This window comes from Alligator mississippiensis, chromosome 1, assembly GCF_030867095.1.
Source record: "Alligator mississippiensis isolate rAllMis1 chromosome 1, rAllMis1, whole genome shotgun sequence".
Lineage (NCBI taxonomy): Eukaryota > Metazoa > Chordata > Crocodylia > Alligatoridae > Alligator > Alligator mississippiensis.
Genome location: NC_081824.1, coordinates 217,275,494 through 217,347,582, shown reverse-complemented (window position 1 = coordinate 217,347,582; position 72,089 = coordinate 217,275,494). Strand labels below are relative to the sequence as shown.

Genomic DNA, 72,089 nt, shown 5'->3' with positions numbered 1-72,089 from the left:
TTCCCATTTAGTTGCTCAATAGTGCCAGATCTTTTTGTAGTTCCTCTGCCTTGGTCTTTAATCACCAAATAATTCTGTGTCATCTGTAAATTTGGCCACCTCGCTGCTCATTCCCCTTTCCATATAATTTATGAATATATTAAAACAGCAGCAATCCTAATACAGATTCCAGTTCAGCCCTCCTAACCACCAAGAATCCCCCCACACCCATCCAGCTGTTGCAGATTTCTCCCACCTATCTTCTTCCCCCCCCTCCCCCCTTTCCACCCAGATGGCTCTCCAACCTGCCCTGCAGCAACATGAGGAAGGATCCTTCCACTATTTTTGTGGAGTGTAAAGAAAAGGCCTTTATTCACCTCTTCAGCAGACACATCCACATGCTCCTACTGGGCTGCAGAATGAATTTCTCATTTGTGAGAACAGTTCCACATTGCTGCCCAGAGCTTGCCAGCTAAGTTCTGAGCTCTAAAAAAAAAAAAAAAAAAAAAATATATATATATATATCTGCTTCTTTGCTCTACTTTCTGCATTTCCAACAGCAGGTGTACTTTCAGAGCCCTCTGCTACTTCTCTAGTGAAATACTCCAGCTGTTGAGGGTGACACCATTAGTGTGGGTTTACTTCATCACAGGGCAGGAATCATGTGGCTCTGAATTATTTGGTTCTACTCTAGTCACAGAGTAGTACAAGTAAAAATTAGAGAACAATGCTTTTAAATCATAGCAACCATCTTTTCTTTATTTTCTGAGTCATTCATTCAGACTCCAAGCTCTCATAACCTACAAAACACCATTACAAATCAGGTTGGCCCTAACGAAGAACATTTCAAGGAACCCGTCTTTCTTTTACTTTTAAGGCACAAACCAGCCAGTGTTTATATTAGGTAAATATGCAGGAGGTATAGGAAATACCAGAAAAAAAGCAATATTTGTGCTGGTCTTTTGATCCTCATTTTCTGCGAGATCTGTGAGGTTGGTTCACAGACAGAGTATTGCCTGCTAAGTCTGATAGCCTGTCTGATGATGCAAGCACTTTTCAAATCTCCTGTACTCATGGGACTGACAGATAGACAATTATGAGGTGCTTGAAGCACAGGAACAACAGAAAGGAAATTTCTCTAGAGATCAGACTCATTAGAGACTCACAGCAGAAGTAGGTTTAAGAAATAAAAACATGTGGATGCCTTGATTCACTAGCTACTACTTTGTTAGCCTAAATCCATAACGGACATCTGCAGGCCACTTAAAAAAAAAAAAGAAATAAATTAAAAAATCTCCGGGGGGGGGGGGGGGGGGGGGGGGAGTGTGTTAATGTTCAGTCAGAAGAGGGCAGTTTCAACCCACTGAATCTGAAGCATGGATTATAAACATGCTGATTTCAATTAACATTAAAGCTATTTCAAGGTGCAAAGTACTACAATTTAAATGAAACAAGGGACATACAATCCTCCTCAGACAAGAACTCACATCTTTTTTGCATGTACCCCAATGAAAAACAATACCATGAGGCAGAAAGTATCCCAAAAGGGCCATATTAGAGGTGCTTAGCATTGAGAGCTGATAAAATCCTGCTAACTGAAGTTACAGGCAGTTTAAAAGGAAGTTATACTCATGGGACTCAGACTAGCATTCCTATTCCAAAGAAAAAGTATTTTAGAGTTTATTAATGAAAAATACATGTCAATATACAAGATGCCCCAGGTGGACATAATCTTCTAGAGATATGCAGAACCTTTGACTCAAAGCCCACATCCAGACAGTAATGAGCCTTTGGTAGATTTTTGTCCTGCATGCTGATTGCATAAGAGTGAATTTACCCAGCATATAGCTGCATTCATGAACCAGAAATAGCTCGCTCAAATTTCTTTGCACCCCATCCTTTTCAACAAAGTTCAATGGAAGCATTTTGGATTTTTCTGGATACCCATGAATTGAGGCTTAGGTGTTTTGAAGAAGCATCTTCTATCATGGTAGCCTGATCTTACTTGAAGCTACTACATACTACTGTAACATTAGTAAATCACAGAATGTTGCCCAGTCTTCACTGCTAATGGCTATTCTCACTTACAGTTCTAGCAAACCAGAAAACCTATGCTTTGCCTATGGGTTGTCCAAAAAGATTGCATCATATAAAAAGTACAGAGCCTGCAAACCAATTCAGTGCAGATTTATGTACGTTAGAGGAGAATTGTGTGTCCCTTGTTTCATCTAAATTGCAGTACAGGTATCCCCTCGATTTATGTTGTACACACGTTCCCGGAGAACAGTGCATAAATCAAATTTGCATAAAGTGAACCCACTTTACAATGTAACAAATAGGAATAGGTTCCTATGGCAGTGAGGGAGTGAGGCTGAGACTAAGGAAGGGGGGGGGGGGGGAAGGGGTGCCACTCCCAGGGCTACACAAGGCAGCAAAGCAGAGGGAACAAAGCAGCACTCACCGCAGCCCCAGCTGCAGCGGCCCTGAAAGCACCCGGTACCAGCTGCCTGCAGCCACTGGGCTGCACCATGCTCCTCCTGTCCCCACTCACCTCTGCTCCTGGGCTGCACCATGCCCTGGTGCAGGCAGCTGGTGTCGGCTGCTCCCGGGACCACTGCAGCCGGGGCTGGGGCGAGCACTGCGCCCTATGCTGCCCAGGGCTCCACTTGTCTGCACTAACCCCAGCCCGTGCTGGAGCGACCCAGGGAGCTTGCAACACCAGCTGCCTGCACCACGGCATGGTGCAGCCCAGGAGCTGGGGTAAGCCCAGGTGCAGGGGGACAGGCAGAACATGGTGCAGCCCAGCAGCTGCAAGCAGCTGTCGCCAACTGCTCCGAGGGGTGCTGCAGCCAGGACTGGAGTGAGTGGGGCCATGGCCCCTTCCCCTCCCCCCACAGACTTACCTGCTTGGGTGGGGAGGCATTTATGCGATCAGCATAGAAGAGTGAATTTACCTCGCATATAACGAATTATGGGTCTAAATATGCTCATCACATAAGAGCAAATTTGCATATAAAGAACACGCATAAATCAAGGGAAACTTGTACTTTGCACCTTGAAATAGCTTTAATGTTAGTTGAAATCAGCATGTTATGAACCAAACTGGGAACGATTTGCAAAATCTTGTTATTCTAATTCATTGTCATAAGACCAGAAGGGATATCTAATCCAACCTACTGCTCAAGACAGGATCATCCCTGACTAAACCATTCCAGCAAGCATTTTTATAACCTACTTTTAACGACTTTGAAGGATGGCAATTCCACAACTTCCCTAGGTAATCTGTTCCAATGCTTAACTATCCTCATAGTCCTTCCTTAATAGCCAAACTTAAAATTTCCTTCTGACATTTAAGACCATTATTCCTTGTTCCATCCCCCGTGTCAGAGAATAATTTATCACCATCCCATTTATAACCACACTTCAGGTATTTAAAAACTTATCAAATCACCCTCAGTCCTTTTCTTCTCTAGACTCAGTAAACCCATTTCTTCCAGCCATTCCTTGTGAATCATGTTTCCTAGACCTCTAATCATTGGTTCTTCACATTTTATCTATATTTTTTATTGAAGGGCAGCACTCAGAACTGGACACGGCACTGGTGAGTCCTAGAATAGAGTACTTTGCACGAGTCACAGGCTACACACATCTTAACAAAACCCGGTATGCTATTGGCTTGTTTTGCAACAAGCAAGCAGTTGATTCATATTCAGCTGTTGGGCCACTCTAACCCAAATGTCCTCTTCTGCAGTACTGCAGCCTACTAGCCAATCTATATTTGTACATGTAATTATTCCATGCTATGTAGAGGACTTTGCACTTGTTGTTTTTGAATTTCATTTGATCAACTTCAGGCCATTTTTCCAGTTAAAACAAGGTCATTCCAAATCATAATCTCCAAAGTGTCTGCTACTCTACCATGTGTGGAGTAATCTGCAAATTTGTTCCTTTACACTCAGTTCCATTCTTTAAATCATTAATAAAAATATGAAGCAGTAACAGACCCAGGACATACTCTTGGGGAACCCTACCCAGTACCACCTCCCATTAACACATTGAGCCAGCTACTCTGAGCCTGATGATCCAACCAGTTAGGTATCCACCTGAACATCACACGTACAAGAAAAAAAAATGGGAACTGTTTGTCCAATTGAGAGGGTCTATACCAAACATTTACGAACTAGTCAGGGGGGACCAGCAGGCGTTGGGAGAGTCCCTGTTCCCCTAAGCACTACCAGGAGTGACAAAAAATAATTGTCACAAGCTGGCAGAGGGTAGATTCAGGTTAGGTATCAGGAGGCGCTACTTCACAGTCAGGGCGGCTAGGATCTGGAACCAACTTCCAAGAGAAGTGGTGCTGGCTCCTACCCCGGGGGTCTTTAAGAGGAGGTTAGATGAACATCTTGCTGGGGTACTTTTTCCTGCCATGCTAGAGGGTCGGACTTGATGATCTGCTCAGGTCCCTTCTGACCCTACCAACTGTAAAACTATGTATGCTAAAGGGATTTAGGATACTACATGCACCTAGGATCTTCAAAGCCATGGATAAACAGTGACACTACAATAAGTGATCTATTGTGTTCAAAGATGATTATCATTGGCATGCACGTAAGAGGCCACAAAATGCTTTTGTACTTACCACTTCCTTTGGCAATTCAACCTCTTTGTGGTAAAGCATTTTATACTGGGTGGTGCAGGCGTGAAGGGAAGGGAAAAGACATTATATAGTAACTTGGAACCATTAACAGAGGTGAGGAAAATCCAAAGAAATTCCTCACAGGCACACTACATTTCAGCCTTTTCCTATAGAGACAGAAAAAGAAATCCCTCATTCTCTCACCTATAATGGGCAAGTCAGGTATTACTGCCTTTCTCCATTATGCTAAAGAGGGAGTGAGTAGATTTGGTCTCTTTTCTGAAAATTCTGCATAATGCAGTTTTGTAAAGCTCTATTAAGATACATATTTAAGATAATAAAAATGCGTTTCTTCTAGCATTGTTGAGGTATTTTTTTATATTTCCTAACTATTGTGGCTTTCAATTCACAGAAGCAATTTAACATTAAATTATTTTTCCTCACTGCATTATGATACTCTCTTAAAATCATTATACCATTCATGAATATTTTTTAAATAAATGCCATTGGGATTTGTCAAAGCCAATGGAAATTCTGATGTCCGTTGTGCGCAAGTGTCAGATGCTGTAGCATAATTTCTCATCATCTGCTCTATATGTATTTAGGCAATGCTGTGTCTTTCCCCATAATTGATGGAAAAGAAGCAGGATACTTGGGGAACCTGGCCTGCCTTGTGATAGGTCAACATGAAAAAAAGGGGGAGCCCAGCCTTCTTCCACACAACAGAAAAGTTTGTATAGGATTCTTTCATCACCATTTTGATACCTGTACTGTAGAACATACTGCTCATTTCTAGAATATAGTTAACTGTGGTAGAATGACACTTGTTCCAAGAGAAATGAAACAGACAAATAGGAAGTTCTTAGCAGCTCATGTAGGATATTTTAAAACATATTTAGAATAGAACTGGTCAAACTTGTCTCCAAACTCCCCCTCCCCCCCCCATTTGCTAATGTGACTTACTGATATTGAACTTTTTGATGAAAACATATTGATTTTGATGAACTCTTCCATTTGATTTCAGCAATAAAATCTATTTACCATCAACATTCCAAAAATAAAGTGAAAATTTATTTCAGCTTTTGGATACCAACTGATTTCAGTTTTGCATTTCACCCTTAGCACTTTTCTGGCCCCTTTCCCAGCTTCCTCCATGTCCATGACAAGTGTGTGTGTGTGTGTGTGGGGGGGAGGGGGGGGAATCTCTCTCAGAAAACTAGGGGGATGGGAAGGGAGGGAAGGACCACTTTTCATACTGTTACAGTAAAAAACACACACAAAGGAAATGGAGTAGGAGCTATTTCTTACACTTTCACACACTGGAGCTCATGCCTCATTTTTCCATTGGAAAGAGCACCAAAAATAAAACTCACAGAAAATCCAGAAAGCAAGAATGAAAACATTTTGTTCCCCAAACTGAAACATTTGAAGACTAAACCAGAAGTTCCACTTCAAAAACATCCCATAGAAAAATCAAAATTCTTCAGTCAGAAAATACTGAAAGGAGAATTTTTAAAAAGTTTCAGTTTTACCAACTACCATAGTTGCAACAGGAAGCACTCGAAGTCCAGGAAATGATTAGTCTTTGCATTCACATTATGTTGTTTGCTTGTATATTATCACACACTACTTTTCCCCACTGCTCTCCTCCCTCTCCCCTGTCCACCTTACTCAGCTGCACATCTAATATAAACTGAAGCAATAAAGTGTGGCGAAATGTTTAGGGCTGAGAGCCCTGCTGTCTCTATGCTCATTACCGTAGCAGTAGTTCATAGGAGACCTCTCTTTCCCAGAGCCCAATTCAGTGCTTGCTGCAGTCAATGAGTTTGTTGATTTTGTTGGACACTGAATCAGGCCTTCACTGTGAAAAATAGATAATGCAGAGTAAATGAAGTAGTAGTCACTCCACATTATCACTACCCGGTAGTGAATGAGATGAAATCTGCTGAAAAGGCAAAAACACACAGTCTTCTGGGTCCTGTTCCTGTCTCTTAATCAGAAGATCTGGGTTCAGCTCCTGCCCCCTACCACATGTTTTTCATATGACTTTGGGAAATGGTTACTCTCTCCATTGTCAGGAAAATTGACAATGATAACTAAGAATAATAATTCTCTCTCTCTGGTGCTCAGGTACTGCATCCCTAAGCACCTTGGGAAAGTCTAGAAAAAAAGGCAGAGATTCCTTACGCAGTGCAGATTGTGGGCTGTATGCAAGATTCAACATCATGCTTGCCATCAGACACCTTCAAGGTAAATAGACTGCTTCAACTTTTATCCCATCCTAATTTGCATAAAATGCACCTTTTCTACCCAGGAGAACTCATACCACTCTCCAGCTCTCCTGTGCAAATATGTAATTTCATTTCTAACTGGGAGAAATGTTGCAATCTTTGCATTCTCCTGAGGAAGGGCATGTGAACCCAAAAGCTTGCAATAAATAAAAAAAATAATATTTATTTTTTTGCAACTAAGTCTAATAAAAGATATCACCTCTACCACACTGACTGCAGTAGCCAAGGCACGGTGCTATCCCTAAAAGAAATTTGGAGTCTGAGGAAACAGACAACTGCTGCCTTTTCCACCGAGTAGCATCCACTTTGTGCGCTGAAGGAGGGAGGAGTCCAAGGAAAGGGTATGTGAGTGTCATTAACACTAACATATTCACAAGAGATAAAAATCGAGACTGTGCAGATGGTCTTTATTTTGGCTATTTTCCTGGGTTTTGAGTGCTTCACTTAATAATCTTAAATCTCTTTAAGAAATATTCAGTTTCTATGCAACACTACATGCAACCTTTATTTTGTAGTTTATGTTAAAGGCAAGAAGTGAAATATTCACTTGGAAGCGCTGATGTGCACTAAAATTCACTATTTTCATCTCTCTCAGGCCTGTTCTTCACAAGTGTTCTTTCAGCTGAGCTACATCAGTTAGGAGTATGGGGGAAGGGAAAGCCACACCTCTGAACAGCGTAGCTGTAGCTACATCTGCAAATAAGCCCTTTTGCTGACAACTTTTTTCTCTGCAAGAAGCTATTTTAAGATATAGTGGCAAAAGCAATCTTTTGCAGGTTTAAACTGCATATCTGCTGGTTGAAGAGGAAGGTTGATTGTCTGGCATGCCCTTTTAACTGTAGGGAAGACCTTACACATCAGCATGCATGAGTACATGTAGTTCACAGGCAGGGACAGGGTACACCTTTAGGGGACCCTTTGTAAAGGCTCAGTTCCAGACCACTGCTACTTACTAGACAACCAGAACATACTAAAACATAACTGTAATGTATCAAGGAACCCAAAACCCTCCATGCAACTTCTGCACTTGTTCTCAAAGAAAATAACTGCACCCTTCAAAATACTCTTCTGTATGCAAAAAGGGGAAGTCTTCTTCAAGGCAATGAACCAGCAATAATTAGCAGGGGTCCTATATGTATCTTCTTAAAAGTGTACTTCTGTACTAAATAATAGTTCCACACTAGAACTATATGTCTAAGCAAACCCCAATTTCAAAAAGAGTTTAGCTTCAGATTCCTGAATTCTCTGTAGTTGCAGGGAAAAAAGGGAGGGGAAGAAAGACACAGAAAAAAAAAATCCATGGGATAGTGTCCAACCAAATCCAAATAGATTTTGAAGAGATATTTAAGCATATTTCATTTGAGTTTTGTACCTTAAATACAGGTAACAAGCAGCGTAAAGTTACTGCCAGAAAAAGAGGTTGCACATCTACCTGGGAACCAAACCTATTAAAATTTCATCAGGTTCTAATAATCTGTAAAGGACTTTAGAAGACTTCTGGAGGAAGGGGCACTACATAAATGGAGGCACCAGCATTATAAAGTTTGTATTTGATTCAAACAAATTAGAAGCAGAATGATTTTAAGATCATAGACATAAATGCAAAATGAAAGTTTTGATACAAGAGACTTACTTAGCACACATTCAGCCGGGTCCTGAATGCTGTAGTTTTCTTCTGTTGTTTCTTCAGAAAAGCTCTCCTGGAACTTTGGTAGGGGCTTCCTCAAGAAAGGACTTAAGAATTTGGCTGATTACAGAGAATCTCTGTAGCAGTCTTTAAAATGTATTAGGAAGTATTTAACAGGGGAAGGGGGGTGGGGAAGCAGATGGAACATTACATGATACGGTGAAACACAGGAAAAGCATGCAACTGCATTGACCTAATGCTACTCTCTTAGCAATCACACCAGAGTGAAGAGAGAAACCACCTGAGTTTGTCTGAAACATCACCACTGGTGGCTAATTCCCATTAAATCATTATCAATCTCACCTGAGAAGCTGGGAGCAATGAGCAGTGGTGACTCTCTCTGGGGTGAGAAAAATCTTTTTTTTTTTTCTTTATGCACAATTTTGGAGGTGTTTATAACTGAAAGAAGTTCCCCCTTTTCTATATGCTGGGTTTTTGGTGGTAGTCATGTTGACCTAAGGACACAGGCAGGCAAGGTTCTTTGAGTAGCTGTGATATCTTTTATTAAACCAACTGAGTAGGTGGAAAAAAAGTGTTTAGCAAGCTTTTGGGTGCAATCACCCTTCTTTGGGCACAGGAAGTCTCCGCATTTCCAGGTTAGGAGTGGTGAGCGTCCTGAAACCCCATCCTGTCTGCAAGTAGAGAAGAGGAGAGTGCAGAGGTAGTACTGCAGAACCCCAAATGGATCAGGTTTAAGGAGTGGAGTACACAATGAAAGTTGATTATTATGGTAGACAGCATTATGTAGCTCTTATCATAAGTGAATAGTATAAATGTAGCCTTCAGCTCTGGGTGCTTGTTTTTGTTGTTGTATACTTTGGGACTCTGGGCTGAAGAGTGGTGTAAGCTGGTGGGGGCCAACTTTTTTTGGGCAGGCAGGCAGGCCACAAAGCAAGCCCTGCATCCTCCAAAGTGCCACTGATCCCCCTCCTTTGCCTGATCTGTTGTTCTGCTCACTCCCTGCTTTATTCTGTCTGCTTGTTTTATTGCTGTTTTCTTCTCCCTGCCCTATCTGTCACTGTGTTCTCTGTTCCATGACTGGTCTGCCATGTGCCACACACACAGGCTCCTTGCATCACTAGTCGCAAGCAGGCTGCAGGGTGGTCACCCCTGGTGTAAGCAGTGAGCGAACTTGTAACGATTTGGGATTTCTTATGTGCTCAAAGGAAGTCTACTTAAAACAAGGAAGGGGTGGAAATGGGTGAGGCAGGGTTGATGAAACAGCTCTTCCTGTCCTAATCTCAGTTGCTCTGCAAGTCAGTCAAGTCAGTGTGGTTAATCTATTCTGCACTCACCGTTGTTCTCAGTCCTTGTCCCCATTCAGTGGGGCCTAAAGTCTTCCGCTAGGAGTAGTGTTATGAAAGATATTAGTCAACTTTGCTTGTTGATCCACTAACCTCTCTCTGCCAGAGTTATGTGCGATTTTTTTTTTTTTTCGATATTGATAGTGTAGCAGCCTGGTTTTCTATGTTAAACAGAAGGAGATAAAATAGATCCTTTCAGTACTGTGGCTGAGGGACCTCTTAGCTCTGGCATGCTTCTCACTGAGAGGAGAGAGATCCTGCTACAACAGGCAAACAGTCAACTAACTTTGGCTTCAACTGGAGAAGGAAATGCTCAGCCCCTCACTGAATTTGGCTCCTAGGGTCCAGTGGTATTTAAGGTACATCTCTACACTGTCTTCTGCCTGCCTTTACATTCATGTGGCTAACTACCTGTCTCACCTCTCTCTGCTCAAAAGTACCTTAACAGGTTAGAAGCCTAGACATCTTTGAAAATCTGGCCCTTAGCAAGTCTGGAGAACATTCATCATAAAGGGCTTACCAGTGACTTGGGTCCAGTCTCTAATATACTTCCAGGGCCCAAAGCAATGAAAGGCAGAGAGAGACCTGCACAGGGTAAAGATATAACTCTTGTTGTTTCCATTCCCATACTGAAAATGAAATCTGGACAAGTCTTGTTTGCAAGTGTTCAGCTGAAAACTACAGACAGTGCCAAGGCTGTCATAAACCACATAATCCTGGGTTTTGAAGTTGTTCACAACACCACCACCCTTACTAGCCCAAAACGTAGGTGACAGGAACTCATGGATATCATGGGATAGCTGAACATGTGTACTGCCACTATTGCCCCTGGGAGGCAAACAACACACGCACCAACCACATACCCCACAATACACATCCCACACACATACACCCACACCCTGACCCCCACCATACCCCCCACATACACACCTACACACCCTACCAAACCCACAAACACCCCAAATACACCCTGTACCCCACCCACACACACATCAACATATATACCTCCCTGCCCATGCACCCACACCCCCTCATCATACCCACACACCCATCCAACAGACCCACACACCCCAGCCACACATCCACATATAGACCCCACACACAATCCCCTCCACACACACCCCTGCACACCCCATCCACAACATACCCACACAAACACCCACACTTCTCCTACACACCCACACTATAGCCACACACACACACATCCCCAACCACACCCCCCAAATACAATATACACCTTGGGCAAGGGGAGAGACTTCTATTGGCAAAGGTCAGGGGTTAGAGGCAGGACTTCTGGTCACAAGATCATGACCAGGGGGCAGGGCTACCCATTCAACCCTTGACATCTCACTAGAAGTCATTAAGCAGCCCTCCAGCTGAAATAATTGCCCACCCCTGCACTAGAAAGACAGACCCATTTAGATGAACCCTCTTTGCAAAGGCAGACCTTGTACCTGCAGAAGCAGATGTAAATACCACAGCTTTCTCTAGCTTTCTACTATACCAAGAAACCCATGCAAGATAGTGGCACCAGCACAAGGGGAGCTAAATCATCCAACAAGGTCTAGGTTATGAAGGCAAGGTCAGATGTCAGTCTGGCTCTTCACAATTACAGTGGAACAGGATGAGACACTGCAAGTTGTTTCACTCACTAACTGGACGTAACGCTGCAAGTTGCTTCGCTCGCTAGCTAATTTATGCAAGTTGTGTATTTTTGTTTGACTAAATATTTCTGGACATGCAAGCTCAGAGGCTATAATAAACCAGCAACCACAAAATTATCACGAAGGCACAGCAGTAAGCAGCATGTCTCTTCGTTGTCAGGCTTCCCTTTAGCAGAAGAAATGACAAAATGTCAGGGATCCCATCAGCACTACTGAGTTACAGGAAGTGTTTGTGGCAAGCTGATTTCCATAACCAATAAGACATTTTGCAGGGAAATGAAAATAAACTGACACATCTGTGCCTGCCTGCTGCTGCTTCTGTGGGGGCACGTTTTCTGCTTCCTTTATAAAGCAGCAGACAATTTATCCACCACCAAAAGCTGAAACCTTTTACCAGGGTAATATATGATGGTAATGGGTTGTGGGCCGTGTACATAAATACCCACAGAGGTTCAGTCTGACTGTTTGTACAACTTATGCTCTTTTCTCAAACAAACAGCACCACTGCTTTTTATGACAATTAGAGACCTGCTTGATCAGACACCATGACTATTGCCAAGGTTCAGCCTTGGGGGTCCTGAAAATTTCTAAACTCATAGTATTTTCTACAGAATCTAAGGAGCTATTTGGAACATATAGGCCAAATTGTACTTACTGTCTCCATACAGGTAAAGGAAAATAGCCTTGCAAATATGGAAGTAGAGGAAATAGGGGAGAGATTATTTCACCACAGTATTCTCCCCTTTCCTTATGACCTAGCAAAAGTGTCTCAGAGGCTTGGATCCCTGACTATCCCAGCTGTCTGTGTAGAGGCTCCCTGAAGTTATATGGCCTCCCCACAAGTCAAGGGGTTTGTTCATTGTTGAATCATTTACAGCACTGAGACTAAAGTCAAGTTTTACTTCTGTGATTTGGAACCTGCCCACTGAGGCATGTTTAAGATTCCTTTTGAGCAACAATGAAAATGATCTGCTTTTCTGGTTGCAAAGGTCATCATCAATTTCTGTAATAGTTCATCCAACCAGGGTTTTCACACCACTCTGCATACCTGTATCAACCCATCAGCAAAACTGAACATCACGTGATCTGTTCATTTGGAAAACTGTGCTGAGGTCACCAGCAAAAAGAAATGCCAAACTCTAGAACTCTTGGATCAAAGATGATACCTTTTACTAGACCAACTAAGAAATCACAAAAAAAAAAAAATTTTCTGCAAGCTTTTGGGCGCACACCCTTCCTCAGGCTCAGAGAAAATTAAAAATGGTAAAAAGTCCCCATAGGTAGAAAATGAACTTAACTTTTGCACAGAGGAAGCTGAAAGTGGAAGTCTGTTCCTCTGGGTCCATGAGAGTGTATTCCTGATTTTCTCTTTGATGTGCAAATAAGGCAGGAGCAGGAGTCCTTCCAAGTGGTATCAGATGGCAGAAAGGCAGGGAGGTATAGAAATCTTTCTTGTTGTTCAGCAATGACGTTTAAATCCAAAATTGGCTAAAATTCAGCATCTTCCATGTCAAATACATCCCTAGGTCACCAGCATGCTTTTGTGTGACAGAGGGAGGTAGCTGAGCTTGGAAGTGTCTTGGGTTTTTGGTATTTGCCAGAAAGGAGGATGAACACTTTATGTGGTGTTCTATCAAGCAGGCTGTAGGCAATATGAAAATGGAAAGGGATACTGAGGTCTCTTCCTTTAGCTCCTTATTCTCTTGCTGTCTGAGTGGTGCCTCTGAACAGAGATGGACTTACACCCAGGCACAGTGCCGGATTTAGGCTTAAACTACTTAAATTACAGCTGAGGGTCTCTCAATATGAGGGGCCTCTAAATAAGAAAAAAAAACTGGACATTTTCATTCTAATATAATAAAAATATACATATATATGGCTCCACAGTTATTATTCATATTGAGTTCATAAATTTTTGCAGAAATAACAATAATTAATCTTAAAATTTCATGAAAATCCATTTTCATAGATTTTGTGGATTATTTTTATTGTATGGGGCCTCTTAACCTAGACATAGTTTAGGACCTCAGCATGTCATAATCTGCACTACCCGGGCAATACTACTCTCTTGAGTTGTCATTAATAGAAGTGGAGGGCCAAGCCCATCAACGACGCATGCCCTCCGGAGGCTGAGGTGGAGTATGGCGACCGCCTGCAGGCAGCAACGGCAGCGGTGGAGGCGGCAGTAGTGGTGGTGGCTGGAGTGTGGTGGTGGTGAGCGTGGAGCTCCCGCAGGTGGCCACAGTAGTGTTGGTGGCAGGGGGGAGTGTTTGAGCCGACCAGCAGTTGGTGACCATCCACAGTTGCCGACAGCAGTGTTGGTAGTGGCCAGCAGCGATCGGTGACCGCCCACAGACACCATCAGCAGTGTTGGCAGTGGGGGGAGGGGTAGTGAGCAGCGACCACCTGCAGGCACCGCCAGCAGCAGCAGTGGCAGCCAATCACAGGGGGTGCACTGCCAATCTCAGGGGCTGCACGTGCACCCACATGCACCCCCTACACATCACCAGTGGCCAAGCCCATATGTCTTTGCACAAGAAAAACAGAATCTGCAGCCTAAACCTAATGGCCAGGTACAAACATTACACTTTTACTGATATAAGTCAGGGGTGGGCAATTATTTCGGGTGGAGGGCCACTTACTGAATTTTGGCAAGCCATCAAGGGCCACATGACAGGCAGCCAGGGGCAGACAAATTCTAATTTTCTAAATTTTTTAGGGGCCCCACAGGCTGGATAGAATGGCCTGGTGAGCCGCATCCGGCCCCCAGGCTGCATTTTGCCCACCCATGGATAAGTGATTGGAAACTGGTCTGCCCTGGGGAGACCGAGAAGAGGGATTGGGAAGGGGTGCCTGCAGGGCACAGCATGGAAAAAAACATCGAAATAAAGAGGGAAGCACAAGATAACTACTTACCTGTAGGAGGAACGATGCCAGAGGGATGAAGAGAAAAGCCTGCACAGTTCACAAGCCATGCCTTTATGCAATTAAAGCCGGTGGGTGATGTCACAGGGACGCACCAGCTGGCAAGGATAAAAGCAGTCACTGGCAGTTAGGCGGGGAGAGCAAGTGAGGAGGTGGAGGCTCTCCATGCCTGCAAAGGACAGAGCCGGCACGAACAGGGAACGCCCGGACGATGGGCGGCAGCTGGCGCAGCAGGGCTCCCTCGCACCGAGGGTACCAGGGTGGAGCCCCAGGAGGGGAGGAGCACTGGGGGTGACTTCCCTCTTGTACCTCCAAGGAAGTTTGGTGGCGGAGGTTCCAAACAACAGTGCAATCAGGACAGTGACCTGGAGGAACAGGCTGAGACCAACTCCGGGGAAGCAGAAGTTTTTCCACCCGGCCGCTTCCAGGTACTGGGTTAGGGAGCTGGGCTGGGAGCGGAAAGGCAAGAGAGACTCCGCAGGACCAGCATCAGGGGAGTACTGCCAAGCACAGGCAGGAGTGCGGGAAGAACCAACCGGTAGGACATCAGACAGGAAGGCCCTTTAGGGGTTCTCTTTTTTTCTTCTTTTCTTCATTTTGTTTTCTTTCCCCCTGCTTGACAGGGGAACCCATGCTGACCCCAGGAATAGAGCCAACAGGTTCAAAGGGCCTGAAACAACTAACAGACATCAGGCCTGATACAACTAATGATCCTGCCCCAAGGAGAAAAGAGGGACACAATAAGGCACAAGGAATATCCACTGAGAAGAGGTGGCTGTGTTAAGACGTGGCGCCCTGCCAGAGTTTGGCGTAAGGTTGGGGTGTAGGAGAGGTGGAGCCCCATGAACATCCCGCAAGTGGAGTGGTCATCCCTGAGGGGACCTTCAAGGCTACCCCCCCACCACTGAAGTAACATTCAAAGACGTGGCAGGCGAGTTCAGGGGCGGCCAGAGAGACAACCGAAGCCCACCTTGGGGAATCCATGAAGCCAAAGAGCGTGCGCCCTCTACAGTACAGGCCAAGGCAGCACGCATGCAGGCGTTCAAAGCCAGGCAGGTGCGTGGTCTGTACCCATAACAGAACAGAAGTTCAACACACAAAACTGGTCTATACCCGTAACAGAACAGAAGTTTGGCTGATAGACTAGTTTTTGCCACTTTTAAATCAGTCTTAGATTCACCCCCCACCAAAGAGAAAATATGTGTTCTGTTAGTTACTGTCGCAGGGCACTTAAGTGCCTGCTCCTAAAAGACCAGAAACTGCCTGGGAAGAGCCCAAAGAGCCAGACAGGAGCCCAGGTGCAGGTTGCCATGGCAGCTAGCTAATGAGGAAATTAGCCTGCACCTGCACCTGGTCATCTGGCCGGAAGGGGCAGGGCCCTGGGCCCATATAAACCCCAGGACAAGGACTAGGAGGCAGTTCTCTGCTGATGGCCAAGGGAGAAGGAGCCCTCCTGAAGCATGTGAAGGGAAGAGACCTGACTAAGTTCTGCTCTGGGTAATGTAGAGGGGCTGAGCACATCTTATGTAGCTTGTGTTATGTTATAGCCCAGGGGCTTATGTTTTGTTTGCCATTTTCTAAGACTGGTGGTTTGGGTGAGGGTAGTTGGGGAAGGAGGAGGCCTTATTGGGGGCCCATGGCAGCTGGGTACCCTGGCACCAGAGAATGGTACGGCATCTGGGGTGCACAGAGCCCTGGCGCCAGAGAAGGCACAGCATCTGGGGTGCACAGACCCCAGTGTCAGAGAGGACGCAGCACTTATCATAATGAGGCCTAGGCACGACAATGCCAGTACCATCTGCAAGGCTTGGGGCGTGGTAAAGAAGCAGTTGGAGCCACACATGTAGCCCATAAGGCTAGGGTGCCCTGAAACACCCATTGTAAAATGGGACCCACAAGGGGTCTGGGACCCCATGGGATCAAAGAGTCCAACAAACCATGTCCAAGAGGACTTAAAGGCAGCCTCCCTATTTTTATATTTGCATCAAAGACGTGGCAGGCAAGAACTGAGGGTGTCCATTGGGCCGAATTGGCATGGTCAAGGGGCCTTAGGAGATCACAGCCATCCTTAAGGACCCTGTCCCATGACAGTTACCAATCTAAACTACGCAGCTTACAGAAAACTGCATAACTTAAATCAATTCTGCTTCGTGCTTTTTGAATGTCTGTACCTAGCCACAAACTTCATTCATAGAAGAAGCCTTATTAGCTAAAGTGACTAGTCACATCAGGGATACAGAATCTGACCAATGTGAAGGAGATCTCATTTGAGTAAAATAAGGGTTGTCTGATCCTTGAATACAAGGTGCTGTCAAAGTATAAAGAGTACGTGTATTGCCTAACACTAGCCAATACACTTTCCCAGAACACGAATACACTTACGCAGTTTGGTTAACCCCACACCTCCACTTCTGATCACCTCAGCAGTTCCTGGTGTCACCTGGACTCAGAAGCAAAAGTAGTAAAATATAGAGAGCCTGAAATCCAAAGTGCCTGATAAGTTATCAAAACTCATAATCAGTGATAACCCAAAGAGACCTGAATAAATACCTGTGGGTTTGGTTGCTTACCCAAACCAAACTTGCTGAGTGTTGCTGATCTGCACCAGATCTGAGCTTTACACAGAATCTGACATTTCGGACAGGCTTTCACACTTGCCTAGATACCATCATTCTTGTCTCCTTTGATGGACATATGCAGTCCAACAAAGATTCTGCTGCTGACAAGACAAATGGCACCACCCTGATATTAATTCCAGGCAGAGATGCAAGTACCCTCTTTCTTTTTAAAAAAAACATAACTAAAGCAAAGAGCTAAACATTGCACCTGTATTCGACAAAGAAAAGCCATCTACTGAATGGCTTAAGGATCTACTAATTGATTATAGAACTCCCCCTAGGAGATTTTTGGTTAAAATCCAGCCTGGGTCAGTAGTGAGTGGATCTCTACCAGCTAATTTGGTGGTCTCTGTAAAATTAAATGGTGACCTCCACCCCATTTCTTGTGAGGAAATTTGACAAAAGCAAAGAGAATGAAGTATGGAGAATAACGTAAACTCATCTCAGGGATGGTTCTTCTGTCACAGGCTGGAGGTGGGGATGTAGCAGAAGGAGTGCTAGGGGAAAGCTTGCATTGTTGCTGCTACCTGTGCTGCACTAGTTCTGGACAGACAGCTCTTTGGCTGTGAGTCCATTCCCATTCATAAGTAATACAGTTGCAAAGGAGGAAGTTAGCTTTGCTAAAGTAGGTCTTTTCTACTCCCTGACTGTAAGAGATTTGCTTGTGTGTGCAAATGTGACAGGAAAGACCATTGGCTGGTAAACAAAGAAAGTGAAATTCTTCTTTCTTTCACTTATTTGAAGGCATTGAAATGCAGAGGAGTTACAAAGCCAGGATGACATTAGAATGTCTGAGTCATTTTTATTTACATCAATGGTAAGATCCTGGCCCTTAATTACATTAATGATAACACTCATTCTCTTCAATGGAAACAGAAGGCTGAGCTAGGTGTTCGCAGGATAGCCCAATAATAAAAAAGCAACACAAGTTAGTGAAGTATATTCTATGCTATAAATTAGTAAAATCTTCCGAATACAAGTGCTGAGAATTTATTAGTTTTAACATCCACTATAGAGATTAAACAGCCTGTTTTACTCCAGGCTTTAGGAAGCCTGCCTGGATTAAAAGAAATGCAAAAATCTAGAACTCTTGGTTCAGAGATGATACATTTTGTTAGACCAACTGAGAAACTGCAACAAAATTATCTTTTTCTGCAAACTTTCAGGCTCACAGGCCCTTCAACATGCTCATGGAAAGTTAAAGATGGTAAAGAGTTTCCATATGTAGGAAATAAACTTCAATTTTGCACAAAGGAAGCTGAAGCTGGAAATCTATCCCTCCAGGTCCCATGAAAGCCTGCAGAAAAAGATTTTTTTTTTGCAATTTCTCAGTTGGTCTAATAAAAGGTATCATTTCTGAACCAAGAGTTCTAGATTTTTGCATTTCTTTTTGTCTCAGACCAACACGGCTACCAAATACATCCCTGAAACATGGAAGATGTCCGGATTAAATCACTTTCTCTGGTTTACATCTCAAAATCCCTTGGAAGGTTGAGAGTGGAAGGCATTTTGCAGGTAGCAAATATTTACTTCCCGGTCCTAGCAACCAACTGAATTGCTTTGATCCACTCTGTGCGCTCTGTAGAGGTGGCTGCTTGCAAGAAATAGTGCACATCGTTTGCTGTGATGATTTCAAAAAGGTTACTGTCAGCTTCATGCTTCTTGGCTAAAGGGAAGAGAGCAGCAAATTATGAAAGTCTCTGGTCAGAGTTCCTGCCTTGAAACACCCTGTGGGAATTTCCTTCCTTTCTACCACAATTATTGCCTTGTGCCTTTACAAACTCAGGCTCCCCTGCTACAAACTCAAGTCCACAAATAAATGTGAGCCACCCTAAGCTAGATCTGTGGCAAGGGCAGGGTCTTTGCAAATTCAGAAAGAGCTACATGCAGGCGGTTCCATCCAGCAGGACAAGGCTACCTGCAAACCCCCCCCCCCCCCCCCCCCCCATCCCAGACCATAAGGACTCCAGGTTTCCAAGCCTCCTGCCAGCACAGCTCCCCTGGAAGCCAAGCAGCTAAAAGCCATCCTTGGACTTCATGCTATGAGGGAGCATGGGAATCGAAAGGAATGTATTGTATAGATCAGGGCTGTCCAATTTCTCTTGGGAGCCATGGGTCCCCAGCCACACCCCTCTTTCTGCTGCACTTGTGTGCAGGCAGTCTCCCCCAGCCCCACATCCTCCATCCCCTATCCTCCATCCCCTCCTCCCCCCCAACACACACATACTGCTACACCGCATATACAAGCAACCACCACTTCAGATCTCTCACTGCACTGCACACCTCAGATCTCTTATATGGGCTATGCTGTCTCACCCTCTAAGGCAGGAACAGGAAGCAAAACCTGAGGGAGGGAAAGCCTAAACACTGCAGCAGCCAGAGTGATAGGGTGAGCAGCAGCCAAGCAGGAGCCTAGGGGCCATATATTGATCCGTTATGGCTTATGAGTCAACAGTTGGACAGTCCTGGCATAAGGGATGAAGTTGTTCTTAGGAAGATTACCCATGACTATTTCCCCCCAACCTATTTTCCCTGGTTTCAGTGGAGAAGATGATGTGCAGAACAACTGCTCTCTAGTCTAACCCCTCCTACTGCAATAGTCAGGGACCAGAGTAAACTCAATTTACACAGCCCTGCAGGTTACTCCCACATAGCAGTCAAGGCTGAAATTGCCCTTGGGAGATGACAAGACATACATGTCCCTGTATATCTTTAGTGGAGTCTCCTTCACTATGGAAGAAGTCGGATAGCTGTAAAGCACTATCATCAGTAAGGCTTGCTTGTTTTGGAACCAGGACACTGTATGACTCCATCCAGACAGATGTATATGCATGTATGCTGAAAGCTGTATGCATGTATGCTGAAAGCATTGCACTGTTTGCATGGACTCCTTACCATCTGGCATGTCTTCAACTGCACTCACCACACAACCCCTCAAGTGAATTGCTCCTAGTGGATCTTCTCCCTGACAGGGATTTGGGGGGGGGGGGAAGAAGCCATCATTACTACAGTTTAAAAAACAAACATTTTTGTTTCTAAAACTGGCCAAATATACGGGACGATTGCTCTGGGGTGGAAGCAGGAATGTCTAATGAGTAAGTATGGCACAAATCTATGAAAAATGGCAGTGGGGATCCCCAACCCACACATGGTGGGACATGGGGAAATCTGTATGTAAGCCAAGGAGCTCCTTTGGAATACAGACTCTGCTAACTGGGAATTCGCCTCCTCAGTTCAACTTCATAGAAGACTGTAGAGACTTGTACAAACTGGATGGGCAGGATTGTCTGATCTCTTCAACCAATGTATCAGCTATACTCAGACAAATACAGAACCACAAAAGGTGTGAAAGAGGGTATATTTTTTGAAAGCCCTACTCTACAGAATAGCAACAGACATACTTGGCCAGGTTCTTGATCTCTAACTGGAAAGCATTTCTACAGAATGCTCCTGAAGGATGCTAGTAAAAATAGAAAGACAGTCTCACCCCAGCTGGATCATAGTAGTGCAGGTATGCAGGATCCTCTCTTAAAACAAACTTTCTCACTTTCCAGTTTTTCCTCCGATGCCCCTAAAGAAATGTTTTTAAGGGTAACTTAATATTCTTCATTTAAAAGAAAATGTATACACGCAATGGAAAATGTGAAAACAGAAGCAAAGCTAATATTTTGGTTTTAAACTACTCATTAAAGCAGGGACTTGAAACTTATTCTTCTACCTCCCTTGAAAATTCCTGATCATCTTTCTCTTTCTTACCCAATGAATATTTAAAGAAGGACAGGTTCAATGGGAAAGCATGAGAGAGACTCTCCTAAGAGTCCTTGGACCTTACAGCACAACAGTTAGGGCATACACTTGGTGTGAGACCTTAACAAAATTCTCTGCTCCAAATTAGGCAGAACGGAGATTTGCAAACAGGTCTTTTAAACCATTAGTAAGTATTATGATCCAAGGCTATTGGCTATAATGGAGTAAGACACTGTCTCTAGGAAAAAAGAAAAACCTAGCTCAGGCTCCTACGTCCAGAAGAGGGTTCACTGCTACGAATTCCCAGTCCCATAGTTAGGTATTAGCTTCCACTTAGAATTAATTGGTGGTTTTACTAGCCACAACTTTAATCTTGAACAAACAGACTTTCTAGACAGAAGTAGCAACACCTCAGCAATTATAGCTTTTCCCTGTCCACCATGTTTTACAGTGGATGATAAAGCAGACTAATAGTGGTCAAAGGCTGCCATCATCATTTCCTCTAGGTATTTCCAAATATTTTGGTTTCTCAATTAACTACTATTTATTTCAAGAAAGTTCTGACTCACTAGACCTGAGTGAACAGTGGTGTGTATGTGGAAATGAACACTCACAGAAATGAAGGGATAAATCACATGTCAATAAAAGTTACAGTTATGATCTAAACATCAATAACGAGGGAGCAGACAGCTCAGAAAAAGCTGTTTTTCTCTCTACTGCTCTGAAGAACGAACTAGAAAGTTTTCACAGACAAAAAAGAGGCACCACAACATCCAACATCTATATCTAGCAGTGTACCTCTTGGTTTTCTATAGCATGCATTGCACACTGGAAAGAACTATGTGGGCAGTTCTATGCCCCAGTGAAGTCAACAGAGTTCATTGCAACAGCAGGGCCTCAGTCTCCAAAGGAAGTGAGGTATTGCTACGAATAACTTTTGAAGCAGGAAATCAGCACTTCATGTCACTTGCATCCATGGTGGGATGGGCTAGATCAATGTGGGGGCTACCTTTTTGTCAGACGTGCCACAGATTAGTCCTGTACCCTCCCCCAATGCCATTCCAATCTAGGGCTGCCAACTCTGACTGAAGCTATTCCGGGAGATTTTTTTTTCCAACATAACATAGTGTCACTAATTGTACTGTTCAACCCATTCACGTCAAACTCTTGGACTGCTTTCAGTAGTCACCGGGAGATCGATGCTGATTCCAGTAGACTCCCGGCCAATCTGGGAGGGTTGGCAACCTACCCTTTCCCTTGCCCAATCTACTGTTATGCTCCCTGTCCTGTGCTCTCTGCCTGATCCAATGCTCAATTTTATGCTCCCCACCCTGTCTACCACTGTGCTGCCTGCCCTCTACCCCCTTCCCCCCATCAATCTGCTGCATGCCACACAAAGAGGTTTCCCTATTTGTGGCACCCATAGTCCAGGTTGGCCACCCCTGGGCTAGATAATATGACAGGTCTTTTACATATCTGGTTACAATGGTCCAGTGCTTTCTGTTATTACAAAGTCACTCCTAGAAGCACAGGTGACTTACTCTACACTAGCAACTCTACTAACTTCCACTCCTTGGACTGAAAATTGCATTATATCACAGCATGAGGCTTCCTTTGAGATGCTCCTGAGTGTTCATGCATGCATGGAGTCTGCCATATTACTCCAAGACTTAAATTTTATCTGACTCCAAAATTTTGGTTTAAATTGGTTAGTGAGGAGGAAGAACATCAATACTTCATCTCCTTTAACAAGATCTGATGTCTTTTCCATTTTTCTGCTTCATATTGTTATTGAAGAATTTTGATTTTGCCTGACTTCTCTGTTCATATCCAGCTGCTGTCGCATTCCTAAGGGTCTCAGAAAGAAAGGGTTTTACAGCAGCATAAGCAAGTTGTGCATCCTACTGCCCTTTGCAGGAGTTATCTGTTATTAGTTTCTCAGACAAGTCTGTTTTCACAAATGTCAGTCTCTACAAAAGGAACAAAATAAACCAAACCAAACCAAAATCCTCTGTCCTCTCTGGATATTAGGAGAGAAGTCACGTTCTGCTCTGGCTTCTCCTCACAGCTTACTTTCCTCTCTCTTGCTTTCTCTTCTGGGAGATTTTCAAAGCAGAATGCCCCACCACTGAAGGTCCTTAACAGGGCTAGCTACCCCTTAAGGGGACAGACTACCCTGTTACAAGTGAGTTTCAGTGTATTGCTTAAATCTAATTGGAAAGGAAAGAACATGGAGTTTTTGTCCTTGATGTATAGATGAGTGGTTATGACAATGAGCAAGTGGCTTGTCTGAGAACATACAAAAAATCATGATAGAGCTGGGACTTTATTCCAGTTTAGGAGGCAATGTAGTTGAATGGATAAGGCCACTGTGCTGGAGTCTTGAGACCTGGGGTCTATTTCCAGTTGTCCTAGTGACCAGATGCAGCTCTTTATTTTGTATTTTGCCTTGTCTATTTAAACTCAAAACTATTTGGTGCAGGAAGTATCCATCATTATCTGTATGTGCAGTACCAAGCACCATGAGGCCTTTATCTTGAGTAGGGCTACCACCAGTCATTACTATAGTACAGTCAAGTATAACAGAGATCAGTTTAATTCTGACTTCTCAAGAAACTCCAGGATAACATTTATTCTCATATTTCAGTAATGTTATTCCTGTAATAAAATAGCAGTGCAAGTGAAATACCAACCTGCTTTAGTAAACATCCCTGTTTAACCACTATGCCCCTGAACTCTTCCTTCAGGACCACATCCTCATCACTGGAATTCCCTTCACAGAAGAACCCGCTGTCTGGCTGTGTGAACACAACAAAAAAGAAAATATTCAGAAACGACACTGCTGGCACCTGGTTCTATACTTAAAGGAATTCAGTTTGTGCTTGGGATTTAGTTCTTTGTTACCTATGATAAAAGTCTTGGGACCAAATTAGCCAGTCCACTCAAAAGATCTCCCCAAAAAAGCCAAGAAACTCTGCATTTCTACTAGCTGTTCTCATGGAACCATCCCACTGAAGGATGGCAGTTCATGGAAAGCCCATGTCTCAGGAGACATAGAGCATGCTGGAGTATTGGTATGGTATCAGCATTTCCATACTGTTCCTGTTGACCCCCTTCAGTATCAAGAGGGGAATATATGGAAGCTAAGTACAACACAGCCAGTATCTATAGGCTTGAGGAGGAAGGATATCAGCGAGAGCCACCATCCAATGCTTTGTCTGACCAGCCAGGCCTATCATTTCAACAACACATACCACAAGCTTCCAGAGAGCAGAACAGAGCAGGAAATGCTGTTTCTTATGCTTCACCTCTTCTTGCCCCATAGAAGTGATCTATGGTTCCTAAATTGGTTAATATCCTACACTTTCTCTGGGGTTTTTAAGTGAGAATGGAATTGAGATTTCTCAAGACTCCTTGTGCATTTCTAGACTCCTTTTGCAAGAATCCCACAACCAGATTGGTATGATGCAATTTATTGAAACACTGCAGAGTTCAAAATATGCAAATACAGCTACATGGTTTATGGAAAATTATTATGCTTTCTGTAAGGCTGAGTTCACTAGTGACAGGGCATGACGCTTTCTTCATGCTTTCTTGATGCAATTATGGCATGCATTAGAACTAGTACAAAGCTGGAACAGAACAGAGCACCGTGCTCTAGGAAGAAGGAATATGATTGCTAATCTTGCTAAAGGCAAGGCACAAGTTCTCTGCTTTAATTTCACCAGAAGTACAACCTCCCTCCCTCACAGGTGTTTTATGAATATAAATAAAGGAGCCAAATCTGCACTGCTTACTCATACCAAAAATCATATTGAAGTCCAGCTGTCCCCAATAGGTATATTCCGTGTAATTAGAAATTATTTTTAAAAGTTTAATTATTTAATTGAATAAATGCCACTGCATAAGTCTGACATCTTTAAATAGTATTTTAACTCTGTGAGTGATATTTTCATGTTCTTTATGTAACTGCAGTCTTGAAGCATAATCATGAATTCCTCCTGTAAAACACTGGTTACTTATCTGACTAATAGTCTGAACTATATCAGGCAGGAACAAAACAAAATGTTAAAGAAAGCAGCTTTCCTTTGTCTGGGAATGGTTTGGGGTGACCTACTCCACTTGTGTGCTACATCACATCTCAGCCTTCCCTGACCAAAAAATAGAAAAAGAATGGTTTCGAACACATCTTTCCAACAAGAACTGCAGAACAAGCCTAGCCACCTTCATTGAACTGCTCAGCTCACTGTTTAGTTGATGACTCGTGACTTCCAGTATCAGCAGTACTGCTAATTTCCTGATGTGTAGTAGTCAGATCACAGGGCAAGCTTACAGAGTTGGGTCCTTTTTAAAACTTTAACCTATGCCAGTCTCTTTTGAAAGTCACTTAGGCCCCTAAAGTATGTTAAAGCAGTGGCATGATTGAGACTGGAGGAATGTTTTGCCCATTCCAGATGTGCATAGCAAGATGCACAGTGGTTGGAATGGGGCAAAACATTCCTACTGCATCACTGTGGAGCTGCCCCCAGCCAGATCATGTGGATCAAGCAGTTCTGTCCCAGACCCAGAGATGTCCCCCGCTGGTTCCAGAACCATGGCTGTCCAATGCTGGTTGTTGCACCAGGCCTCAAAAGCCCCAGGTCCAACTGGAGACCCCAGATTGTCTGGGACCAGTTGAAAACCTGGGGCTGTCTGGGACATGTTTAACAATCAGCTGATTGCCAACCCAGCCCTGGTACAATTCTGCTGCACACACAGTTTTTAAAGCCCAGGGACTCCAGAATCAATATGCTTCTCCCCCATCCTGGGGTCTCCATGCCCCACAGCATCTAAACACCCTGACAACATGGAATTTTAAAGAGCCTTGCTCTGCAGTTCTTGTGGTTCTCCCAACAAGGGAATCTTGCAACCCTCTCCCCCAGCAGGCCATTTTTTGGCAGTGGGACCAGGGCTCCAGTTCTGATGCCAGTCCCCATGCCAGCATCAGCATAAGAGTACTACACATTCAATTTATGGTGCCATGCATATAAGCCACAAAGATGTTCCACATATTGTGGCTGGTTTGCCACTTTATGATGCTATATATCACCTGAACATGTATCACCATTGTTATTTATGGTGTGATTAACACATTTATCATGCCATAATTGTATTGTGTTTCAGGAGCCTTGGAGAGACACTGAATGTGGAATTCCATGTCTACACAATCCCTATTCTAGGACTTGAGAAACCTTCTGTGAGACCAGAAAGCAGGAAGTCAAAGTTCAAGCACTTCAGAAGACAGAAGAACAGCACACAACACTTACAAAGTAATAATAGGCATCAGGAAGATCCAGAAAGGGAGTGTCTGACAATCCTTCAGCAGCAGCTTTGGAAGTGTCCCCAGCAGGGTGCAGGTAGCCTTCATTTAACAGGGAAGAGGCCAGCATGAGACCCTCTTTGCGATTTCGGATCGAGTTGCTTGATACCAGCCAGTCAATCACAGATGTGCCTAGTAACAAGATAACAAACAGAGGAATGTATTAATGAAGTAATTAGCCAAGATAATAACCATTAGAAAGCCCTATTAAATATACAGAGACATTCATGAATTTCTCAAAGGACATTTTAAATGACAAATAGGATAGGCTAATCTGGGTAGGCAGCCAGGTTTTTCTCTTAGTAAGTGGTGGCTTTGCTGACTCACTGGAGGAAAGAGTAGTTCATTAACTGCACTGAAAAAGCTGAAAGGTTGCAGTTTTCAGAGGATTCAAGGTTAGACATTAATGCCTTCAGTGGGCACATCTATTCGTTCATTAATGCGCCTTAGATACTGCACATTTTGTTTAGTACTTGCTTAATAAACACTAACTAAATGCACAATAACTAGAGTTATTACGCAGCAGTGCCATTGTAGAGTTATTTTATGGCACTGTGCATTAGCCTAATAATATTGTGCAGTAGGCTATTAGCATGGTTTTTAACAGCCACACTACTGCACAGTTTTATTAGGCTAATGTGCAGTAAGTGTCTTGTGTAGACACTCCTAGTAGCTCTAAGAACAGCCAAATGTGAGAAAAGAGAGACTTTGAGGTTTCTTATTAATTCATTACCCCACAAAGAGGGAGAGGTTTTTTGACCCTTCCAGCACCAAACTGAAACTGAACAGGAACACAGCCTGCTCACAGAAACCCTGAAGCAATACTTCAAAAACATTTCAGTTACCATTAGAATTTCCTTGACAATCCAGCAGTTTTTCAAAACTCATTAAATCTGTTCCCCTGTTTCATATCACATTGGAATAGGGCACAGTGGGCATGTCTACAGGTTCATTAATGCACTGTAGTTATTGTGCATTAAGTTTAGTATTTGGTTAACTAACTAACTAGTGCATAGCTGTTTAGAGACGCTTACTACACTGTAGAGCTGTGTGAAATTTTGCCAGCTGTTTCATTTTGACGCTGTTTCGACTCGTTTTGAGCTTGAAACAGTGAAATTGAAATGAAACAGAAGGCTTCGAAACAGCCTCGAAACTAAACAAGGCCAGTCGAAACGTTTTGAAAGTTTCAAAACGTTTTGAGTTTCGAAGCAGCAAAATGTTGAAACAGCGTCAAAACTTCGAAACTGTTTTGACAAAACAAAACAGAACAGTGCTTTCTAAATGAAACTAAACTCATAGTCGGACCTGAACAGATCATCTAGCCTGACCCCCTGCCATAGGCAGGAATGAATGCTGGGTTCACAAGACCCCAGACAGGTGATCATCCAACCTCCTCTTGAATTTGACCAAGGTAGGGGTGAGGACCACTTCCCTAGGAAGTTGGTTCCAGATTTTGGCCACCCTAACTGTAAAATATTGCCTTCTAATCTCTAACCTAAACCTATTCTCCATCAGCTTATTACCATTGTTTTTTGTCACCCCAGATGCTGCTGGGGAGAAAAGGGCTCTGCCTATTTGCAGTTGATCTCCCCTGATGAGCTTGTAGGCAGCCACTAGGTCTCCCCTCAGCCTCCTCTTGCTGATGCTGAACAGGTTCAGGTCCTTCAGTCTCTCCTCATAGGACCGAGCCCTGGGGTACCCCACTGCTCACATCTCACCAGGTTGAGTACAACCCGTCCACCACTACTCTGGGTGCGCCCCATCAGCCAATATTTTACCCAACCAACTGTGCAGGCATCTATGCCAGAGTCACTTAATTTATTGATGAGGATGGGGTGAGAGACAGTGTCAAAGGCCTTCTTAAAGTCTAGAAAGACTACGTCTACAGCGACACCATCATCTCGAAACAAAACACTGTTCCATTGAAACGTCGAAACATAAGTCAAAGTGAAATGGTGCTGTTTCGCACAGCCCTACTACACAGTAGTGTATTAGCATGGTTTTTGCCTGGCACGTTACTGCTCAGTGTTATTAGGCTACTGTGCAGTTAGCACCTCATGTAGATGTGCCCAGTCTCTTCTATCCTGACTAACCCTCTACCTGGCCCAGGGCAGATGTTTCTGAATAGTCTTCAACAGTAACACGCTCTCTACTGACTGAGAAAGCTTGTGCCAGCTTTTCCTTTCAAACTTTTATGTGGGTCACCTTGGCCCTACAAAGCCTCAAGGGTGTTTTGCTGTACATTGGTACTGTCAAGACCTGAGCCCTGCTGTACTATTCTTACACAGAGCACTTTACCTGCAAAACAGTGATTGAACACTTTTTTGTCTTTTTCCAGCTTCAGTTCTTTTACTCCTTTTTCTGGATCCTTCATTGAAAGATACAGAGCACTGTGCACAAAAAGAGGCATAAGACTTGTTAGGAGATGGACAGCTCTACCCATCTGGCACAATAATACAATCATAGAATCATAAAAAACGAGGGACCTAAGGAAGTCATCTAGTCTAACACCCTGCTCAAAGCAGGACCATCTCCAACTAGATCATCCCAGCCAAGGCTTGTCTAGCTGGGTCTTAAAAACCCCAAAAACTTTGTTCTACAGTTCCCCATACTTTTGTTTTAGCCATCTTAAGAGAATGTCATCACCAGCGTGAAGAACCTGAAGGCCACCAAGTAACACTTTAAATGGTCCTCTCAATGCAACTGCAGGACTTAGTTGAAAAGCAAATAAGTCATGTGACTACATGGAGCTAGATACATTGGGAGGTCTCACCAGGTCCTAGTCTGATTCTTTTACTACCTCTAGACACTGGACCATGGTGAAAGTACATGAGGCCCACTGGTTCTGCTTTGGCAAGGGAACAAGAAGGAGCATCTGTAGCATGAAGGGAGAGATGCCATATTACAAGAACTTTAGCAGAACTCCTACCTGCCAGTTCCTAACTCAATTAAGTTCCTCTTACAACTTCTCCCTGTGCTATTTGAGAACTGGTAGACCAAGACCTTTATGCTCACTTCTCTTCAACATGATCATGCTTTAGGAGGTGCCACAGTAGTCCCAGCATTTCATGCCCTGAATTTCCTTCCTCTACAGTGACTTATTGCTTAATTGTTACAGTTCCACTTCCACTGTTTGAAGACCCAGTACAACTGGCAAACAAAACTGAATCCTCTGGGCCAAGTCCTGAGTCATTAATCGATCCTTTGTCAGGTAGACCTCATTAATTATTCTATGTGTACTTTTCCCAGCCCACTGCCAATTTGTTGGCAATACCTAGCTATCAACTCCCATTTTTTTAGATAAAAACTTGAGCTCCTTTAATATCAAGAAGAGTTTACCACTGACTTAGAGGCCAGGATTTCACTCTTAAATTGAAATCTGTTTGGGTTAGGAATTCTCATTCATTGTGTCTGGTACAATGGGTCTCTGGCCTTGTTCAGGCTGCTAGGTGTTATATGACGTCAATGATAGTAATAAAGCTGTTTACAAAATTACTATTTTAATAGGCGGGGGGGGGACTTATGCCTATAAAGGACACCGGCATTTGACCATGTTAAATACTTAGGCTTTGCTAAACTGATACTTACAGAGGCATGGCAGACATGTCTGCATTCCCCTTCTAGTCTGAATAGTGACTTGAACGTTTATGAAATTCAATTTTACTTTATTTGAAGCATCCAAACTAGAGCTGCTTGCAAGACATACAGTTGCTTGGAAATGCATTAGCAGTGCTTTATATATCCAATTTATTTATATTTCAGTGGCTGCAGTACTGATGTTTATTTGCTATTATTATAAAGAAATTCCCAATTCATATTTAAGTCATGTTATAGATTTAAAAAAAAAAATAAAAACCAATTTTGAAAGGATATACAATCACTGTTACTGATGCATTTTGCTGCACAAATTAAATGTAGTCATCAGAGTTGCAGAAGGGGAACACGGACCTGCCAGCAAGAGAATGAATCCCTTCTACAAGCTGGAGAATTCAGTCTGATGTTACATGATCTGGTACAACTCTCTATTTCCTATAGGTGAAAAGAGACTATGAAAGAGAGACATTAACACAAACCTCAGATTGATGGTTTCAGGCAGTTTTATGGACCTTCTGGTGGACTTTCTGGCAAACTTTTGGCCTCCCTCAATGCACTGAATAGCCTTCTTTATGTCACGTACCCAGGCATCTCTCTCCTCAAGGTAGGCAGCTTGGAAAAAATGTTCTTGTTTGGCTGTGGCGAGCTTGAAGACAAACTATAAAAACAACAATGACTTGTAAAGGTGTCATTGCTAAGTGACAAAGAGGAAAGCCTTGGCAGTGCAATTAAAGCATCTTACTCAGGTTCTGAAAGTGTGAGTTAGCCATGCTCTGGACTCATGCCAAAGGCTGGCCCAGCTGTAAATGGATACATACTCCTTCAGGCTAGGGAGTCAAAGAAGGCTGGTTGTGATGATAGCTACATCACCCCTTTCTGTGCTATTACATACAGAATCTGGATGTCTTAACTGTACTAGCCCTCTGGGAGGGACTAAATATAGCATCCCACAACCCCCCTTAAACCAATGGAACACTTCTTGAAATTTGTGCAATCAGAACAAACACACTTTCTTGCAGCACTTTTCTGTGTCTCTTAATTCCCACCATACTTTCAGAAACACCCACAGAATTATCTGTAGCATCAATTGAGTGGGATAGGCGAGTGTTTCTTATCTGTGCAAGTGAGTGTAGTCCAGCAAAGTTATCAGCTGCTACACATTAAGCTGATTCAATCAGAAAACAGAAGTTTGGTTGTGTTAGCACCGAGCCAGTTGGAATTAGGCAAAGAATGAAACCATGTAAAGTAAACTCAGAGCTGTCCCAAAGTTTGGAATACAGGTGCAAAGATTTTGCATTTTGAGAGATAAATGTATTTTGGTCCAGATAACGAACGCTTTATTGGTTCATATTGGTAAGCAGCTACTTAGACAATTTCAGTGGGCCTTTTCTTAAGAGTAAGGAATTTACAATATGGCCGTTTCTTATTTATTGAGCATTTTAATAGGTCAGATCTTAAGACAGAATTCCCTTCAAGAACTTGTCTACAAGGCTGCAGCAAAATCATGCTGGCTTAGATGTCAAGACCTGGTGCAAAGCCTGCTATACGCAGTGGCATTCCTTCCATCTACTTCAATGGGCTTTAGATTTGACTTTACATATCACATGACACTTAGTATGTGATGCCCCAAATCCTGAAGCCCTTTTTCCCCTCTTGTCCCTAAGGGAAGGCCCCAGTGACTGGGATGGAACTGTGCCTGAGAAAGAACTGGGACAAAAACTGAAGTAAAAAACCTCAGGAGATGGACCAACAAAGTGTTAGGATGTGCGATTCTTGAGCTATTCATGCAGTCAGAAATCACATTTTCCCAATTTAGTAAGCACATCACATGGATTTGATCTGCTATATGGATTTCATTTGCCTTCACCAAGAGTCTAATCTAAAGCTTACTGTAGGCAGTGGAAAGTTTCCCATTGACTTCTGTAGCCTTTGACCAGGTCCTGAATGAACCCCTCCTTCTTCAAGCTGGCATGTCCCTGCACACTTTGAAACCAGATGAGAACCCTCACTCGTTCTGAGCTGCCTAATTCATTAGCTCCTCCTTCATGTTTGGTAAAGCAGAGGGACGCTGAAATTTGTTATGCGTTGTCACACGGTTGATTAACTGCTAACTATAGACCCTTCTCAGTTCCAAAGAAAATGCCTGTAACACTCTTGCAGTTCTGTTTGAGTGACAGCCGTAGCCTGAACTTGATTCGATCCGAGTTTCAAGTTGCATCATGGGATTTTTTTTATCGTCTGCCTGAGTTTCAGCTGAATGCCTCATAAGGAAAATGTTTCTAGGACTGCACTGCAGCATCTGCACAAGCTACCCTTGTGAGTCATAACTCACTCCTGCAATTCTTCCTGGTAGAGAAAGGGGAGCCAAGCCAATAGAGACCTGTTAGTGGCTAATGCAAGAACACAGATTCCAAACAGCAGAACTAAATATTAAAATGCCAACTATGTGATAATCCATTATTCTCTCCCCTGTCTGATATTTATTAATTTATTTAGACTTTTTACATTTCTCCCATCCTGCAACCTAGTCATTAACTAATTGATTTTCAGGCTTTACTCTCTCTAATGTTTGAAAAACCAGTGGTCCAACTATGGCTAATAACAAATTCTACCTGTCACTCATCCATAATACATGAATGTGAAGCAAATAAATGCAGGATATACAGAAAGGTGAAAAATTATGACAAGGCTTCTCATGGATAGTCGAATCAGACTTTGGTCTCCTTTCTATTTAAGGCAGCTGATGAGGCATCTATTTCCCTTTAGCAATGATAAATTTATCATACCCCTGCTTTTGAAAAAAGCACCACTGAATATTTTGTGACCACATTTATTAAAAGAGATGACATCTCCAGCAGCAAAGTGGAACTAACAAATTATGGCTTAACACAACCTCAGTAGAGATTCAGATGCATGAAAACCACAAAGGTAAAAATACTAGCATCACATCTTGAAACATTCTGTGTTTTCCTTGAAAGTCTGCCATCCAAATACTGAGCAGGCTCAATTCTGTTTACCTATTATGTGGCATCATCGTCATCAGCATCAGCAACAAAAATCACAGCTAAATACTACATGACCAATGGCCTTTTAACATTGTTGTGCCCAAAGGCATATTATTAAGTACTTTGTCAGCCATCTCTTGGCATTCAACAGCTGTAAAAAATACTTACCATCCTTTTACCAAAATCCTGACATGGGCAAGTAAGAGAACTTCCTTTTAGAGGGATCATTCCTTTGGGACTGTTGTCAATCTTCTTCTTATAAAATTCAATTCCATCTTCTAGTAGTACTACCCACATTGGCTTCCAGGTATTAAACATGCTACCCTGCATGAGATCAAAAAAATCAATGATGCATTTCATTCATTAAAGATTTGACCTTCCAGAAGTAGGCACTTATATAAGACTGTAAAAACATTTATTTTTTTCTCTTTCTACAGCCATTTCCATCTACTTGTTATCCCACTAATTTGTTTCTTCAGAATTACATCATATATATTTCTCTGTCAATTAGTCTTTCTTAAGATGCTGTATGTGGAAATACCTAGACATTTTGAATATTATTTGAAATTGAGCATCTAAACTGAACATCTACCACCATGTTTAGGTGGCAGATCCAAACAATAGAGATACTGAAGTCAGTGACAGTTAAGAGTGTTCAGCACGTCACAAACCCTATAGAGATAGACTTTCAGGGATTCTGTAAATCCACAATTCCCAATACTGCTGATGGGAGGCACAGCCATTCAACATCTCTGAAAAATCCAGTTCCTGTATATTGATTTAGGTGCTAGCATTAAGTCATCCAAGGTTGAAAATGTAGGCACTATCATTTTCATTGAAACAGATATAAAATATTCATATTCATATTGCTTAATTTTTGCATAATGTTGCCATTTTGTTTTACCTAAAAGCCCATGAAAAAGACATTACCATCCAAACATGTTAAGAATGATAGAGGGCTAGAAGGGTCAAGTATTTGCCCAGCCTGAAAAGGTATATTTGCCTTTTAAATTTAGCTTACAAAGCTCTTCTTCCAATTACTAAGGTACAAGCACTAGATGTGGTTTGATAATTGACATTTGGGAATACATCCTGTACACAGTGAAATCCATGGCACATGGCACCTGTCATTGACTTCAGAGGTGCAAGATCAGGTGATATCTAGCAATTATGGTAGACCCTAAAATTTCTCAGGCACCTATCACACCATCACATTGGCAGGATGGGTTGTGTAGCATAATCTACTTGCCAAATTTTCAAAATTGGCTACTAAGTGCAGATGCCTGAGTCTCTGTGAAGCATAAAAGGATGATTTTCAGGAGGGCTGTGCATTCTTTTGAAAAGCCAAAGACAAACACCCAACAACTAAGCGCACTAAATCAGAGGCCACTCTGGAAAATGCTAGCTTTAGTCTCCTTGATGATGAGAGTGTAACTTGCTGCATGTAGTACAGCCATGGAGGCACTGACAGAAGTGGCATTTGTCATGCAATTGGCCCCCTGAAAAGACTCTACAGCTGTGCCCTGATAGAAGTACATGGCTGCAGAGCACTTTAAAAGTACCTGATCACGTGGCAGATTAACCCTTATCTTATGAGGGTTCAGATGAAAGTGCTCCAAAGAAGCATGCATTTACTAACTCGTCAGTCCCTGTACGTGATCAGAGCTGGGCTAATGAAGCCCAGCCCCACCCCTGGTGCTATCTGCGGGATGTGGGAGAGAAGGAAGGGGAGTGAGCTACAGGCTGGTGTTTTCCCAATCTGAGGGCGGGGGTGGATTGAAGCACCCCCACCTTGTAACCACCACCCCCTCCAGCCCACTTCTCCTCCAGCTCAAGCTGGGCAAACCCCAGCCCTGAGCTCACTCCCTTTCCTTCTCCCCCCTCCCATCCTGCAGATGCATAGGAGGTGGGGGCAGCAGGTGGGCACAGCTAGGGGAGAGAGACTACAGGCAAGCAACCTCTTTCTGCTCAATCAGTTCCTAAGTGGAGCTTGATCCTACCCTCCCCTCCTCAACCAAACATCAAATGTCTGTTGGGTTGAGGGGGCTGCTCTAACTCATGTCACTTTCTGTAAAGTGCCATGAGTGAGAGCGCTCAATTCACTACCACAGACAGACGCCAGTACAGAGATCTCACCTGTATCAGGCAGTCCCTCAGTGCACACTCTTACCTTCTTTGTGCTGCCAAATGAGCAGACTGAGGCAAGGAGTCCCAGCTGCTCTCACAAAGTGGTTTGTTTCACTTCATTACGCCTGACAGCTGCATGCTGTGCTGCCACATTTAAATGCCATGTGTCAGTGACAGCTGATTGGGCAGGAAATTCTTTAGGATTCTTTTTTAAACAAGGCATTCAGAGGATATCTTCTCCATCCCATTTTGCTCTTCCCCTTAAAAAAGCTTTTTTTCTGAATCAAACCTGAAGTTCTAGAGTGGGGGAAGAACTAGTTATGGAACTTCCTGTACCTACTGACAACAGGGATTGCTTCCTCATGTGGTCATTTGAAGTGGTATGTTCCTGGAACTGGAAACCATTATTCAAAAATGTAAATTCCCATGTAAATGGCTAGCTATAATACAGGATATAAAGCATTCATAAAAATTGAAAAGAGCTACCCCAAAAATACCCCACAGAGCTACTCCAAAAATAAGCAAAGCACATACCACATCCTGGCTTGACTTAGAAATAATGAAGAATAGTTTACAAGATTATCTGCTGACTGAAATTTAAGGGGAGGGAGGGGAGTCAAATTAGGGTACAGAGCCAAGAACACTGACTTTTTGTGGCCTATGTTCACTCTTATATCTTGGATCAATACAGCACCATTTCCTGCTCTTTTGCATATACCTAAAGAGCCATAACACTCCTGAGGGCCACATATGGCTATGCTTTACCCACATAAAACATTTGCAAAACAAGCCGTTTAGCATGAAGAAGAATGACAGGCTCTACTCCATCATCAGGAAACCCAGAGGAATCCAAAAACTCCATGCCTAGGACTACCTAGCTAAAAAAAGCAGGCAAGATTTGGCTCAACATCTCTTGATATCTGAAGGAGATTCTTTCAGTTAGCCCAAGAGCATAGCCAAGATGGATGTTCCCCAAATATCTTTGTAGGACAGCTAACAGCATAGGCAGAGGGAGAAAAATTATTTTTGGGGGGTATTGAGTGCACGCATGCATGCGTGCACACACTATCCACCCCCGCACAGCAGGGGAAGGGCCATGGCAGATCAAGGACCCTGCAGTGAGGGAGGGAGTGGGGCAGAGACAGGGACAGGGGCTGGAGTGAATAGGGCCCTGGGGCTAGGGTGGGTAGTGAGAGGGTTGGAGCCTGGGCAGCTCATCCAGGAGCTCAGTGGAGCTCCCACCACTGTGCGCACCTCTGGGGAGGCCCAGGGGGCATGTGCTCCCCCTCACTCCAACCTGTGCATGGGGCAGAGGTGGGCTGCTGGTATGTGCTGGGCTCTGGGCTCCACTGCTGCTACCTCTGGAGCTCCATGATGCCATGTGCATCCCACAGCTGGGTGGGCAGGGGACATGGCACAGCCCAACAGTGGCATGCACAGCTCTGGAGGCTGCAGCACCATGGCACAGAGCCCAGTGCACAAAAGCACCTTACCTCTGTCCCGTGCATAGATCAGGGGGCACATGCCCCCTGGACCTCCCCCAAGGTGTGCACAGAGGTGGGAGCCCTGCTGCATGCTCAGACAAGCCTCCCAGGCTCTGAGCATCCCGTGACCCAGCCCAGCTTGGGCCCCATTCACCCCAACCCCTGTCCCTGCCTTTGCCCCACTCCCACCCTCACTGCAGGGGCCTCAATCTGCCCCTCCCCCCCACAAACCCCTTTCACTTCACAGAGTAGACTGATACTTGCCTGCTGGTGCTGGGCAGTGATTCACATGTGGGGCTGTGATCCTGGCTGCATGCATGCCCCTCCCCACTTCTGCTGCAGCTGCCCAAAGCCAAGCTGCCCTGAAGTCCTACCTGCTGCCCTACATTTGTGGGGGGCTAAGCCCTGTTAGCCCTGGCCTTCTGCCACCTGTGGCTAACAGCTTTAAGAACACTTTACTTAGCAGCTGCCTATAACTTCCCTACAATTGAACTTCTCCTTTCTTTTACATTGATACTACTGCATTACTAGAAAATGAAGAATTCCCCTGTGCTTACATGGCAGAACTTTACAATATAAATCCTATCAAACAAAGACATCAGACCAGACCTTCAGTGGGCATTAATAATTATCAAAGTCAACCAAACCAGCCTGAGATAACAAACGTGTCCATAGCCTCTAAAAAGCAGAGCGGAGAAGGGTAGTAGAGAATGGTCTGCATGCTTTGTATTCAGTTTTGGCTATGAAACCTGCTCGTTTTCCTTTGAAGAGGCAGATGTTTATATTCATTCTGTATTGAAAAGCCTCAAACTAAAAAAATCTTGGGTGGGTGTCAGAGTTTAGATAGCTAATCTGTGCTTCTTGCCTCAAAGTTTTATGAGGACTAAGCTTAAGACTCCATCAACTTAAGATCTTCAGTTGTGGACTTTTGGTAGTCCCTTTGTCATGTCATTGATACCTAAATAGGACACAGGTAAGTCCTATTTATTTACTTCAGGAGCTGTCTCTGGCTGCAATCTCTGTCTCTCTGAAGCAACACTGTCACCCAGTACCATAGTAAGGGTCATTTATTAAGAAAACGGAGAATTCTCAGGGGCTGCTCTAGCATGCAACCCATTTCCCAGCATCTCAAACTTCCATACGTGTCTGCAGAAGATGTAAGGGTTACAAAGCAACAATGTGCCAAAGAATGCCATCAGAAGTTACATTTTTCATGTGATGAGGTCCCCCAAAAGCACTCTCCAGCTGTAACATAAAAAATATACACAGCTGGAGAGTGCTTTTAAAATAACTAATTGTGTGAAAATGTAACCCTCATCTGATGTGTTATCAAATGGGCACTCTAAGGCAGAGCACCATAGGGAAGATGTGTATAGATTCCCTGCAAGGGTTATTTTTGGCTGATTCCAGCCACATTCCATGTAGTTTTGCAGGCTGGGCTGGTGCTTGCACAGGTAAGCACCAGCACCGCCCAGCTCCTGGGGCTGTCACAGGGAGAAGACAAAAAGCCTCCATCTCCTCCCTTTGCAATGGTGGAGAGAGTGGGGTGAGGGGGAAGGGAGCTCCCCTACCATGCATGCCCCGCCAGCTACCCCTGCTGGGGTCTTAGGTAGAGCTGAGCCAAGTGACAGAGGCTGCTCCAACTAGAGTTAGGGCAGGGGGGGAGGGAAATGGAGACCCCCTGCCCCACAGGCCCAGCCTAGCTACCCCTGCTGAGGTCTTGGGGGGAGCTGGGCTGGGCCTGCAAAGCAGGGTGGCCCTGCCCCCTCCCCTCCATCCCAGATCCAGGCATGGAAGCCTCTGCCACTGTCAAGATACACATGGGGGGTGGGAACAAAGCCCTCCCTCACCATGCAGGCACAGCCAGCTCCCCGAAGACCCCAGCAAGGGTAGTTGAGGGGGCCTATGCAGCGGAGGAGCTCTATCCATCCCCCCCCCTGCTACAGCTGATGGTTGTCACTTGGTGGCGGTGGCAGGGTTGGGGAGAGGGGTGGTCTGGCAGCCTCCTGGGCTAGGCTCTAAGCTCCCCACAACCCAACAGGCAAACATCTGGTGGGTTCAATGGTGTTCTAACTCATGGCGCTTTGTGTAAAGCACCATGGAGTGCCTCCTTGACAGTCTGCCTTTACCTGTGTACATGCCCACAGTGGCTGCCCAGCTAGAAATATCTAAACAGAGAAAGTATCCAAAGTGATATAAGGGAATACACACAGGCAGTGATGCAACCCTGTTGACTTGGCATTCAGAAATACCACAGCTCTCTTTCACTAACTTTTAAGAGAAACTATATTCCCTTGCACACTTATATGGGTCCTATAGCCAAAAGCTCCTGCTTAAACTACAGGAAACCAACAGCTATTATTTCCACTCAAGAGCTGTGTAAAGGCTGCACCTCACACCCCATACATTGAGATAGGATCAAATTCACACTCTATCTAAACCTCAAAAAGCTTCACAAATAAACCTTTTATTCAGGTTCAATAGGATACTCTGTGCCAATTTCAGCAAATTTTCTTTGATCTTCCTCCCTTTCTCTTCCCTTCTGCCCTCTCCCTCCCACCCACCCGCAAAAAAAGAGGGAAAAAGCCTTTTTACTGTAGAGTGCTCTGGAATAAATAGAAAATATGTTTGCATTTTTTTATAGTGGTCCAAGAAGCTATCATTACTACCAAGTGTATATACATTTTAAAAATAAACAGAACTAAATTAACCTTAATGCTTTACTCAGGGAATTGTTTTTTCTTTCTAGTTTTCTTACAAAAAATGCAGAAAATCTTTTTACAAAAGATGTTAAATTCCCAGCTGGTCCAGCTCATGTCAGCTCTAATCCAGTTTGCTCGCTTACCTTCTTAACCAAGTATCCTTCCCTTATTCGCCTTGGTTCTCGCTCCATATCCAGGGTAAAACTTCTCTGGGTCCTGATCACGCTGGTAGCTACAACCAATCTGAGAGAAAAGGCTCTGTGGGTTGCCGTTTCTATACCCGTGTCACTTTCACAAGTTCCGCTGCTTGTCAATCACATGAAAACAAGCCTATTTCCTCTTCTGGGGCAAGAGATAGAGAAATTCAGAACCAGGCATGCAGCTGTAAGTGTTCCTTGCAAGAGTATAGACACCAGGTCTCTGAAATGCCCAACTGCAGTAAAATGATACCAGTAGTGAGATGGGAAGAAAATTCCTATAAAATAAATGCAGCATTCAAACTCCACAGATCTGGAGAAATAAGTAACCATTTCCATTTCCACACTTGCTAAGGTGTGATCTCTGAGCCTTGTTTGTTGTTTTAATAACATGTCATACCCCATCTTAGAGTAAGGCAAAAGCATCAGAAGATGAATGATACTCCATTTTTATCTCTGCTAGTGAACATTTTGCTGCTGGGTTTTATGGAGACTAGCTTGCAGTAAGCTTGTGTCTGGATGTTTGTGTCTGGATACTTGGCAGTACAGATGACCTAATTTGGTTTAACGATAAAGCGCCCCCTGCTGATTTCAAAAGCAACCTGATTCTTAAAAGGAGAGCTTTTGTTGTTGGAGGGAAGTTGATTATCTGGGCAACACAATAAGAAAAGAGCACGTTTCCTGAAGATTTCTGAGTAGCTTTTACAAGTGACATAGCTCAGATGACTACACTTGAAATAGTTTAGAAGAAAATAATTTTCCTTTGCTACAACACTTTACATACTCCTGCTATTTCTCAAAGTCAGTCAGTCCCCCATTTACTTCTGATGTTTGCGTGGGTCTTTCATGCAGCAACTCTAGAAAAATATCACACTTGGAAACAGACGTGTGAGCAAAACCCAGGAGGTGATAATATTTGAACCTTAGGTGGTTTGCTTTTGGGGTTTTGTTTCCTTTAATCTGACTAAATGTCAAATTTACAACAATGAGCGTACAATTAAATGGCTACATAGCCCTCACAAAACAGCAACTGCTGAAGTCAGCGGCTGCCACCCTTCTAACACAATGTATTGTAACCACTGAATTGGCATAAATGTAGCTCTTGATGCCAGCTCAGCAATACTGCTTTTTGTGTGGACCTGAATGGGGATCTACCTTGAAGATTCTTTGCATGGAGAGGAAACGTAATTTAATCATTTCCCATCCCAGCATTGCCCATTTACAACGAAAGCTCTAAGTATCAGGGCTATTCAATAATAAGTTAATAACGCATCAGTGATGGTCAAGGAGCATATATGTTATCTGCTGCCCTCTCCTGCAGTAAGCAATACAGGCCTTACAGTTCCACAAGTCCTTTCTCACAAAGCTGATTTTCAGGCACTCAGTTTGCATCTGGGTTTCCTGAACACATCACAAAAATCTGATTATATTTGTAACATGAGACTGTTGTTCCAAAGTTAGGCCCCATCCCCCAAATTGTTTCCGTTCTACAAAAATCTATATAACAATTTGTGAGTGGCCAAGCTTTGTTAAAGTGCAGCAAACATTTCCTAATTGTCCTACTGCACTAACTTAACAATAGCATAGCATCTTTTAAATATGCACATATATTGATAATAAGAAGCCACCCAAGTAGTTTTGGTCAGGTGCAGACAAGTCTTTTCCTCTTTGAATAGACTCATGCCAAACCAAGCTAATTTCAAGTGATGTGGTAATTAATCTAAAATCACCTCTTGGCTCTTTCTCCCACCATTTTCAGATATGGCTCCCCTCTAGAAAATCACCCTGAGATATGACCTAGAATGCTGCTTCAGGATAATGGAAGAGGAGCACATGATACAGTCCTAGCTGTCTGTTCTCACTAAATGAAAGGCCAGTCATCCTTGTCCTGCCAGCCTGAAAGACGATATTGAGACGAAAGATGGTTCAAGTGTTTTTGTCCTTGGAAGGTCCTGACACCAGTAGCAGAGACAAAGAAACTTTACTGCTGAAGGTCATCTTGGTATCTAAATAGAAAAGTAAAACATTATTATAACAACTTCCTTCCCAGGGTCTCAAAATACTTAAAATATAAATTAATGAAGGTGTTTATAAGCAATTAACAATGTATCAGTGCAAAGGAAAACTTTGTTTTTCCTAGCGTTTTAACACAAATGCAAACACTAAGTTTTGGCAAGGTACAGTATATATTGATCTGACTGTATTAAAATTCAGGATTCTCATACACATAGTAATTAATCTGACCAACAGTCCAATATCTGACATGCATTTAAGATGAACTCTAGGGTTTTTCCATTGGTGTTGCTTGGGATTTTTTGCAGGGTTAAATTTTTAGGAAGGTCTTGAACCTTTAATTTATCTGAGTCTATCTGAGAGATTCAGACACACATTCAAAAGTATGTAGGCTTCCTTATTTCTTCATAGCTCTTTTTTCACCAAGGCATTCCCTTCCTACTTCAGAAAGGTAAGTCATTTTTCTCTTTTTTCCTTTTATTCTCACTCTTCCTTTTGAGAAGCTGGTGCGGGGTTTTCTGTCACCATATGGGTCATGAAAAAAACCCAGCCAAAGTAATTCCTAGTCTTTCCCCCTTGCTTTATTTTTGGAAAGCCAAACAAATTACTAAACAAAGCCTTCCCTCTGCAAAGGATGTTGAATCATGTGTCTAATCAATCTCCATCCTGGATCAACAATTATGAGACCTAGAAGATTGATGTGGAGAAGTTGGGCATTGGACCCAATTGGGGACCAAAGTTTTATTAGGGTGCACTGATGCTCCTACCTGTACTTTGAAATACCTTAAGTACTCTTAAGTACCTGGCTGGAATGCCTTGCCCTTCCTCATGGGATCAAGCCAAGCAACAGATGTGGGGTCAGGAAGGATTTCTTTCTCCCCCAGTTCAAATTAGTAAGGACTTGAGGGAGGAAGGGAGGGAAGGAAGGAGGAAGGAAGCAATCCTTCCTCTTGATTGGGGGACCTGGTCTTCTTCCTAGAATCATCTGAGCGTATATTAATCTAATACTTTCTCTGCCATTACCGTGTCTAGACACTGGCAATGCCTTTGACTCCTCTGGTTGTCTCCCATGGAGTGCTTTGTACTTTTTTGGTATGTGGGGGGCAGGTTTGCTTTTCATAAGATGGTCTGTCACTGTCTAATATTTGAGGTGTAGGCCATTAGGCGGTCCACCTGGTGGTTTGCACAAGCCATTAGCAGATGTCCAGGAAGTAGTTAAGGTCAAAGCCAGAGATCAGAGTCTAAGCCAAGGCTATACAGACCAAGACACAAGACTTAGGCTGAGGCCAAAGTCCAAGCAGGGTCAGCAGCAGATAATCAGATCTAGAGGCAGGGCACAGAGGCATCATGTTTGGAACTGCCCTTCAGGTAGTTGAAGGCTGCTATTAAATCCCCTCTCAGTTTTCTCTTCTCCAGACTAAATAAGCCCAGGTCCCTCTGCCTCTTCTCAGAAGTCACGTACCCCAACTCCCTAACTATTTTATTTGCCCTCTGCTGGACTCTCTCCAGTTTGTCCACATCCTTTTTGTAGTGGGGGGCCCAAAACTGGACGCAATACTCCAGATGTGACCTCACCAGTACTGAATAATCACTTCCCTGGATCTGCTGGCAACACTCCTACTATTGCAGCCCAGTATGCTGTTAGCTGCCATTACAACAATAGCACACGGTTGGCTCATATTCAGCTTATTGTCCACTGTAAGCCCCAGGTCCTTTTCTGCACAGCTGCTGCTTAGCCAGCCAGTCCCCAACCTTTACTGCTGAATGGGACGGTTCTGTCCTAAATGCAGGACTTTGCACTTGTCCTTGTTGAACTATGTGAGATTTCTTTTGGTCCAATTCTCCAATTTGTTGAGGTCTCTCTGAATCCTCATCCACCCTGCAGCATATTTATTACTCCCACCAGCTTGGTGTTATCCGCAAACTTGCTGAGGGTGCATTCCATCACATCTTCCAGATTGTTGATGAAGAAACTGAACAAAACCAGCCCCAGGACTGACCCCTGCAGCACTCCACTTGATACTGGCTGCTAACTAGACATCAAGCCAATGATTACTACCCTTTGAACCCAACAATCTAGCCAGTTTTTTATCTACCTTACAGTCCATTGACCTAACCTGTGCATCCTTACATTGCTGGTGAGAATGTTGTGGGAGACTGCATCAAGAGCATTACTAAAGTCTTTGACATTCTGCCTTCTGTCATGAACTATGGCATGGTGGAGGACTGACTTGGTGCTTGTTCTCTGGTCAGAAGTGTGGGATTGGTTTCTGACAGTACCTGTGGTGAATCTGAAGAGCTTGAATAGACAATTTTTACAACTTTTACAGTAAATGGTTTCCTACAATGCAGGAGGTTGGGCTCAGTGGCCCAGGAGGTCCCTCCTAATCCTATATCCTTGTGTTCTGGGTACATAAGTAGGATCACATCCTAAAACAAAAAAACTAGGGCATGCCTTCTGTGCTTGGATATCACCTCTCTGCACAGGTATATCTAGGAATTTCAGTGCCCTGGGCAGAGATTCTGTTGAAAGCCAGAGAGTGGAAGTGAGGAGTGCTGTAGGATGCTTCTGGTGCCCCTCTCTATATCAGGACTGGTGCCCCACTTGCCCTGCCATAATTGCACTAGTGGCCTTCACAAAGGGAAGCACGAGTTGGCTATCCTGCTGGTGCCGTCCCCCATTTCCACAGACCCCTCCCTGGGCAGTGTGTGTGTCATGGACCAGGTCTTGGATCAGGAACCTGTGTGAGAGAACAACATACTAGGGCTTTTCTCAAGCTGTCATTCTCCACTACAAAAACCACAGCTCTTATCAAAAAGCCAAAATAAGTCTCTAGCTATTACAGTTGCAAAGAACAGCTCAAATATGTGTCACCAATGAAGCAGCATCTGCCTGAGTTCAAAATTGGTTTTGAGAGGTGTGAATTGTCTCATTTGCAGGAATACAATATTAATGAAGAAGCCCAGGGATGATCGCATAAATGATTATCACAGCATCTGATGAAGTAACCTTATACTCAAGAAAACTCATGCTATCCAACTTTGATTTAGTTAGTCTATAAGGTGCAAAGCTGCCCTACTTTGTGTAAATAAAAGCCTTGCTATCTACCATATTTTCTCACATAGTGCACACCCATGAATATGATGTACACTGGTTTTGAAAGGCACCATGATGAAAAATGTTCATCTTTTGGTGAGGGACCAATGCAGGGGCCTGAGAGGCAATGTCATCCAGTTGGGAAGCTCACTACAGATTCAGAGATTTGGGAAGGAAGCAGTGGCACTCAATTGACATGGCTCACAGACCCGCTCTGGGAGCCATGGCAAGTTAAGGCTGCCACTGCTTCCCTGCCACCAAATTTCCAGGCCCGTGGCGATCTTGCATATAATGAACACCCCAATTTTTCCCAATTGGTTTGAGTAAAAATGTGTGTGTTCTATGTGAAAAAATATGGTATTCCATGAAAGCAGATAAGAGGAGAGCCCTTCTGCCAGGGCCAATGTGAGGAATGCCTGTGTCTGATAACACATGTGAGTGAAAGGTACTTTTTGCCCAGACCATGAAGGTTGAAAGGATTGAACAGAAAGGTGCCTCCTGAGTAGAAGCAAGCCATGAGCTTGGAGCATTAATGCAAAAAGAACCTTTTGGAAGGAATTATAGTAGCAGTGGTGAACCAGAGAGTGCCTGACAATTTAACTGCCTTGAAGCCACACTGCTGAAGAGAGCAAGGAACAGTGTTAGGGATTATGAGCTGACACTGAGTCAGAGGGCTTCCTTCCTCCCATGGGTCTGTGTCTCTAGCTGGATCTCTGCTTTGGGGACTGGACTCACAGCCCATTAAAATGGCAGCTGAAGGATCAAATCACTTCTCCCCTCATAGAACAACTTAAATGGAGTTTGATGACAGAAACCTACCAATATTCCCCACCTCTCCCAACCTTCAAGTACCCTGTATCCACAGGTTTTTATTCAGGAAGACCAGCTCATGCCTCAATGGCTATATCCATTGACTCAGAGTCAACAGGCTGAGTCAAACGTAAAGGCCCAGAATGATTAACAGGCAGTGCTGTATTTATGGAAACAATTCCTCTTCTACAACAGACTGCATGTGAGCCTGGTATTTATAAATGGTTTAATAGGAACTACAAAAAAATGTCTACAGTGCATTATTCCATTTATCTGCTATAACAACTAAACAAATGAAAATCAGTCCGTTATTAACTGCTTGAAGAGCCACTGGGTGTGGACGTGCATGTACACACACACATACACACCAGGGAGAAGATCATCTTCACAGTTATCAACGCTGTGAAACTAATATAGTAAATCTAGCATCTGTTAAGGATTACTTAAAACCTAGGATATTTAACTGGTAAAGCACGAACTGACATTCATCCAGTATTAGAAGGAACGACCTAATTGTTTTCAGTTTCCTTTCACTGTTTATAACCCAGCTTCAAAGTTCATATTTCTTTTTTTCCCTCCTTCAGGTCTCTTCCCTAGGAGATCTGCCTCCCTGAATAGCAGTTTTATTTTATCACCCATTACCAAACAAGAAACAGTGCTTCGAATTCTAATTTTATCTACAATAGAAATGTGCTGATCAGTTAAACTGCAGGGACTGTCAGTCTTTTTTCACCCCTGCAAGCAAATGAGCAGTGAGAGGATGGAGCTGTGTCTCCATTAGCCTTCACACCAGTCAGCAAATCTATCCTGCCACCAGGTGAGGGTACTCTGCACCATGAAAGTTTGCGTTACATTTGTCCTCTTCAGTAAAAGGGAAGTTTGAGTTCTACCTCAGGTGGCACAGCTGGATCGTGCCTAGACAGGAGTAAACATGGTCAGTCTGACCCATAATGAAATCTCTTTCACTTGCCAGAGGAAGTGATGTACATTGATATATGAGGAAGGGTACTGTGATACCGAAAAGCTTACCTGTGTCTGTTCCAACCATGCAAGTGGTCCAATAAAAGATATCACCCACAAAAATTCTTGCTTTCAGAAAATTAGTCATTAGGGTTTCTCTTTTTCTTTTTTGGGGGGATTGGGCCTGTATTTTAAACTGTGCAGCATGCTAAACTGAGGCATGCAATGCTCTTCATTAGTACACCACCATATCTAAACAAAATGCATGTCAGCTTGGTGCTTTTGTACCAATGGTGCTGCTAGCATTAACCCTTTTACTGCTGCTTCTCCAGTGCACCTATTGTGCCACTGACATTAACACAGGCCTTATATGGATCAGCAAAACAGCTAGTGTGTTCTATGACATGTCTTCAGATCAAGCTATACTTCAAAGGAGTTAAAAAATTCAAAAGCTGCTTATTTAAGCTACACATCTGCAGAACAAAAATTGGGTGAGTTGTATGCAGAGGTGTTAATGAAAGAAATAGTTACTATTACAATGAAGGGGTAAACTTTCACTTCTGCTTTGAGGCAGAAGTCTCATCAGAATGTATTAACCAGAATGATGGCAGGTGCTATTCTCAGCATTATTTGCAGCTTGCTGCCTAGCACATAGAGCTATTTTTAGAGAATGTGAGACTATGGCCTTGCTCTCACAGATCAAAAAAAAAAAAAGTAAAGCCTCAAAAACTATTTCTTTAAAAATATTGAGAGAAGTGTCTGTTATTGGTATTGGTTTTACATCTCGCAGATCTATGCAGCAGGGTTGGTGTACTGACTGAAAAAGATATTGAGCCCTCCAGAAATACATGACTACGTGTGATAATTTAGTTTATTTATCCTATGCAGTTGAGAGGGTGTTGAAGGCAAAACTCCCAAGAAGCAATGTGGTTTGGAGATTACTGGAGCTCTTGGTCCATTGTTTAGCCACAAGGGCCAGGGCTGTATTGTAGGTTGGATCATGACCCTCTAATCCAGAGACTTTGAAGTAGCCACTTAAGCACAGATGTTATGGCCTTCCCACCTGTACTTAGGGCACATTCACCACTCCAGTGGACCACATTTGCCTGTCACGTGTATATTTCTCTGCAAGTTTGCCCTAAGATGATGCTGCCTAGAATGAATCTAGTCCCATAAGTGGTCCCATAAGCTGGTCCCATAAGTGTATTCACAAGTGGAGGGGGGTTGTAGCTAAAAATGACGTACCATGTAAGCTTCTGTTCCCTCTTCCATATTCCCCAGGCACTTTTTGCCAGTGATTTTATGCATATTAGCCCTGTCATGGGGTGACTGTCCCTTTAGGAATGGGTCCAGCCCTCCTTGTGGCTTGCTTGCCTCTCACCTATATTCTGCTCAGGTAGGAGAAATCATCAGTCATGTGATGGGGAAGTGATGTTGCTAAATCAGACCAGGAGACAAGAAGGAACTCAAGATAAGTATGAGAAGACTGAGGCTGTGGTCATTAGCTCAGCCTGAGGGAAGTAGGACAATGATGAGAAAAGCTGTCTGGAAGAGGCAGATTAACCCTGGAAGGATGAATTAAGGAGAGCCCAGCAGTCTGAAGAACACAGCACAGACTATAGCTGGGTGTTGGAGGTGGGCTGTGAAACTACTTGCACAAAGAGGAGAACCAACCCCCGCCCCAAGTATTGTACCAGCCCTAGATGATGGGCTGTGGGACAGCAGAATCCAAGAGATAAGGGACTTCAAGAGCCCAAGAATAGTTCTTCAACTTGTAAATGACTCAATAAACAAACAACACACCAAGCACAAGGATCTGATTTCAAATATCAGCATTATAGCAAAAACAGAGGGCATTAAGCCTGTAAGGCCATGCTGTGCTGCTGGGGGATACTTTAAGATGGGATCCTACTACACACCTTTTCTGCCTTAAAAAGGCCCAGTGGGGTTATGCAAGGCACGCAAATGGAGCCACACATCTTTGAATTGTCAGATGGTTTGAAGCTTCTATGTTCTTGGCAAGAACCATGGAATGTCTGTTTCTGCAGAAACATTGCTTCATTTAGGAGATACAGAGCAGTTAAGGGAAGAAGGCCAAACTGTTGTCATGGATCCCATGATTTTCATATACATACCAAAAGGCGGCATAATGTTGGCCCCTTAGGTATTTCTTCTTGTGAGTGGGTGGCTTGGATGAAACAGCAAAACTATCTTGAGAGGGAGCCTTACAAATGCAAAATAAACCTTTGACCTACAAACCAACTAGGACCAGTATATGGACTTCATAAAGCACAGTGAAGCTACCAAGGTAAGAGACTCTTCAATTGATCCATGAGGCTACCAAGACAAAACAGAGACTAGGGCAAGTTCTAAACTCAAAATTGTTCTAATCTCACAAGCATTTCTCATTTTGTTTTTAATATAGTAAAACTGTTATTTTAGCTGGTTAAATATAAGCTGAATATAATGTTACTTTATGCATTCCTATGATATTGTCTGAAAACAGGCAGGGGAAAAAATCACCACCTTAACTGTGCCTAGATTCATTTAGACGCTAGCAATATAAAGGCAGTCTCCAGAGTTAACTCATTATAGATCTGATCTATCCCTTAATAGGGAAACACATACTGATCAATGTTTTCAGCTTCACACAATTTACCATAACATGATATGGCTGGTTCTAGAGAGATTTATAATTGATTCCTGATAGCAGACATTGTTATACATGCCAGTCTGAGGTAATGCTCTTTCTGGCTCTCAAATATATTGCAACTTTGCTTTTCCCCTCCCCACCCCCTCCCACTATTCTCTACAGCAAAACTTTCTGCAAACCTCAGAAGGCATGAAATCTAATCAGACAACTCTGAAAAGAGAAACGTATCACAGGGGGAAAATGTGAGAGGTAAGAATACAGCTACAAAATAACAAGAGGTAGGCATGTGTATGTGTGTGCGCATGTACACAAGTGTCCCTAGGTATATTGGCTGCTTGACTTTAATAACTTACTGTTTCCTGCCTTCATTTTATAATAGATAGAAGAGCAGTTCCAGAAGTATTCAGTAACTGCTAACAATGACAATGACTTCAGGGGTTGCATCCCCACAAACAGGGAACGCCTGTGCCACGCACACTCTGGTGTGCGGCACAATGCCCTGGGCTAGGGCAGGCTGGGGCCAGTAGCTATGCTGACTCCAGTAGCCCTGCCTAGGGTCCTGGGGGCCTCCAGGAGCTGCAGATGTGGCAATCCTGAAGCAAGGAGACAGGCCAGCAGCCAAAGTATGGCTCTGGCCAGCCAGACTCTGGTTTTGGGTGGTGCACGCTGCCGCCACCCCACTTTTTTTAGGCACGGGATCTTTTGACCCCTGGATCTCCTGGGGTCAAACCCCTCCCCTCCCCACCCCCACCCCCCACGCTGCAAAATAGCAGTGTGGGGGATGTCTGCATGTACGGTGTGTGTGGTACTGCAGACAGGTCTACGGCGGTGCATATCACATGTCTGCACTCATCTGGATGTGCCCAGGGAAATCAGGACTAGATCAGTGCTAAGTATTTTTGTAAAATCCTTAAAAGTGTTCTAATCCTTAAAAGTGTTCTTCCCTTAGCAGCTTCCTTAATATTCACATAGCTATCTGTGTCTAGGTACTATATTGTACCTACAATAAACAATTCCCTTTTCTATGAAGTTTGTTCCATGGCCTTCTGTCTGACCACTGCAATTGTGTAACTATTCCCGCATGCTGGTGTGTCCTCACTGCTTATGACTGTGATTTAGGAAAGTATTGAATGTGTCAAGAGCTCTGAAAGGAACTTCTCCATTCTTGTAATCTTTGTAGAAGCCTTACTTCATGCCCACCTACAACGATGCAAAAGCAAGCTTTGTTGGTGTCATATATGATCACAAGTTCTGTGTCGTATCCATTCAAGAGTTTAGCAGGGTCCTTTCTTACCCTCCACAACAGCAATTAAAACAACTTGCTAAACAAACTACACGTGCACAGGGACACAGCTGGTCACTCTTGACTTTCTGTTTGACTTACTGATGCTACATTCCACTGATACACAAGCAGACTGCCTCACTTTAAACATACAAAGAAAGGGTACACTTCAGCACAGAAAGCCTGTGACCTTGCTGCAAAATTTGCATTGCTAACTCATGAGTTGTGCTATAAATATTGCAGCCTTCAAACAGAGGTATGTTTGTGGTACTACTTCGGAGTTAGTGATGAGAACAGTAAATGCTAACAAAACAACTGGATGGGCTATAAGATTTCCTGCAATTGACTAGAGGATGGCACCTGCGTGGTGATAATTTATAGCAGGTCTGCCAACTCTAGGGTTTTTTTAATCTTCCTCTTCAGCCCTGATGCTAGCTGTTCATGGGTATCCTGATACTGGACATAGATCTGCTCTGGGAGGGCAATACTTATATATTTTTTGGAATTAAAAAAAATTCCAACTGAAGGTCAGATTGATGTTGATGAAGTCTATGGGAATTCTTGTAGCACTAACTTCCCCAGGGTGAGAATTTGCCCCCTTTATCCAGAAGTGAAGGTTTTGGATTAGAAAATTATTTCCCATATTTCTGCACATTAGGAAACATGCAAGTCTGCACCTAGCCCTCAAGCATCTCTCTCTTCATGTGCATGCATTCCACTCGAAGTAAGGGTCACTTCTGCCCACTTCAGCTTAGCGTTCTTCCTCAGATGGATTCACATAGCCGGTTTCTGGTGTCAGAGCCAAAGGGACTTGATTTAGGACACAGTGGACACGTCTATATGAGATGCTTTAGTGAGCATTAGATTAATGCGTAGTAAAGCATCACTCTCCACATATGAGCAGGACTTACTGTGCAGTAAATTAGGCTAATGTGCTGCCAGCTAATAGCAGAAAATACAGGAACTAGATTAACAGTGCATTAGCTACTGCACAGTAGTACATGTGTAGACAATGATCAGGAGCAATATGCTCCCAGTCAGCCCAGACAGAAGGAGGCCTGCTGCTGCTGCCTGGCTAAACCCCGATGTGGGGGGAACTGTGCCGGCTGCAGTGGTAGCTATCTGCCTGCTACATGGGGATTGGGATGGTTTTGCTCTTCACATGGCTGGGATGCAGCAGTCCCAACTGCCAGGACAGCTCTCCTGGCCCCATGCACATCAGAACCTGTCCCCATGGGGCTGGGAGACAGCTGCCCCTGCAGCAGGCACAGCTCTCTCAGGCCTGTGCACACTGGATCCAGCCCCCGTGCCCCCTGCCAGTCCCTGGGATGGCACCCAGAGGAGCCTGGAGCTCCTCCTGGCTGGTGTAGGGGGGCAGAGCAGGATAGGAGTAGCTCTGGACCAGGCTGCTCCTGCTGGGTGCAAATCTGCACCCAACATGGCACACATGTAGACACATTCCTGGGTGCAGTTTACTGTGCCTTATTTTACTGTGCAGTAGCTTTACTGTACACATTAATTGCGCATGTAGACACACTCAGCAGTTTGCATCTTATTGCAGGGTGGGTATAGTTCTTTATTGCCACATAAAATTAATCTACTCAAAGTTCTTTAAATGTGCAATAAGGCAAAGCACAGGCCTCCTATTACTATGGCTTAGCTACACACAGGTTCTAACAAGCACCAATGCCTTTCTATGATAAAGAAAACCAAGTGGATTCCAACAGGCATGTTCACAGCAAGTTCCTTGATGAAAAGTGGAAGGAATTTTTTATCACAGAAAAAAGTATTTAGGAAGCCTTCCTCCTTGAGGTGAGTGGGAACAACAGTAGATGCTGGTGCTAGCTTTCTGTGGCTAGATTCCACTTAGCTGAAGGGACCTGGGAGCCATAAGATACTGGGATTCAAATTCCTTATGCATCCACATCTATTAAAGAGGGTCCCCTTAGCAGGGCCTGTCAAGCAACCAGAGTTACCTCTCTGGATCTGAAATCATGCCTTTCACAAATTAATGAGACAATCCCACCATTTTGTTGTTTGTCATGATGGTCTGTCTGCCAAATACAAAAAAAATGAATGTTCAGTAAGCCCAGCCTTGCCCATCTTTGATCTGTTCTTGCTCAGGAGTTTTTCTGAAGAACAGACCGGGAAATGGCTGGGAAGGGTAATGTCTCAACTGCTGAATCAACCAAATTCACCTAAGCGCCGCCGAGTCCTGCAGACCTGGGAGTGGTAACTGTCCGCTGCTCTGGTGCTGAAATGGATCCCAGCTCTTCACCTGAAGCCAGCATCTCTCCTAGACCGGACCATTACACACCCCAGACATGCTATTTTCCTGGGGGAATTATTAACATTTTGTGAAGACCAATTTGTTGTGCAGGCCCTGCTCCATAGAAGCCATCTCCAGTGCTAAGCACTTTCTCTTTTCCTGCTAGTGCAACACAGGCCCAAGAGGCTTCCCTGTCTGACCTCCTAAGCTGACATAGCTGGATCCTTCAATAAGGCAATGAATGAAGCAGCCAACAGTGACCTGCTTTGCTGTGCCAGTGAGCATATCAGCATCTCCCTCCTTTTCTAATCCTTTACCGACATGCAGTACAATGGGTGGAGGAAGTGATGGAGACTGGGAATTCAGCAGCAGCAATCCCTCAATTCAAGGATGATCTCTACCACTGATGGGTCTTAAGGTGACTTAAGTGTCCAATCCTTGAGCCACAGACCCAGCTGCAGAAGCTTGCCACAGCGGAAGGCAAGCTGTAGGCTGAAATTTCTCTCCTTTTCCTTCCTCTGCTTGCTCTCTCCACTACTCTGCGGGTGAGAGGCTTGACCTAGAAAGGGACAGCAGCTTGGCTGAGCCCCCAGCGCCACTGGGCTGGGAACTGGGAGTTGACCAGGTGGTGGCCAGTGGCTAGGGTAGTGTTTCTCCAACTTTTCCTCAGCAAGGCCCCATTTCCTCACCACAGCCCCTCCCTTCCCAACCTACTGCCCCCCACACCCCTTCGACCCCATCCACTGATGTTGCAACGCCATTTGGTGGTGGCCACCCACCATTTGGGACCCTCGGTGCCAGGGGAAGCTTAAAAATGTCAGGCATGGATCTGCCTTCCCCTCTCCCCCCACACTGTGTCACCGGGGAGGCAGGGGAGTGCAAGCTATACCTCTGGGGGCTGGGAACGAGCCGGGGGGGAAACTCTTGCAGAAGGAGATGTGGCTACAAGCCCAGGCCGGGCCAGGCTGGGGGTAGGGTTGCCAACTATGTTTGAATCTATTCTGGGTGGTTTCATCACACGATGCAAGCCAGGGGTGGGCAAAATGCTAGCTGCAAGCCACATGCGGCCCGCCAGGCCATTCTATCCAGCCAGCGGAGCCCCTAAAAATTAAGAAAATTAATGTTTATCTGCCCCCGGCTGCCTGCCATGCGGCCCTCGACGGCTTGCCAAGACTCAGTAAGCGGCCCTCTGCCTGAAATAATTGCCCACCCCTGAATTATAAGGCCATTATGGACTTGCCTTCAGAAAGGCTAATGCACATGACTATAACATTTGAAAAACCCACCGGACAAGTGTGTCAATCTAGATCCAACATTTCACAGGGATGCCAATGGACGCCCTCTCCTCCATCTCCCGGGCAGCGGTCTCCCGGAGACGTGCGTCTCACCCCTGGAGGCTGCAGGGCCGCCCCGGATGGTTGGCAAGCCCTCGTTCCGAGCGCTGCCCCCCGGGAAAGCGGATGACAGCCGCCGCAATCACGGCGGGGGCGGGGGCCGCGCGGGCCAATGGCAGCGGCCGGGCAGGGCCGGGCGGGGCGGTGCCTCCCCCTCCCCCTCCCCGTCCTACCGCCGCCTCCTCAGCCGCCGCATCCCGGCCCCGCGCCGCGTGCGCCCCGCAGCCATGGGGGAGATCCCCCCGCTGGTGCGCATCAGCCTGGCGCTGCGCATCCAGCCCAACGACGGCCCGGTCTACTTCAAGGTGGACGGGCAGCGCTTCGGCCAGAACCGCACCATCAAGCTGCTCACTGGCGCCAAGTACCGCGTGGACGTGCAGCTGCGGCCGGGCACCCTCACCGCCACGTGAGTGCTGCCGGCGGGCGGCGGGGCCGGGGCCGGGGCCGGGCCGGGCCGTGGGCGCTGACGCTGCCGCTTGTGTCCCCCGCAGGGCGCTGGGCATCGGCGGCGTGAGCGTGCCGCTGGAGGAGAAGGGCCGCGACCCGCAGCTCGTGTCCTACGCGGGCGTGTACGACACGGAGGGGGTGGCGCACACCAAGAGCGGCGAGCGGCAGCCCATCCAGGTCCACATGCAGGTGCGCGGGCGGGGCGGGGCTAGAGCCCGGAGCCGCCCGCTGCTCCTGGCCTGCTGCTGCCTGCCCCGGGCAGGGGCGCAAGGCCGCCCCGGCCCCGCCTGCAGCGCTGCCCACAGCCGCGCCCGGCAAGGCTGGCACCCACCGCTCCCCTGGGGAGGGGGTGATATCTAGCAGGTCAACGTGTGTGTGTGTGAGATATCTGGGGCCGAATTAACACACAGCCAAACTACACAGGTGCTTAGGGCCTTGAGCTGCCCCAGTCCTTCCTTCCAGTGGCCCCGTATGCCTTCCCTTCCCCACCCCTCTGCCCTGCTGCTTCCTAAAGGTAGCTCTGAGCCCAGCTCCCTGCAGGCAGCAGGGCCAGGATGAGGAGGGGGATCTCAACTGGCCTGGGGCCCATGTGTTTGTTTGCCTAGAGCTCACTAAAGGGTTAATCTGGCTCTGGGGTCAGCCTGTGTGTCTGTGATGTCTAGGGGGGTCAACCTCCCCCTGCTTCTGTAGGCTACTGACTGGTCGTATCCCTGGAAGGACAAGCCCCGCCAAAGCCTCAGGGTCTTTAGTGATGCAGTAGGAGCTTGGGAATAGGAGCCTGCTCGCAAGCCAGTGTGCAGATGCTAAGCCATCCCTGCTGGCAGTGCTTTCTGTCCCACCCCTGTGAAGTGTCTGCCCTGACTCCTGTCCTGAGGTGCCTTTGGCTTCCCCATGATTCATACAGGCATTTGGAGGGAAAAGTCAGCCTTTGAGAACTAAGGAGGCTTTAGCTCCCTCATTTCTGGCCATACATAGATGGCTGCATCACCATAATATCTGAGCACCTCATAAACAGGGATGGCTCTGCTGTGAATAGGATAAAATGCACAGCTTCCCTTTCCAGGAAATTCTTACATTTCCAAATGTATAGTGTAGGACAGTCATACACATTCTCTGTGTTTATACACACACACACAAAACCTGTGTGTGTGTGTGTGTGTGTGTGTGTGTGTGTGTAGAGCACTCTGAACTAGAATCAAAAGCCAAAATTTTCCACAAGCTAGTGTCTGAAAGGAACAGGAGAAAATTATGTTGAGGGTCACTCTTACGATATTACACTTACGATTTTATAGGATGGTTTGGATAGGGATGATCCTGCCTCAGGCAAGGGGTTGGACTGGATGACCTTGTAGGGCTAGAAGCAGCCTCCAATCTCTCTGATTCTAGGAAGCTATGAAATAAATAAGCTTTTAACCAAAAAGAAGGCTTTGAAACCTTCAGTTCTGGTAATGTCACATTGAGATATTCTCCCTACCCTGCCCATAAGAAAACAGGTGCGTTCCCAGGGAGCTTTCAGATTTTTTAATAAATGTGCCACTGAAACTTTGCCAGTAAGCTCAGCCCAGCAGAGGGATGACTATCAACATTTTATAGATGGGGAGCTAAGGCCAGTACAAATTAAGCATCAGATCCTATTCCACACTACTAGGTGCTCAAGCACAGTTCTATTCTCCCTCTGCTCAGTCCCTGAAAAAACTGTTAACATGTCTACTTACATAACATTGCCACATCTTAAGGAAACATCTTAGCCTCTAGTCTAAGGCAGTGAGGAGAAAGAGTAGAATCCACCTATTTTTTATGTTACTGGTTTTCAGGTACTCAGCACAGTGGAATAGGATCATGCTTTAGGGATGAAATAGGAGCTGGCCCTAAGTGACTCCCACAGGAGTTTGAGGCAGATTCAGTGCTGAGTCTGTTTAGCACCTTGATCACAAACCATCCCTCTTCTCCTTCACTAGACTGAAATATATCTTCCCATGTGAATTTTCTATAAAAAAAAAAAATATATATATATAAGCATCTCAGCTGTTTTGCAGTCCACATTTTTTTACCACCAAAAAACCCCACTAGAATACTAGATCTGGCTATTCAGTGAGTTCTTCTGGTGCCTATAAATATTGCACACAGCTATGTAAAAGATTATTTTGCAAATTTATGCACGCAGAATTTAGAAAATAGGAGAATAATATACTCCCTCATGTATATGCATTATGATAGTGTGATCATCTAATTATAGACTATTCCCCCCACCCTTCCCCCAGCTTCTCTCCTGGTGTACAAAATGGATGATGTTTGCTTAAGAGTAATTATTCAGTGGTTTTGTTTTCCTCTCCTAAAACATTGTGAGACTCCTTGCCCTAGTTACCACACGTGATTCAGATCCCACTCTGAAGACAGATTTATTCATTTCCGCATGGGCTTTTCTGTAGCAGTCATTACTGATTCCTTTGGAGTCTTCCACAAACATTAATTTAGTTTCACAAAACCCACATGATGTTAGGGGGTATTATCCCTCCATCTCAGATGGAAGACTGAGCTACAGAGATTTAAGTCAAAAGTATTCACTAATTTTGGATGCCCACTCTGAGATCTAGGACATGCCTTTTATTGATAAAATTATTTGGCATTATATAACATGTATAGCATCAAAACATAGCACCTATTGGCTTTACTTGCAACTGTGAGTAGATTCCAAGACATGCATAAAATGAGGAACACATAGGCACCAATGACCACTGAAAATCTTGTTTTAAGTAGCTTGTCATCACATTACATAGGATCTCTGTGGGAGAGGCAGGGATAGAATCTAATTTTCCAGCATAGCCTTCAACTGGCTTAACTATGATCCCACCCTTTCTTTTTCTATAATTCCATGTTATGTACCTTGCAGCTTCTGCCACAAATGAAAGAGGGCTCTTGCAGACAGCACTTTTTTACTATATAATACCAGTTCAACCCCCATAGCCCTCTACCCTGTATAGAAGCTTAACTCATAACAGACTATCCTAATGCACAGGCAGGCCCCCAGCATGGAAGAATTTAGCTTAAATAATTCAAGTTTGCAAAGCTACAAGCACCAGAAAACAGGTTCTTATAATGGGTATTCAGCAAACTTCATAATGGGCAGTGCTAGCTGCCCCACTTAGTATATGAAGAATATTATAAGATTATACATGCTATAATCTATGTAGTCTTTCTTGAAACAGTAGCGCATTGATAACCCATAATTATATTTTGTAATTGGCTGCTATCACACCAATGCTTTGTAATGTGAATAACACACTTGGAAAACTGACAGGAACTATTCACTGCAGATAAAGGTGCTAGGCACTTCCGTTTCAGGCTTGTCTCAGATTTTCAAAGAAGAGACCCAAATCTGCTAGAAAATGCAGCTAGGGTGAAAATAGCTTTCAATCTTTGGGAAACATTGAGGTCTCTTGTTCTCATGTCAGGGTGGGTGGTGGAAATCTAGTGCTACTCACTACCTTTCTTTCCATCACACCTAAATGGGGCTCACACCTAGCTGGCAACTCCCAGCTGAAGAACTTTAGATCATATGAGTGCTAGCAAAGCGTAAGGCAGCTGACTAGATCTCCAATAAAATTAACTTTTTGTAAAGCTTTTAGAATAATAGAATCATAGAAAATTAGGGTTGGAAGGGATGTCAGGAGATCATCTAGTCCAACTCCCTACTCAAAGTAGGACCGTGCCCAACTAGATCATCACAGCCAAAGCTTTGTCTAGCTGGGTTTTAAAAACTCTTAAGGAACTTCCACCACCTCTCCAAGTAACCTGTTCCAGTGTTTTACTGCCCTCATACTGAGAAATGTCTTCTTGATATCTAACCTAAACTTCCCTTGCTGCAACTTGAGACCATTGCTCCTTGTTCTGTCATCTGCCACCACTGAATAGTCTAGCTCCATCCCCTTTGGAGCCACCCCTCAGGTAGTTGAAGGCTGCTATTAAATCCCCCCTCAGTCTTCTCTTCTCCAAACTAAATAAGCCCAGTTCCCTCAGCCTCTCCTCAGAAATCTTGTGCTCCGACCCCCAAACCATTTTTGTTGCCCTCCGCTGGACTCTTTCCAATTTGTCCACATCCTTTCTGTAGTGGGGAGCCCAAAACTGAACACAGTACTCTAGACATGGATTCACCAGTGCTGAATATTCACCAGGGAGATAATCACTTCCCTTGACCTGCTGACAGCACACCTACTAATGCAGCCCAGTATGCCATTAGCCTTCTTGGCAACAAGGGCATACTTCTGCCTTACTTTCAGCTTGTTTTCCACTGTAACCCCCCAGGTCCTTTACTGCAGATCTGCTGCCCAGCCAGTTAGCCCCCAGCCTGTACGGGTGCATGGGATTGTTCTGTCCTAATTGCAGGACTTTGCACTTGCTCTTGTTGAACCTCATGAGATTTATTTTGGCCCATCTTCCAATTTGTCTGTCACTCTGAATCCTAACCCTACCCTCCAGCATATCTACTACTCCCCCCAGCTTGGTGTCACAGCTTTTGAATTTACATTGATTCATGAGAAGGGGAAAAACATCCCATCATGTCATGACACCCTTTTTTGTCATGCATTTGGGATAAAGGGGGTCACTTTGAAGCTATAACCAAGTTAAAATGCTTAGCATGAGAAATTAGCTTCATTTCTTAGGAATATGCAGTTACTACTTGTACTTACTCTAGTATGGAAGTGAGTATACTAATGACTAAGTCTCCTAGCATGCCCAATTTAAAACAGATAGATATTCCCTGATCCTTGACAGAACTGAGCTAACTCAGGCTGGACTGAGCACTTACTTAGTAAATAAAAGTCGTCATGTTTTTTCATAAAGAGTTTATTAAACCTTTTTTTTTTAAGTTCTTCCTAGTATTAAAGAAAAAAAACTGCAATAGAATGTAAACTTTCCCACCACTTGCTCAAACGTAATACAAGACTTAATCACTACCAATTAATTAAACATTAAATAATGAAGAAGGGAACAGACCTTGTTAACTTAATGTTGTGTAGGGTTGAAGATCCCAGCAGCAGTAGACCTCCACAGCACTCTTTGAGGAAATGGTTCATGGGGGTGGAGGTTTCTGCCTGTGCAGTCTCAGGGGTTTGGGGTGTTTACTATGTATGCCTTTAAAGTTGGGGATACTGGGCAGATTCTCCCTATAAGAGTCCCTCCCATAACAATTCACATCAGTTGAGGATTGGGCACAGGATGCCAATTTTCTCCTCCTCGCTGTACTTCAGGTTACATTGAAGATCTTCCTGCATTATGTTCTCAGGCTTTGTTTTTTGCCAGAATTATCATTAATGTTATAGTCCACACAAATTACACAGCTTTCAGGCCAGGTCAGTACTGGTGCTGTGATGGTCCAGGGAATATCTGAGGACCAGGATTCATTTGGTAACGGCCTTTATTGGATCAATAGTATAGGTGGTGAGATGTTACACAAGCTTTTGGGCGCACATCTCAGGTCTGGGAAAGAAGCAGATATGCTAAATTACCTAGTAAGAACAAATCTCTTCCCTTTTGAATGGTCTTAGACAAAATCTAATTATGTAAAAGAATACCTCACCTGTTCTTTATGTGATCTATAACTGTGTCTGTTGAGAGAGAGGTAGCTAACTACCTGTGTTAGTCTGAAGTCAGACAGAAGGGAGTGTAGCTATATGTGGTAATGAGATACCCAATCAATTAAATTGTTTATTAGAGTTCTCTATTAACTTAAGCAGTTCTTGACCATTCTTTTTAAACCTTTTATGTTTGTTTTGTTTTGTTTTGTTTTTTATGCTTGTGCTACATAACTTTAAAAAAATAATTGGAATAAACAATTATCTCCTTAACTTTGGACTGAGTATTTGCTCATGGAAAAACAAATGCTCAGCATAATGCCTGAATTTTCAAAACATCTTCTCTTTTTGGTAGGATATCAGTCTATGTAATGTGAATATGTAAGATTTTAATTTCTACAAAAAATATAAAGGCAAGCATACCTTGGTTCCTATGGAAGGCAGGGTGGAGTGGCACCTTAAAGACTAACTGGTCCAGAGAGGCATAAGCTTTGGTAGATGACTTTGGCAGATGCTGTATGCCATAAGTCGTATGCTATAGTATCTGATGAAGCAGGTTGTCACCTGTGAAAGCTTATGACTCTCTGAATCAGTTAGCCTTTAAGGTGCCACCAAGTTCTGCTTTCTGCCTGACTTCAGACTATCAGGACTAACTACCTCTCTTGGCTCCTATGGCAAGGGGCAGCCAGCATGTTCTGCTGCGTTCCCCCAGAGAACGTGAAATGCACTGCTTCTCACAGATTGAAACTGCACAGAACAAAGGATTTCCATTCTGCTAGCCACAATGTTTTAACCCTGGAGGTGCAGTGTTGCTGTGAGACTCAGAAATCCAGTAATTTATTTTTTGAACATATGTTAAAATTAAGTGTAAAGAAGGCCAAGCTGGCAAATATGGACTTGTAAATGCTGGTTATTGTAGTGAGATACCAGCCTTGAAGTTACAGGATTCAAAAGGGCTAAGCAGGTATGCAGCATCTATCAGGATTTGGTTTTCAAAATTAAGTCCTTCAAATGTGGGCACCTAATATTTAATATTAGAATCTAAACACGGATTCCATTGCTAAAGGTATGTAGAGCATTCAAGTTTGAAAATTGTGTGGCCAGCACCTATCTGCTTTCCTAAGTAGCAAACCAGAGCCTAACTTAACTTTGGTTTAAAACATCATACACTTTTCATATATAACTAGTTCCCTCATAGTTTTCCTCAGGTGGTGGTTAACTTTTCTTCTCTACCTTTCCTATGAAAGGTAGTGGTCTGACACAGACTAGAAATCAGGATACTGCATAAAGTATAAAAGCTAAGGCCTCACTGAAGATAATTGGCTTTACCTAAGTAAGAAGTGTATGATTCAGCTTTTATGGATGCACTAGTCTTAACAAAGCAATTTTAATGTTCAGAAGAAAGTTAGTTCATGGTAATTTATCAGCCAAGATCATTTATTTTTAAAAAACATAATGATGTTTCCTGTGTGCTGTGCCCTACATATCAGACAAGCTGTTACTAATATTCTTGGTTTAAATCAGTAGTAGCTGAAATCGCTGTAACAGGATGAGGCCTAAATCTTTACATCAGTGATTTTAATTCTTCATCTGGATTATATAATCTCTTAAATTATGCCTAGTACCTAGAAACATCTGAGCACTTTCCCAGATCTCTGTATACATCTAAGGTACTTGACCTAGATGTGTCAAGTCTAGCTCTGGGGTGGGCAATTATTTTGGCTGGAGGGCTGCTTAATGAGTTTTGGAGAGCTGTTGAGGGACGGGGCTACCCTTGCGGCCCTTGACAGGTGCCTCACCCTGGTCACCATCTTGAGACTGGAAGTCCTGCCCCCTAACCCCTGACCTTTGCCACCAGAAGTCCCTCCCCTCACCTTGGAAATACTCCATTTGGGAAGGGGTTTGCCATCTTGGAACTGGAAAAAAACCACCAGATTATATACTAAAAATCAAACATCCACAATAACATATTTTAATTTTATTTTTAAAAAATATTTATGTCCTGGTCTGTGTGTGTTTGCATTGTGTATACAGAGGTGGTTACAAAATAGCTCAAAATGAAGTCTTACATTTATATTGCAGGGCCTGTGGGGGGAGACATGGGGTTTGTGGGAGACTGTGGGTGTGTGTGTGGATGTGAGGGGTTTGTGTGGGGGGTGGGTGGGTATGGGATTTGTGGGGTGTGTGGAAGGGGTGGGTGGGTGGCTGGGGGCATGCGTGTGGGAGAGTAGGTGCATATGGTGGTGTGTGTGTGCATAGTGGTGAGTGGGGCTCCCCCCAGAGGTGCTTGTGTGTATGGCGGGGGTGCATGTGGGGAGGAGTGTGTGGGTTGTGGGGGAGGGTGTGGGTGGGTGCAGTGTTTGTAGGGTGCGTGATTGTATGTGGGGGAAGGTGGGGTTTGGGGGGGAGGGTTTGTAGGTATGGTGGGGTGTGCATGGGAGCCCCTCATGTGTGCCCCCTGAGCCAGTCAACACCCATTCCCACCCCACAAAAGCCCAGAGCTTTTGGTGCGTCCTGCTGCCCCCTGGGTATGCAGTGGAGCTGGGGCAGCTCCACAGCCTGACTACCTTTCTAGGCAGACCAACCAGCAGCAGTTTCTTCCATCTGCCACCAGGAGCCCACGCCTGGACTGCCCTGCGGCTGCTCTACGCTGCCACTGCTGCCCTACATGGCAGCCTGGAGGTGGCAGTAACGGCAGTGGAGACAGAGAACAGCCCAGGCTTGGGCTCTGGGCAGCTGCAGCAAGAAGCACCAAGCAGTGACAAGGGGGAAGGGCCACTTTCCCCCTGTGCTGAGCAACAGTTTCTGCCCAAAAGGCAGTGCTGCTGCCACTGTTTAGTGTAACTGGGAAAGTCTGGGTCAAGGCTGTGGCACGGGTCCCCACTGGTACCACAGGGCTGGGGCCATCAGCAGCAGCAGATGGAAGTAGCTGCTGCCACTTGGTCTGCCTAGAAAGGCAGTTCAGCTTTGGAGCTGTCCCAGCCTCGCAGCGTGCCCAGGGGTGGCAGGACATGCCACAGCTGGAAAGTGCCTGGCTCAGGCAGGACTAAAGGACCCACCACAGGCTGGACAGGGCTCCTCTATGGGCCAGATCCAGCCTGCAGGCTGTATTTTGTCCACCCCTGGTCTAGCTCTACTCTCTGGAGGACATGAAAATAACTAGTTCCACAGTATAAGATTCTCTGATTGTTTTCTGTGATTTCCTGTAATGATTGGGCTTTTCCTTTAAGGCTATGGCAAAACTAAAGCCTGATTTTTATAAATAAATATATAAATAACCCTTGGCATGCAGCACCTTCCGTTGCAGTCACAGCTTAGTTTAAATTACCAGGGCACTGGGAGCAGGTGCTTTTTAACGTGCCACTTAGGTACCAAAAACCCCCTACGTGCAACTTAAGCAGAAGCAAAGCATTAGCTGAATTGGAAAACTAGTAATTCCTCAACTATAGACAAAGAAGCTTCTGCTTCTGACTGGGTCAGAGGGGCTGGAAAGGGACATGCATGTTGACTTACCAGCAATGATGATCAAAGATCAGCTCCTGAGCCCATGACTGGAATAAAAATAATCAAATGGAAAAGTAACTGAAAACGAGCATTGGAAACATTTAAAGAGGAACAGTGCTAAAAAGAATAATCAAATTTATTCCATTTTACTTGCACTGACTTGGTAATGGAGAGTCTCCCAGTAATGGAACATGCAGCAGTGTGATGTGTGGTTACGATGACTAAAGCTAATGCATGGAAGTCATCATACCTACACTTTGAAGACAGCATCTGATATCTTGATCTCATTTGCACTGGTGAAAATCTATAGTATCGCTGTTGAAGTTGGTGCAGTTATTCTAACTTTACACTAGGCCAGCAGTTAGCAACCTTTTCAGGTTGTGGCCTAGAATGACCCAGCTCAGGTCAGAGGCAGGTGGTCGGGTGTACTCTAGGACCTGGCCACTGCTGCTTTACCCTATGGTGATATGAGGAGAGCTCCTGCAGCCATCGCTTCACCCTGTGGCACCAAGGGGAGAGCTCTCACAGCCACTGCTTCTCCCCATGGAAGCAGAGGGATAGTGCCTACCACTGAAACCCCACATCACCAAAAACCACCAAAGCCACCCATGTCTGCAGGCCAGATCTGGCCCACGGACCACATGTTGCTGACCTGTACCAGGACAACTAAATCAAAGCCTATCTTTGTCTCGCTTATTCAAGTGTATTTTTTCAGTTGTTACATGGGAGTCTTGCAGTTAATCTGAAAGCATAGGCTTTCTCATGCAATAGATGCTCCACTTCCATTACTGTAGCTCCAGTTCCATCTTTTTCTATATAACACTTTCATTGTAGCTTCAGTTCAGAAAAATGCCAAATGCCAAACTGAGAACTAAGCCCTCTTTCCCCATTCTAGAACATAAAGAGTGACTAGTAAATACTTAGAGACAAGTGATGGGTGCTAGGAGACAGCTTAATTATTACATAACTCAATAACGCATTACAATTAGCAGTGATTACAGGAATATGCAAAAGGGAGCCTCTCTCATTTTAGGCTGGTACTAATGTAAAGTAGAATCTGAGTGAAGTACAGCAAACAACATGGGAACATCTTGACTCAATCTACAGACTGAACTACACTGTAAAGAAAAAAAAAAGTAAGTGAAGATCTCAAAGCAGATACAGGCTAGACAAAAGAACTGTCAAGTGGATACCTAACTGATTGGATCACGTGCCCAGAGTATTTATCAATGCCTCAATGTCCAATTGGGAGGAGGTATCAAGTGGGGTTATCCAAGGAGCTGTCCTGAGTACAGCAGTACTGTTACTATGAGCAGGCTAAAGGGGTGCCCGCCGTAGGCATTAAGTTACGCAGGGCACCAAAATTGCCCCCCTAGACCCTCAAAATCTGCACCTTGAAACAGTTCCTGGCTGTTGTTGCATTAGGAGCAACAGAGTTGGGGTGGGCAAAGCATGCACATCGGTAGCAGCTCAGCCAGACTGCTTAGAAATTCCCAATATAGGTAAGCCTGAATCCCCCCACTCTTGGACCTCTACCCCATGCACTTCCCTTTCTTGGCTCTTGGGACCACTGGCCCTGCCTCTCCTTCCCTGCTCTACTACAGTGTTTGCCCTGAGTACCAGCTCAGCTTGCTACTTGTTTAATATCTTCATGAATGATTTGGAAAGTGGGATTGAATGCAAATTTAGTAAATTTTCATATGGCACTGAGCTGAATGGAGTTGCAGACAGTCTGGAGGGTAACATTAGGATTCAGAATTACTTTGATATGCTGGGGAATGGCCCAGGATTAATTTAATATAAGTTAGTATGGGTAAGTGCACGTAGGACAGAACAACCACGTGCCTAAATACAAATTGCGGGATGGCTGGCTAGGCTGCAGTATATTTGAAAAGGTCCTGGACTTCATAGCAGAACAAAAGCTGATTTGGAGCCAACAGTGCACTCATGTTGCAAAACAAGCCAACAGCACACCATGTTGTATTAACAGGAGGGTTGCTTGAAAACCAAGGTAAGTGATTCTCCCACCCAGTTCAGCACAGGTACAGTCTCACTTGGACTACTGTGTTCAGTTTTAGGACAAATTAGAAAGAGTTCAGAGAGCAACAAAAAATATTGGAGATCTATAAAATATGGTTCATTAGAAACAGGTGGAAGAACTGGGATTACTTAGTTTGAAGAAGAAAAGATTGAGGGGGGATTTGATAACACTTTTCAAACAGGAAGAATGGTTATACAGAAGATGGTATCTGTGGCTATAGGAGGCAGGACAAGAAGTAATGGTCTTAAACTGCAACAAGAGACATTTAGATTGGCTATCAGGAAAAACCTCCAACTCTGAAGGTAGTTAAGCATTGGAGTAGGCTACCCAGAGAGGTGGTAGAATCTCCACCTTTGGAAATTCACAATAGCAGATTAGACGAATATTTGTTTGGAATGGTTTAGACAAGAATGATCCTGTTGAGCAGAGGGTTGGACTGAATCACCTACTGACATCCCTCCAGCCCTATTTTTCCATGATTTTAAAGCAAAAAAAGAAACTTGCTCCTATTAACTCCAGCTTTGGGGTATGGAATACAGTACCTCAGTAACAAGGATCCTTCAAGAAACGTAGCACATGGCACAGCATGTCTCAAATGTTAACATGCATATATCATGTACTCTCTAATATGGCATGATCATCCACCTGAAGAACTACTTGGGGCCATCATGTCACGAAGTGTTGCAGGATTCTCCAGGAGAGGGTTATGGGACTGATTATCCACTGCCTTCTCTTACATATGCAGAGAGAGTGTATAAAATACCTAGTCAAAATGGTAGCATTTTTATTCAGTTTGCAGAGGTATAAATGGAGAGGAGAGAGTCAGGTCCTGTATATCCTGAAAATTGCACCTAGGCATAAGGGACTGCCTGAATGGTATATTGGAGCCTTGAAAAAGCTTTTGATTTTTGCTATTTTGGGAATAATAACCATTATGCTAGCGGGTTCTATTTGCAACATAGTTAGACTGGGTTGCATTAAGAAAAAGGAAGGGAGCCACTTGAGCAGTTTAACAGATCTATTCTTTCTTCACAGTTCACTGACATTGGTACTTTTGAGACAGTCTGGCAAGTCAAGTTCTACAACTACCACAAACGGGATCACTGCCAGTGGGGAAACAGCTTTGGTAGCATTGAGTATGAATGCAAACCGAATGAGACACGAAGTCTTATGTGGATCAACAAAGAGACCTTCCATTGAAGATGGATGAACCTGACACTGCTGGACAATCTCTTTTAAAAAAAGTCTACCTTTTAAACCAGCAAAAAGGCCTTAGCAAAGGCACACCGTAAAGTTGTTCTGTCCCACATGGTACCAATAACATGTTATACGTACAGTGGGTGCCATTAAAACATTGCCATTAGTAGTGTATTTTTATTATAGCATCTACAACATTCTTTATCTATAGAGCTGAGAATATTGCTGGTCACTGGGTAAAGAAATGTGTGAGGTTGTCAAGATTTGGGTTATACCCACTCTGCAGCTCCTCTAGATGTAATAACCTTTGTGAAATCCTTTGTTTCATTGCTTGAGATTTTGACACATCATATTGGTGATTATTTCTGTATTTATGTTTGTGTTCCCAAATCAACATGCTCCATTGTAAAGTTTGTCTTCACTTCATCACAGTAGATGGCAAAAGTGCAATTGATGGATATTTGTAAGTTTAGTGTAATGGCAGCTACTATGCTGCTAAAGTTGTATTTCCATATCAGGAGATTTGGAGACTTATCAATTTTCTTTCTTTTGGATGTGGTAAGATGTATTGTGACAGACTTTCCTCTTTTGTGAGATTTGTCACTACTTTACTTTGCTACATTTCCCAGTTGCTGAAACGATTTTTAAAAAATACAGTAGAAATAATGAAACACGTTACCCTAAAAACATATGGAAAAGCAATAAATCTGTGGTCTTAAAGGCAAATTAATTTCTATCAATGGTAGATATATCTCTCTGGATATCACATACAATACTCTAACTGTGACCACTACACATTTTGTTGATTTAATTCATTTCTTAAATCAGCAGTTCAAGTGCTAATCTCCTTTTCTTAAAAAGGCATGCTGCTGTGACCAGTAAAATCTTTCCAAATTGATGAATTTTTCAAGCATTGCAAATGTATTGTACCAAAACCTACAGACTTTCATGCTGACCAAAACTGCTCATCTCTATGAGGATTAAGCCCAAATCCTGCATGTGTTTACACATGTGATTTCAACAGAACTTTTCTTGTAATTAAAGACCAGCATGTTCATAAGTATCTGCAGGATCATGACTTAAGGTGCTATGTAACACTGTTTACACCTTTGAAGCAAAAGAAAAAGTACACTTTGATCTCTCTTTCATTAGAGCAAGTTACTTATTATGCTGTCCCACCTCCAAACTCTGCTGAATTAAGTTATCAAGTTTTTGCATATCAGTTGTTCTCATATTCCTTTGTGAATAATTTGTAAATTGTGTCTGTAAATTGTAACCACTTTTGACCTTTGTAATAAAGGACTTAATAATCTCTCTGAGTGTACCCCATCACACTAAACATGGAAAAATGCAGGCAAAGACTTTCAAAAGTGACTGGTGATTTGGGGCACACAACTGGAAATTTATTGTAATGAACCTGGGCCTGTCTTCGAAGAAACAGTATTCAGTACTGTCTGAAAATCAAACCCTCCTCAAGGTGTCACAGGTTAGCTATCCATAATCACTAGGCATACAATATTTTTATTGTGTGTTAGAAAGTGGTAAAACAAATACAATACTACATTACTGGAGCTCTTTCCATATCTTTTAAGCTACTCCTCTGAACTCCTACTTCATGACATGGTTTCATGAATCTGTGACAAAAGAATTTACTGTGGAACCCATTGCCCTGAGTTTGTGCACCAAAGTCTAAGTGGTAATTTTTTTTTTAAATTAAGATTTCCAAGTCCTCTAGGCTGTGCAAAAATGCCTAAAATCTACCACTTCAGTGTTATCTTCCTGAGTGTGGAGTTAAAACTAACTTCATTGATACTTGGGGTATATACAGACATTCAGGGAGGTTATGGGGAAATTAGATTGTGCTAAAAATGGTCACCTGACCTAACTTAGTTTGCCCAGATGTGGACCCTACATTTAGATCCCTAGTTATGTTGATCTAAGTGGGAACAATAAGGACATTCAAGACAGATCAGTCTGAAAATGGCCAACCTGATCTAAGTTAACTATACCTCAAAGATAATCTAACTTGGATCAGGTTAGGCACGATTGATCTACCTGAACCTCTATACAGTTCCCAGTGCAGCCCTGGGGCTAGGAAAGCTCATCTGATGACCCCAATCTCCAGTACCCAGCCCAACCCCAGTGCTGTGCATTCCCTACCTCTCTCCCCACCCCCATCCCAGCACTGGGCTATTTGTAGTTCCCCCAGTTCCTCACCCCACCCCCAGATGGACCACTCACCCCCCATGACCATCCAACCCAGCCCACCAAACTACAGCAATCCTGCAAGCCACTCCTGATGCTGGTTTTACTGGCATTCACTTATGCTGGAAACTGACTGAACTAAGTCCGTGTGAGGGAAGAGGCAGGTGGGATGTGTGGGTTGGTTCACTGAGGGAGTTCATCTAGTGGTGGGAGGGTCAGGGCACTAAAAATAGCCCATTCCTGGAGGGTGGGGGAGAAGGTCCTCCCCCTAAGCGCTCCCCCCCCACCCTGCTGACCCTGTGAGCACCCCTGATCCTGGCATACTGTCCTGGACCCCACCAACCCACCTGAGTCCCCTGTGGACCCTGCTAGCCCCGCCAATTCCTCCTGTGGAGCCTGCCTGTGCCCCTGTGGACCCCACTTCCTCCCAATCATGATCCCTCTCATAGACTCTGCCTGCCCCCTAATCCCCCCTCTTGACCCCCCAACCCACCTTGTGGATGCCTCCTGCCCCCCAGTCTCTCCCATGGGCTCCACTTGCCCCTCCCAGCCATTCCCCCCTGCCCCGAGCCTGCTTGCTCCCCTGATCTGCCCAAGCTCTGCCCCACTACCTCCCCTTATCCTGTCTTACCTTAGATCAGGTGGCCATTTTTAACTTGTTCTAACCCCCTCCCAACCTTCCCAAGTGTCTGTACGTAGCCTTGAGGACTGACCTTTATCTTCAATGGTTTAACTATGAAACAGCCATTTTAGATGGCAATGTCACTCTGTGTTTCAACAGAAATCTCCTGTAATTGCTTACCATAGTCCCCTAAATATTCAGTCTCCCAAAGCCTTAACTGGCTATAGTGTACTAGAAACTAGAACTGTGAGATTAGCATTAAATAAAGCTGAAATACAAGTTAACAGAGAAGCTACTGACTTGGCAGAATTAAATATTAATATACTCTATAAAAGTTTCTATTCTGAGATGCCATGGAATTCTCAGCTGGTCATATCTCAGGACCACAGAATCCAGGGCCTGTCAAGGCATTAGCTCAAGCATGCTGCAGATAATAGGGAATGTTATCCTTAGATACCTGTGTCATGGAAAAACATGCTGTAGAATTTGGAATCAGGTCAGGTAGAAACTTTATTTCGATAGCTATCGGAGAGAGACCCTTATAGGAAGATTTCTGCTGTGGCCTCTCTACTTTACATCCAGGGCAATTAACCTTTTATAGATGTAAGACAAAGGGCTGCCTAAACTAGCTTTTCCCGCCTTGGGGCTATCTGTCTTGTGTCCTTCAAGAGAGTTTAATGGTCATCTTCCTCTTATCTAAGGAATTTCTCTCTCCCCCCTTGAGGCCTTAGCTATCCTTTGCTTCCACATTTCCCCCCTTTGAGACTTACAAGTCTCATCTTATTCTATTTTTATTCCCATGAGTCTCTCTATTTCATCTTGCATCTTTCTATATTTTTTTTCAATCTGCTCACATCTTTTTAGTACCATCATTTTAGTGTGTTTTCTTTCATTTTCCTTCTGCTGATTTTGTTCAGATATTTGCAGGAACATTAATCTATTCCCTGGTTGGATTTGTTTAGATATGTAGCTTAGACAACAGCGTACAAGCATGAAAATTACACATATCAGGACGATAATAATAAAAAATATCAATAATCCATGAATAATGGTGGATCCTAAGGAGCCAAAAAGGGACTTAAGCCATGAACTTAAATTCCAGTTGTCTGGCTCATGTAATTTGGCTGCTTCCTTTTGAATATGTTTAGCCAAATCTTATATTTTTTCGGAATTATCAGGGATGTAAGTACAGCATTCTTTACCAATTAAAGCACAGACTCCTCCTTTGCTGGCTAACATGTAATCTAAAGCAAGTCTGTTTTGTAAAGTCATCTGTCTTATTTCTTTTATTTCATTATTTATTATGTGAAGACCAATAGCAGTAGCATTAGCTATCTTCTCTAGGGATGCTGCAACTTTCTTTATTTCAGACATGGCCAAGCCTGCGCCATAGTTGGGAAACATGATTCCCCAAAATCTCTGAGTTTCTGTAATTTCCCGCATGTTGCGAATCTTTCCTTTTGGCAAGTAAGATCTAACAGCAATAGCGGGATATATTGCAGAGACATAGCATGTTCCTTCCCATCCGGAAGGAAGTTGTTTATAGGCCTTGTCTCCATATGTGAAATAATGGCCAGCCAGTGCGGTAAACCCGTGGCTATCATTACAGTGTGGTCTCATTATCCATTGTGTATAATAACCTGAAAATCCACTTTGTTTGGGAGTATAATTAGATATCCAGGAACTATTAGAGAACCACGCCCCATTTATCTTAAATTCTATTTCACATTTACTGATTCCTACTGAAAATTCAGATCCGTTACAGGTCCAACAAAATTTTCCCAGGGTGGCATAGGCTAACCGTATATAATCAAATCAGTTACATTTTATATCCTGCCAGGTTTCATTTCCTTTAAAATCTGAATAGTAAGGGGCCGACATTTGTGTGGCGTTTAAAGGTGTTGATATTATGGGTATTCCCCCAGTAGAATGAATAGGGGCATGACTGCATACCCAACATTGAGAAACATTTAAGTCCTTTGCAAATTGGTAAGATAATTGGAGGAAAACATTTTGGTGATGAAATAGTGACCTTCTTGATCTATTCTGCAATATTAAGTTGTTTATCATGTTTTCTTCAGTTACTGAGTCTTTAGATTCGTGTAGGATGATCTAAACAAGCAAACTAAGAATTATCCAAGTCACGACCAACCAATCCTATCTTGGGAACCAGGAACTAGGTGGAGGCCTTTTTCCTTTCCCGGAGGGCATAGTGGTGTCACGGTGGCACATCTTCTTCACTCTGTAGTGGTAAATCCTCTTTGTCAGTGGGCGCTATGCTCACCACTGGTCCTGAATACTTCTGCTGGCAGGTGCTGAGCTCACTACCAGCTTGTGGAGTCTTTCTGTCCGGTTGGAATTCAGCTGCTTCGGGGTTCAATGGAGGTGAAACCTTTTTACAGTGCGAGGCGTGAGTTTACGTCTGGTGTCCTTGGCAACGAACGGCAGTGTTAGTGGTTAGGAGCACCTGGAAGGGGCCCTTCCATCTGGGTTGTGTCACAACCCAATTAAGTAGTGCCCATGTCACAAGCAAGTGAAACCATTCAAAGCAGTTTTATTTTGCACTAGGTTAACTAAGGGTTAACAAAATGATAATAACAGCCTTCTTTGCTGTATATGCCAACAAGAAATTTATTGCTGTGTCACTAACAGAGATAAAACGTTTGCCTCCTTTGCTTTACATAAATCATTGTAATTGGTCAG

General features: G+C 44.0%; 2 protein-coding genes across 2 annotated transcripts; one reads left to right on the top strand and one right to left on the bottom strand.

Annotated features, from left to right (window-relative positions):
• Nucleotides 1-17,881: 17,881 nt before the first annotated feature.
• PLEK (pleckstrin) lies at nt 17,882-53,789 on the bottom strand. Its single transcript, XM_019500775.2, has 11 exons — nt 53,690-53,789; nt 41,050-41,325; nt 39,266-39,555; nt 32,978-33,133; nt 30,284-30,462; nt 28,509-28,600; nt 26,158-26,342; nt 23,545-23,649; nt 20,592-20,675; nt 20,000-20,069; nt 17,882-18,770 (listed from the first exon to the last, which is right to left on the bottom strand). The coding sequence occupies exons 3-11, from the start codon at nt 39,311-39,313 to the stop codon at nt 18,631-18,633; spliced, it is 1,059 nt and encodes a 352-aa protein (XP_019356320.1). The 5' UTR covers nt 39,314-39,555; nt 41,050-41,325; nt 53,690-53,789; the 3' UTR covers nt 17,882-18,630.
• Nucleotides 53,790-53,967: 178 nt separating this feature from the next.
• On the top strand, nt 53,968-67,873 carry CNRIP1 (cannabinoid receptor interacting protein 1). Its single transcript, XM_006260692.4, has 3 exons — nt 53,968-54,203; nt 54,289-54,433; nt 66,398-67,873. Exons 1-3 carry the CDS (start codon nt 54,025-54,027, stop codon nt 66,560-66,562), a joined length of 489 nt encoding a protein of 162 aa, XP_006260754.1. The 5' UTR covers nt 53,968-54,024; the 3' UTR covers nt 66,563-67,873.
• The last annotated feature ends 4,216 nt before the right edge of the window (nt 67,874-72,089 follow it).

Bases quoted from the DNA above. Each gene is read 5' to 3' on its own strand.
- PLEK (XM_019500775.2), bottom strand. From the start codon at position 39,313: ATGGAGCGAGAACCAAGGCGAATAAGGGAAGGATACTTGGTTAAGAAG. The intron at 28,601-30,283 runs GTTTGTGTTAAT...TTTTGTGCACAG, and splicing joins CCTGAAACCATCAATCTGAG to TGCTCTGTATCTTTCAATGA. The intron at 26,343-28,508 runs GTAAAGTGCTCT...TCTTGTTACTAG, and splicing joins GTTCAATCACTGTTTTGCAG to GCACATCTGTGATTGACTGG.
- CNRIP1 (XM_006260692.4), top strand. From the start codon at position 54,025: ATGGGGGAGATCCCCCCGCTGGTGCGCATCAGCCTGGCGCTGCGCATC. The intron at 54,204-54,288 runs GTGAGTGCTGCC...TGTCCCCCGCAG, and splicing joins CCGGGCACCCTCACCGCCAC to GGCGCTGGGCATCGGCGGCG. The intron at 54,434-66,397 runs GTGCGCGGGCGG...CTTTCTTCACAG, and splicing joins CCATCCAGGTCCACATGCAG to TTCACTGACATTGGTACTTT.